Here is a 71,393-nt window from a genome sequence, read left to right as displayed (position 1 = left end):
ACTAGAAGTCAAGTATTTGACTAAGATGGAATGATTTGTAATGGGTTAATTGTTGACTCACTTCAGAAACAGCTTACTGTCTCCCCTTTTTCTCTTCCTGAGACTGAAGACCAAAAGAGATAGAATCATAGAATCGATTAGGTTGGAAAACACCTTTAAGATCACCATATCCAACCGTAAACCTAACACTGCCAAAACCACCACTAAACTGTGTCCCTAAGCATCACATCTACTGGTCTTTTAAATACTTCCAGGGATGGTGACTCAGCCACTTCCCTGGGCAGCCTGTTCCAATGCTTAACAACCCTTTCGGTGAAGAAATTTTTCCTAATATCCAATCTAAACCTCCCCTGGCACAACTTGAGGCCATTTCCTCTTGTCCTATTGCTCGTTACTGGGGAGAAGAGACTGACCCCCACCTGGCTACAACCTCCTTTCAGGTAGTTGTAGAGAGTGATATGGTCTCCCCTGAGCCTCCTTTTCTCCAGGCTAAACAACCCCAGTTCCCTCAGCCTCTCCTCTTATGACTTGTTCTCCAGACCCCTCACCAGCTTTGTTGACCTTCTTTGGACATGCTCCAGCACCTCAATGTCTGTCTTGTAGTGAGGGGCCCAAAACTGAACACAATACTCGAGGTGCAGCCTCAACAGTGCTGAGTGTAAAGGGTCAGTCACTTCCCTAGTCCTGCTGGCCACAATATTTCTGATCAGGCCAGGATGTTGTTGGCCACCTGGGCACACTGCTGGCTCATATGCAGCTGGCTGTCAACCAGCACCCTCAGGCCCTTTTCTGCAGGGCAGCTTTCCAGCCACTCTTCCCCAAGCCTGTAGTGCTGCATAGGGTTGTTGTGACCCAAATGCAGGACCTGACACTTGGCCTTGTTGAACCTCATACCGTTGGCCTCAGCCCATCGATCCAGCCTGTCCAGATCCCTCTGTAGAGCCGTCCTACCCTCAAGCAGATCAACAGTCCTGCCCAACTTGGTGTCATCTGCAAACTTACTGAACGTGCACTCAATCCTTTTGTCCAGATCATTGATAAAGATATTCAACAGAACTGGCCCCAACATGGCAATAATTACATAAATTTTTGGCAAAAATGCTTCCCGCCCCAATAAACACTGATTACAGACTTCATATTTCATGCATTAGTCAATAGCATTATAAGTTCTGTCTGATGCAACAAACGTAAACCAAGGTTTGTTACTGCTGGTCTTTCCTTAAAAGCGATGTTGATCACATCATCAGTTATCTAATATACATATAATCTTTAATGAAAAAGGGTAAATGGCAGAAAGATATGCCTCCAAGGTTCCCAATATCTTCCAAGAGATTCCCTTTTAATTCTTTCTTTCAGGTTTTTGTTCTTGAATATGTATTCCTTCTAGTTAAGTATTGGATACATTAAACAGTATTTCAGTTAGGTTTAGTTTAGTTTAGTTAGTAGATGACTTTTATCAGCATGGAGAGAAAGAACAAAGAAGCAATGAACTATAGAAAACAGCAACAAGTAGACATTGGTATTTGAACTGTTGGAAACTGTGGTATGCAGCTACTAGGCCATCAGTCATTTAGATGTGTTGTGTATATATAGCAGCAGTGTTTAAGTGGAGGGGAACTTTCAGCATTTTGGAGCACTGATGCAAATTTTTTCCAACTTCAGTCAACCTCCACCAAATTTCTGTTGGTCTAGGTGATATGTAGAAGACTGTTTAAAAAAAGAAAAAATATTAATTTTCTTAATACCGCACTATGCCCTTAACAGCAGGAAAGACTTTTACAGGTCTGTCTTTACATTCTGCTGATGCATTTCAGTATTCTTACTTACCTTCAAAAGCAGGCTGAAAATAGGAGTTTGACTGCCTTTATTTCCAAGTGTTTGTATGCTTTGTTACATGGGTTATACATCGCAGTATGCTAGTGCATAGATTGGGCACAGATCACATAATTTTGAATATATTCTTAAACAACTGGTGTGCTTAAAACATCTAGTTTCAAACATCTATGTTTTTTATAGGTAAACTGGCATGACTTTGCTTTTTTCGATCCGGTTATGTATGAAAGCCTTCGGCAACTTATCCTCGCTTCCCAGAGTACAGATGCTGATGCGGTGTTTGCAGCAATGGATTTAGCCTTTGCAATAGACCTGTGTAAGGAGGAGGGTGGAGGGCAGGTAAGCACAGCTAAACCTGTGTCTCTCTAGTTTCAGAATTCAACAGCTTCTGTATGTTGTGGTGTACACGTAATTCATGCTCTTCTCAGATGGCAGAGATAGTGTTTTACCCTTCCTAGATTCAAATACAATGTTCTTGTTAGACATTGAAGTGTGGATTTTTTTCCTTGAAGGTAATGTAGAGCCTACCATAAAGACTGGATAGCATAGTCAGTCCTAGGGGCTCTTTAAAGCTACCCTGGAGTAGTAAATTTTGCTTGGTTTTAGAGGGATATTAAACAATAAATCACTGTGCAGCATACTGTGACTGTTGTAATCTCATTTACTTTTTTCCTTTTTTTTCTTTTTTTTTTTTTTTACCTTTTTAAATGTTCCGTGTGTCATTGCTATAGGTTGAACTTATTTCCAATGGTGTAAATATACCGGTCACTCCTCAGAATGTATATGAGTATGTCCGGAAATACGCAGAACACCGAATGTTGGTTGTAGCAGAACAGCCTCTACATGTAAGTCTTTGGTAGAGCGTTTTTTAAAAAAAAAGAAAAATCTGTAACATTTCAGTCAGTTAATTCTTTTCCTCATTATGGTATTGCTAATCAGATTTCTTTTGAAGTCTTGACAGCTTGATTAAAAGAATATTTCATTTTCTATTTTTTTTGTAATTGTATAGCTGTTTATGCAGTACTGTGAAGACAGTACTTTGAGCAATTTCTCTTTTTTTTTTATAGAATGAAATTTCTTTTAAACTTGATCCCACTGGTTAAGCATATATGTTCATTTCTTGAGCTCAAATGGCATGTATCTGCTTGGTTTGTATTTAGCAGCTACTTTGTTCTAATAATCTGTCACCTTTGATTTGTTTAGCCTTATAAACAAAGACTAAAAAGAAATTTTGAAATATCTATGTAAATCACCTTGAACTTCTGACTTGTGTCCTTGTTTTAAAAGGAAAAAACAGTTATGAAACATACAACTTTGTTCTTATTTTACTAGCCTGGCAAGAAACCTAACAATTGATTATAAAACTGTATTAAAAATAATTTCATTTAGAAGCCCTTTTTAAATAAAAGTTACGGAATAATGTTTTTTGTAAGCAGTGAATGAAGGTCCAGTACTTAGAACCACTTACTCTGTCATATGAAACTACATCTAAACTTGGTCTTTTCTGCTGACTGTGGTTTCCTGCTGCGTTTCTGAGATATGCTAGCAGACTGCCTGATTACCTCTCTGCAGCTTAGGTCCAAAATTCTTACAGAAAGAATGTGTTCCTGGAATTAAGCTACTTGATCTCCACGTCTGCCTCTATTAATAGTTTGACTCTTGGTTATTTTAAGAGTAAAACCATAACTTTCTTACTCATTTTCGAATTTACTAAAACAAATTTATTCATATTCTTCCATTTTGAAAATAGAATTTCCAGTATTTTCAGGATATTACTTTTTAAAATAAAATGTGTGTGTGTATAACATTTTTAAAGCAGAGTTGGCATATGAGTGTCTGAGGAAGCAAAGTAAAAGTAACATGAAAGATACATTTTTCGTAATTCTCATCAGATTCAGCATAGCTCAACAAAATACCCAAACTTTTTAGCATTAGAGAGTGCATTTCCTTCTGCTCCTGGTGAAATATCAGTTCAAACAATTACTACTTTCTTTTGCAATAGTAGGTAGGGTTTAACAGATTGGTGCAGTTCTTTGTTTCAGAAAACTTGCATCTCAAATGGTAAAGCTTTGAAAGAAAGGAACAGCTAGGAGAATAATGAATTTTGAGTTAATAGGGGATTTCACGTGGAACTTTCCAGTAATGCATTTCAAGTCAATCTGAAAGTGATACAGCTATAATGTGAATCTTGTGGTTTTCACTTAAGGCAATGAGGAAGGGTCTCCTGGATGTACTTCCAAAGAATTCACTAGAAGATTTGACAGCAGAAGATTTCAGACTTTTGGTAAATGGCTGTGGTGAAGTAAATGTGCAAATGCTAATCAGCTTTACCTCTTTCAATGATGAGTCAGGTATGAAATAACTTATTCAGAAACAGGGTTGTATGGGTAACTTAACACTGTTTTTTCTGTGTGGAGTAGAGTTACCAGCATTAAACTTAAACTACCTCTTTAAATTTCACATCAGTTAATAAGTCACTGAAAGTCCTAATAAAATTACTCGTGATTTTTTTTATATATCTTTGAAAATATTTACCTTCAACTGAGGGAAGGGTGGACAGCACATTTCCCAACTTTGCTGTCACTTGATGCTAAATACAAGGATTGTATTATTGGTAGTATATCTTTCCTCTGAAAGTTCTGACCTAACTTTAGAACTATAGATGTGATGGATGCAGTCTAATATTTCTTACATAATTTTTAGACTATATTTAGCTGTTGTTAGGCTTTTTGGGATGGAGAGGGTGGGAGCTGTACTGAGGTATGTGAGAGTTAGCCTTTACATTCAAAAGTATGTGTATTAGTTTTGAAATTACTAGTGTCTCAAGTATCAGGGCTTTATGAATGAGACTGTAGCTGAGATCCAACTTGCAGCACTTGTAAAACAGACCTCTTACTTCAGTTGGTACACTGTACAATAAATATTATATATCTCTCTTATTTCACACAGGAGAAAATGCTGAGAAGCTTTTGCAATTCAAGCGCTGGTTTTGGTCCATAGTTGAGAAGATGAGTATGACAGAAAGACAAGATCTAGTAAGTTGTCTGTACTCAGTGGAAACACACAGAAGAACTGGAATAACTTTAGCATAATTACTGTTTTCAACTGTGTCTACCTGCAGTGACTTTGTATGTAAGGAGTTAAGGTAGCAGAGCAGGCTAGTAGGGTTTGATTAGACTCTCAGTTCTGGAAACATCAGGTGTGAATCCTAGACCTTCTTGCAACTGAAAGTAAGCGTGGTGTGTCCTTATCCATGTTCACAGATCGCTTATGGAAGCACAGTTACAGTCTCTGCACAGTTGTTCTTAAGATGAGTAACCGTGGTTAGTCAGCTGTGTTGTGGGCTAGTGGGGTTTTGGGGTTGAGTTCTCTTCCTGGATCATCTACTCTCCTGACTTCTGTGTATCCCAAGGGCAACACCTGTGTCCTGTCTGTAAGATGTCAGTAATGATACTATTTCCTTGTCAAAGCCTTTTAGGAATAGCTGATGAGAAGCATGAAAGAACAAGATACTGTTGAGGGGGTTTCATTTTGGAAAACTTGCCTGTAAATTGTATTCATTGTACGCTTCTTAAAACTATTTGCTTTTAACTTCCTACTACTTAAGGTACTAAGTTTGCTAAAAGGAAACAAGGACTAATCTCAAAAGCGAAAAATCTAGAGCACATTTGTTAAGGAATATCTATGGTTACGCTTTGGTAGTGATTCTGTTGTGCAAGTCAGTTGAGACCATAAACCAAATATTCTCCATTCCTGCCTTTTCTCTGTCTGTAGTCACTAACTGGTTTGTGAGCGATTTCTGCTGCATTTTGTATTGATGGCAGTCACCATCTTCCCAGATGGATTTGGGGACATTTAATTTACTGAGGATTTGTTGATACAGGATCATTTTGAGTCCTGCTTTTATCAGTTTTAACAGAAGTATGTAAAATAAGGAGCAGTTGAGGAAAGGAAGTGAAGGAAGCTACTACAAAAGCACGTAGCATGACCACTGAATTTAGCTGGGATATAGAATGGAACGTAGTATGATCAAACTTGCTGTGACTGTGCAGTTCTTGTTTAACCTACCGCTACACAACATATAGGCAAGATGGAACTTAGCCTTGCACAGCAAAATTTTAAATGCCGTCTTCTTTTTTCAGGTGTATTTTTGGACCTCAAGTCCATCATTGCCTGCCAGTGAGGAGGGATTCCAGCCTATGCCATCCATCACAATAAGACCACCAGATGACCAACATCTTCCTACAGCAAACACTTGCATTTCTCGCCTTTATGTCCCACTCTATTCCTCTAAGCAGATTTTGAAACAGAAATTGTTACTCGCCATTAAGACCAAGAATTTTGGTTTTGTGTAGAGTATAAAAAGTGTGTATTGCTGTGTAATATTACTAGCTAAGTTTTGTAGATTTTTCCATTTGTCTATAAAAGTTTATGAAAGTTAATGCTGTCATACCCCTGGTGGTACTTTAAAGATTTAAATGCAAACATTCCTGTACTAAATTTGTAACGTGAAGGCCTAAGGAGCACTGGCAATATCTGATTGCAACAGTTTGCTAGTCAATAACTCCTTTGCCTAACCCCAGCCAAAGATGACAGCAGAACAATATAATTTACACTGTGATTTATCTTTTTGCTGAGGGAAAATATGTAAAATGTTCTGAAAATTCACTGCTGCCTTTGTGGAAAGTGTTTCAGCAAAGGTTCTTGTATAGAGGGAGTAGGGAATTTCGAAATAAAAAATTAAGTATGTTCTGTGTTTTATTTTAACTTTTTTTATGGTGTTTAATTTGTGGTTGGCTGCAGTTGTGTATCATGTATATTGAACTTGTAAAAAGTTCCTGACAGCTCAGATCCCGGAGTTGGGATCGTTCACTTATAAAACCACTTTCATTGCAATTTTTGTTCTGATTGCATTGAACTCTGGCGCATCAGATACCATCACTAATATTTTGCATGTAATCTGTACCTTTAGTGGGTTTCTTTTTTTGTACATATGATGAGGCCAATGCACAGTATTTCATAGTTCACAATCAACATTTTTGTATCCCTGTTTCAGTGAACAGACAGTCAGGAAGTTGTTCCACTACCAGTTCTAACCTGACACTTGTACTACATTATCTAACTATGTAAACTCAGCCTGGGCACTTTCTGGTAACTGTAAAATGTTTATAAGATCATGATTATTGAAGATACATTTTGGAAAACTTTAATGTTCGTGAGCAGCTTAACTTCTTTTGTATCTAGCCTTTTTTTAAGTATCTTGTTACAGTTTTTTAATAAAGAAATTACAGACAAAATACCAAGTCATACTGAAGAAACAATAGTTTTTATTTATTTAGCCATTTATACTTTAGCTAACAGCATACACTAAACATAGTCGTTCATTAAAGATCTGAATTTTATAACTGAAAAATTTACCTGCAGAAGACATTCAGCCCACATTTTACAGTTAGCAGAGAATCCTGAATGAAACAGGCCAGGCAACCCCTTCTTTTCGCAGAATTGGTTTGAAGGGAAAGTGGCTTGTTCTGAAAAATCTCAAGGTAATTAGGTTAGAATAAAATTCTCAAACTGCATTGTAGTGGGTTCTACTGTATGTTCACTTTCAGAGTGGTTGGTTGCTTTTGGGGAGGGCAGTCTTTGACCATAACCTAGGATGTGTTTTCCCTAATACTTTAGAGATTTTTGAGAGTTAGGAGGTGATTAATAAAGGAAGGAGCTACTTTTTCTGTGTCAAAACAAATTTCTGAAAGCATAGCAGACTGAAGTATTGAAGGTTAAGAGCTTTTGTGGTGGTGATGTTCTTCTTTCTTGCTTCTCCAACACCATGAGTCCGTAAGTGATTATTTTTTTTTTCTTCCTTCTGTTGGGAAGAGCTAAACTAACATTTCATCAAAATCTGAGTGGAATTCACCTTTGCCGGAACTCCACTGGGTTTTCATTTGTCAGCTAGTTGAGGATCGCCAGAAGTTACCTACAGCTGTGATTGTTAAAAAAGCCTCTGTTTTCATCATCATCGTTTAGTTGCTAGAGGTATGGAGGACAGTTGAGATCAGAAATTCTGAGCACCGGTTGCCAAATGGATGCTGAAAATCCTTTTTTTCTAAATAAGGCTGACTGTTTCAGGCTTGTGTAGTTAAACCTGCAGATAAATCAAGTAAACAGATGTAGAACTTTTTCTGCATGTACTGATACTTCCTCAAGCAATCATCCTAGAAAAGGATAGTTTCAGTGTACGAGGACTGGAGTCTATTCTGGATTTCCTGTTGTGACCTCCAGTGTATCTTAAGTTCAAAACTGTATTGGATTTTACTATGCTAGTATTGATTAAAAATAAAAAGCAGTACAGCTACACAAGTCTAGCTATAGTTGTATTAGTATAGAGAAATTTATACTGGTATGGCTGTCCTCATATACTGAGGAGGATAGTTACAAAGGTACAGAGCAACATATACCTTATGCCTGGATTTTGAACTGATGTAATTACTTCCATTACCAAAACCGCCTCTAAGTGAAATGTGTAAAGTTAGTAGAAAGCAACAAAAGAAACTGTTTAGAATAGGCATCAAATCTACAGTCTGTAAAATAAAGCTCCCTCCCTCACAAAGCTTTGTGAGACTTGATGTATTAAAAAGTATCCAAGGCCCTTGGATGAAAGGCCATATATAAATGTAAAGTACTGTGTGTATATATATATGTATTGTGTGTATATGTATATAAGTGTATGTGTATGTATAACATATAAATATATGTTATATGTATATATATTTCTGTATATAGCTTAAACATTTTTTTAAGTCCTGTAATGTATAGCTAGACAAAAATTATGCAGATAACTCACAGTAGCTCACCATATATACACACACGAAGCATTCTGATAAGTGGAGAGGGGATCTAGAATGATTTATGCTGGCGTCATTGACTTGAAATGTGTATGTAGCTTTATAAATAGCTTTTTTCCTCTGTATGGTATATTTAAACTATATCAAGATTTTAATAAGAAAAATGTTTATTAAAATCATACACCTCATCTCCCTTTGACTTAAGCCCTTCTGTTAGTTCACTTTTAAGATGTGGTAGAAAAACTAGTTACAGGAAAATTCTGTAATGTTTACATTTTTTTAATAGTCTAAATCCTTAGCTGTTCATAACTGCTGAAATAGGAGATAAAGGTAGCTACTAATACAATGTTATCACCAACTACTAGACTAGTTCCTATTCTGAATCTAGGGAAAACTGACACCGTAATGCTAACTATAATGGCTAATTTTCGGCGTTGGTTTCTGTTCCTTAGCTAACTGTATCCAACACAGAAGGCAAATTGCTTGTTCAGCTCTGATAGTTTTCCAGAAATGAAAAATTGTATGGACTTCTCATCAAGTGGCCCTTCCCATCTGTTTGGTTTGGGAGTGACTTTTTTTTCCTGCATTCATTAGATATCATGCAGCGAAAAAGCTGTAAACTGGCAAATTGGTGAATTGGAAGCAATACCCTTCTTGTACAGCAGCAGTCATTCAGGGAGGCAGAGGAAAGGAAATTTTCCTAATCTCTTAACCTACGTTTGTCTTTTTAAAGTGCACAATCGTATACAGACCTGCCATTTTCTAAAAGTTTACTTCCACGTGTGCATCCAAAGAGAAGCGTGTAGAGAGCAGAGCGTGAACCTTTCCTTGGTAGCTGGTGTGCAGGTGGGAGAAGTACCCAGCTCCTCGCGGGGAGCTTTAATTCAGCACACTTCAGCGTTTTTAATACTATGTGAAAGATTGTTTAGTAGATCAGTAGTAACCTCCTCCTTGGAAGCTTACAGCTGTTCTCCGTTAACTCTCTTTTTATAGTGTCCTTATAACCTGTGGATCGTGTCTCTGTGTGTGAATCTGTAAATGCCATTCTGAGCATTTTCTGTCTGTACTCTTCGCTTCATTGGCACTTGCATTTCTCTGGCTTCCTCTCTAGGGCAAATTGCAGATACGCAGCTTAGTAGCTTTGATTCCCTTTATCTTTCAAACTTCACATAATTTGACCTTTTTAATGAACTCTTCAGTTTGCCTTTTTAATAACAGGTCTGCTAAAATTGAATAAAAAATTCTGCAAGTCTGGATTAACTGGATTTCAGTGCGTGTGGCATTTGCTTATCCTGAGGTTTGAATGTCCACGCATAGATTGAAAGGTGTAGGTGAAACAGTCATGCAAAAGCTTCAGCAACTGTCTTGAACTCGCAGTGCTGACAGTTCCCACGTGGTCTGTGTTGGGAGGACACAAACAGGCTTTACAGCTGGAATCTGGCCCTCCACCACAGTGTAGTCATTGCCCGGCAGGACTTGCTAGTGTCATCAGGAGCACCAATGGCTCCTTTCCTACTTGGAAATTGCTTTCGTGGTTTTAATTTGCAGCTATTTGAGTATCTTATCATAAAGCAGATTTGATGAACCGAGAAGCATGGAGGGCTTTTCAATTTTTTATATATCTTTTAAGAATTTTCTGTGGAGTTGTCTTTAGGAGGATAACTTCGTCTTGCTTGAAACACAAGCCTGTAAGTGAGATTTTTTTTCCCCTCTTTGTCTGTGGCTTTCTTAATACAAAGGTATTTCTTGTCATTGAATATCACCACAAGTTACTGTTGTAGTAATATACTATTTACTATAGCAAGAAGCACTGGGTTGCTCCACGTGTTTCAGAACTTTTTTCCATAATGGTGAAACTCTTCAATGTCCCTTGCCCAGTGACAACAGCAGCTAATACAAATGAGGCTGTTTGAATACTATAGTCACGCAAACCCATTGGAAAACAGGTTGCTGCCACAACCTGGGGTAAAGTTTCTCTGGAAGGAGACTCTTAAGAAAATATTTGTTTTGGACTTACTGAAATTATTCACAAATTGCTATTCATACAGTGAACAGTTTTAAGCTGAAAAATATTTCACTTTATAAATGACAATTCTTCAATTTATCTGAAATTGCATTCTTCATGTAAAAAAATATAAAGGCAGCTAAGCATTCCCAAAAAAAGTAGTATCTTTTGGGGGAGGGAGGGAAGAGGCATTACAGTTCAAGCTGTGATGACTGCATTTTGGATGCCTTAGATAAAATTTTGGAATGTGTTTTGTATCAGTAACTAACTTTGCCTTGCCACGAAAGAGCACTTTGCCCAAAAAGTTGTAGTTGATGCTAGTATAGATTACATTTTTTTACTGCTTTTATTAGTTCCAGAACTACTAAATACAACATGAACATGCAGATTGTTCTCATTCATGTCTTTCCAAAGGAGGATGTGGACAGGCTTTTGTGGTGGTGGTTTTTTGAGTGGATCAAAATTACTCTGTTGGACAGAGCAAGCTTTGGGAATGCCCAGCTGCACTGGTAAACCTCTCCAACAGTGTACTGAAGGTGTGTGCTGCTGCTGCACCTCCACTAATTGCAACTAGCAGAGAAAGAACTGTTGTGAAGCTATAGGCTACCCTGAGGAACACCCGTTCTGGCATGCCACCTTGCCGGAATTCTTCTCTGCTCCCTGCTGTGGAGTGTCCTGCACCTCCAGGAAGTCCCGCCATGCTTTCAGGACATGACAGTGGATGTGATCCTGTGGATCAGAGTGCCTACCCACGCAGAAACACCTCCCCAGCTCCTAGCGCATGTTTGTTGTGAGTAAGCGCAGGTAAGGAGTGGTGGGGACCAGGGCAGGACAGCTGCCCCACCACCAGGAGGGAGTTAGGAGCTAAGGAAGGAATATAGCTTCCACCACCCCTCAGGGAGATTGTTCTAAACAGGACATCGTAGGTACAGCTGAGAAATCTGAAATCTTGCAAAATTATGCATAGTGCTGTATTTCATACATAGGTTTATTTTGCTTGTAAACTATTTTACAGTTCCACAAGTGCTTTTCTGTATTTCAGTATCATGTACATGATGTGATTAATTTATATAAACAAAAGTAACAGAAGCTGATGGGTTTTTCTGGAGGTGCAAAATGAGCCAACTGCTGTTTTGTTAATCATTGTGGTATATTTCCTTTGCAGTATTTTTCCTTTGTATATTAATCTTTATGCAGCATGAAAGTAGACATTTGCTGTGCCTGTGCATCTGTAAAAGCACAGGTGTGACTTTAAGAAGTTATTCCCAAATACTTGAACTCCTTCCTATTACTAATTATATTAATTTGTGGTAGTTCTTAAACCTTGTCAAATACTCAGCAGGACAATCCCTTATTTGAGGAATTTTGAAACAGCAGCCAGGATAATCAGGTTGTGGGGCTAAGACAATTGATAAGCAGGTCAATGTTGTTTAATATGATGAGCGCACTTGAGTTTTACTGTTGTTTGGTTTTCGCCCAGAAACTGGCGCGTCTCTCTCTTAAACCATCAGTACACTCTGCATGACACACACCAATATAATTTTTCAGTGTTAATGGGTCAGTTGGGTTTGCTTTGTATCAATCAGTGTTCCTCTAACCGTTTGCTCTGGACAAAAAAATGGAATCCCTGGTACTTGGTACACCAGCAAGTGGAGCTGTTGTTGGATGTGAATATTAAGCAACTTGTATGGGTATCTCTGGGTAATAAAAGCTGACTCAGAAAGAGCAGTAGTCGGGTAACAGCAGATGTTGTTAGTGTAAAATCACCTTTTCTCATTTACTGTTTGTGTGTTTCTGGTGCGCTGTTTAGTAATTTGCTGCTTAGGCATGTGTTTCTGCTCCTCGGAAAACTCAATGGAAGAAAACCAAAGCTATTCTTGTGCTTAGGACCAGCACAGTCACTGGTGCTGCACAGATCTTACCACTGAACTTTCCTCACCCCTTGCACCAGTGAGGCTTGAACTCCTCTCACAAAGCATAAAAAAAAAAAGCCACAGGAGGCAGATACGGTCCGGAGGAGCCCAGCTGGCCCTGCTTCCACTTCCCATGCTTGGGAAACAGGGAGAGGGGAGATCTCTGTCACTCTGTGGCAGCCAGGTGCCTTTAAAAAAAAAATATCTGAAATTCTTAATAACAGAGAACTAACAAATGCAAAGGTTACCTTTCTGGAAAAGGATATCGGAATCCCTCAAAGCCCCTACCTGTGCACTGTCTATGTTCCCTGGCTGCGGGGTGATTGGGGATGTTTTGCCGGCACTTGGACTGGGGAACACTGGGCAGCGGTCACAGTGATGGTGCACAGTGTCTATGGACTCATCTCCACTGAGGAACACCAGGCCTCCAGGTCCTCCTCCTCCTCCTCCTCCTGAAGGGACCACCATGGGCACCAGCCTTTCTCTTGGCCTCTGAAGAGTGGCTCAGTCCTGCTTGTGTGCTGCCTGGCTGTCTTGGTGCTTGTGAAATTTTAGTTCTCGCTCACTGGTGTTTGCTTTTAGAGCTGTCTTTGATTTCAGGTCTTCGTGACGAACCAAGCCCTACCCACTGAGTGGGAATTTTCTTTTTCCTATGGACTATTTGATTATTTTGTTAAATGACCCACATGTCTACAGCAGAGGGGCCTAAGGAAACCACTGAGCTCTGATGGTTCCTAGCTCTGGCTGAAATCTCTCTGCTTGCATGAAGTGACAGAAACCACTGTCAATAGTACTTTCGCCGATGGTGTTTGCACTCACAGGCCCCCAGGAGCACCTCCAAGCACTACACCCATCTATGTCTGTTATGGAGTTACTGGAGGCTGTTCCCAGGTCTGCATTGGCTCAGAATGGATTAAAAAGGACTTTTTTTTTTTTCTTCTTCTTATATTGGTTGCTCTTTCTTGTACACTTTTAGAGTGCCCACTGCTACCCAGTAATAGACACTTCAGGTTATGCCTCAGCAACAGCTCCCACCACTACTGTCTTCAACCCTGTACACGTTCTTCAGTAAGTATTTTGCCACAGTTAACTCCCTCCACGAGTTCATCTTCCATTACTATCTTTCAGAGCCTTGTCTGGGATTTTCTCCTAATTTGGGGAGTGGTGGTGGTAGTTTTGGTTCTTTCCCTATGCAATACCACCATCAGTTGCGATGAAGGCTCTCCCTCCCTCAGGTTTCTCTCCCTCCTGGGCCCGGCCAGCTGCGGCGGCCCGGACACCATGGCACAACCCTGCCAGCCCCGGCTGCGCCCCGGGACGGGCTCTGGGCACCCGCTCCTCTCCCACCCTGCCCCCGCTGCAGGCCCGGCACCCCGCCGCCCTCAGCCCGCCGCTGCGGAGCCGGCCGGGGACCGCCGCCGCTGTCCGCCCGCCGCGCCCCGCCCCGCCCCGCGGAGGAGGAGCGGCCGCCGCCGTGGCCGTTCCCCCTTCAACCGCCACCGCCCTCTCGCGGCCCAGTCGCCGCCGGCCATGGGCGAGAGCCGGGGACCAGCGGCGCTGCGGGAGGCGGCCGGGCCGGAGCGGGTAAGGCCGGGGCAGGGGCGGTGGGGGCCCGCGGAGGGTGTCCCGGGCGCGCAGCCGCTGCCGCCCGGCGGGCGGGGATCCGCTCCGCTCCGCTCCGTTCCGTTCCGCCCGCCGCCGGGGAGAGGTGCCGTGAGTGTGCGGGCGGCTCCGGGCGGCAGCGCAGCTGTGTCCGCCGCTGTCGCATCCTCGGCCTTACGGGCACCCGCCCGGCTGGGCGCCGCGGCCTCCTGTACCGCCGCCTCCCCGCCGGGCCAGGCCTCCCCGGGGGTGGCACGCAGGGGTTCCGGACACCGGGAGGAGCTTCACCTGCACCCGCCCTGGGGATCTACTGACGCGGCTCCGTGACCTTGTCTCGCTCGGGCTGGGGAGGGTCGTACCCTTCGGGCACCGTGACCGCGGGGAGCGCCTGGACCCTGAATGACTGCCGTCAGCCGGGATTCGGGCCCCGGTGTCGGCCCGGTGCGGGAGGCCCGGCTGCGCCTGGCGTGAGGCAGCGCAGGGCCCGGCTGCCCTGTGGGGCTCTGGGCTCGCAGCGCTGTCCCTGCCTGGGGCCGGGAAGGCAGAGCCTGTCCCCTCTGCCCCGAGCTGCCCTGGAGGCAGGCATGGTGGTGCCGGGTGGTCCTGCCTTCCCGGCCCCTGTGGGCCAGCGGAGTCTGCCGCCGGGAGGGGTCCTGGCTCCCTTCTGGGTTCTCCCCAGTACGGCCCTGCGAAGCCAGCCTGAGGTGGGTGAGGGATCCTTGCAGCAGAGACACCCACGTGGTATTCCCAAACCTCTGCATCTCAGCAGTACTCAAGTCTCCAAAAACTGGGGTGTGCTGTGTTAAATACAAGCCTAAAAACACCCTTAATGTTTCCCTCCATGAATGGCGGGACCCACAATGACAAGGTGCTTGCTGTGGCCTGCCAGAGGCAAACAGTAGCCCTGTGTGTCCCCTCGGAACCAGCAGGCGCTGCGCTCCTGAGCTGCTGTGTGGTGGAAGCTGTCTCTCCCAGGAGTGCCAGTGATCTTCCCGGTCTCGCTGCTAGCGTGGCCTGTGCTGTCCTGGGCTGGCCCGAAGCCTTGGGGAGCCCGTGGGATGCACCTGCAGCCTCTCACCGGGGTGCAGAAGGGCTCACGGTCACATACCATGATGCGGTATGTGCCACATCACAGTGATGGCTCTGCCTTTAGCTTTTTCCCCGTCTGCAGCTGATACAGGGCACTTAACCAAGATACTTGCACACGTAGCCCAATGGCTATTGCTGTGGGCTGGTGGTGGTACGCGTCTATATAGGTTATTTGTTTCGTAGCTTGCTGAATTTGAAGCTAGCGGAAAGAACTTCAGTACCACTAGGCAGCCTTTGTTGTCCATTGGGTTTATTGTCATCAGTGGTCGAGTTTATCTCCAGCAATTGCAGAGTAACTGGCATATGATGTACTGGAGTGTGTCCAGCAAAGGGCTGATGATTAACAGACTGGAGTATCTGTCATACGAAGAGAGGCTGCGAGTGCTGGGGCTGTTCAGCCTGGCAAAGAGAAAGCTCCGGGAATCTCATCAGTGTGTGTAAATACCTGATGGAGGGTATAAAGGAGATGGAGCTGGGCTCTTCTCAGTGATGGCCTGTGATGGGACCAGAGGCAATGGGCACACACTGAAGCATAGGAGGTTCCATTTACACATCAGGAAGCACTTGTTTATTGTGAAAGTGGTGATGCTGGCACAGGTAGCTCATAGAGGTTGTGTAGTCTCCATCCTTGGAGATACTGAAACCTTGGCTGGACACTGTCCTGGGCAGTCTGCTCTGGCTGACCCTGCTCGAGCAGGGGTTGGGCTGTGCCCACCAACTTCAGCTCTTTTATGAGTTTGGCTCATGTTGTCTGAACAGAAAGTAGAATGTTTGCATTATAAACTGGATGCTCTTAATTATTACAGCAAGTGTTGACTGTTTGATGCACCATCATAAGATTAAGGAAAAGATCCGGGGTGCAGATTGAAAGCAGGAGGTGTATCGGCGAAGTGACTGTTCCCTTCTCCAGCTCCCCGTACCCCTGCCAGTGCCTGCTGGGGCCTGGAAGGCAGAGCTGGGAATGCATTGTGCTCCTTCAGTGCAAGGTGGTGGCTGCTCTGAAGCCCCGGCAGTGATCGGAATGTGCTGTGCGTCCAAAATTGAATTAAAGAAGGATCTTTCATGAACTTTCAGTTGGGTTTACCAATACACGTACTGCGTTAACAAACAGGCTAGGTAACAAGCGTTACTCTGATAAAACTTTGGCTAAGAGGAATGGAGCCTGCCTGTGAAACTCCTCTCCACCCCAGAAGGGGCTTGGGGAGGTGGGAGGTGAGTTGAGGAGGAGGTTCCAGTATGGTGTTGTCCCTGTGGGCTGACCCTTCCTTTTTGAAAACTTTAAAAACACCACCTATTTTTTTAAAAACTTGTACCATTTTCTAGTTCTGTATGATGGTCCTTCTCAGGGTTGTGCCATCACTCTGAGCCTTTGCTTCCTGGAGGCCATCCTTCTGCTTTCCTGCCATCGGGGCTCTCCAGAGCGTACACAGTGCTTCACAGGCCTTTTCTGCTTCTCTCACCTTTCTTTCTCGCTGTGCACTGATGGTATTTCTGGTGTGTTGACCCCTCTTTCTGTGGCCTGCGGCATGGCGGCTGTTAAAGGCCATTGGAAAAATGACAAGTGCTCCTTGTCTCGGTGTTGGTCTCCATTTTTACTGCCATACTGGAACTTTGCTCTTCCTGTGCTCCGCTTTGCTTCTGTACACCAGAAGTATTTTTCAAGTTACCTCCTTGCGTTACAGGCCCTGCATGCTGGCTTTAGAATGGCTCAGGAACATCAAGGCTGAGGTTAGTGTCTGCTAGTCCACCTTGTTAGGCTAAAATAAATATTTGGGGATAGTCCCCAGGCAGTATAGCAAGGTTTTGCTCAGGAAAATGCTGGGCTAACAAGGAACACTTTTTCAGTGTTTCCTTTTTTCAAGGATGACAGCTGGTGCAGGAGCAGATGGAGGTGGTAGCTGCATGGCAGGTCCTGAGGAGGTGCGTGCTAAGGCAGGGTGCCATCCCCACCGTGCCGAAGTTGTCCCCTGTGGCACTTCCAGTGGGTTACTGCAACTGCCTCTGTGTCCTGGGAAGTACAAAAGGTTTTGCAGTCTTGTGGCCTTCAGCAGAGACTCCACAAGATGATGCTGGGAAATGTCTCTCATGTAATTGAGGAATATTTAAAAATATAATAAAGTGCTAAAATTGTAACCCAGAATGTGCTTCCTGATGTGTTTTCCTTGGGAATCTGCAATACATACGCCAGCTATGAAATGTTCGTGTGTGTTTGGGTTTTGTTTGTTTTTTTAAATGTGAGTAGAATTATTTGTTTGAGGGTATTTTTCCAAATTGAAGTGAAGGATTACTTTTTATTATGTGAGTGGTTACAAGCAGACTGGGTAGGGAAAGGACTTTGGCACCTCCTAGGAGTGTGGAAGCAATGGTATTCAAAACCTTTTACTCCCCTTCCCTGCTGTATTATATATAATGCCTTGTATACTGCCTGTGGCTAGTTATCCTCTACAGCTGTGTTAGCGGGATCTCAGAAGTGACCCGGAAGGGTGTCCTGCTGGCTAAATTTTTGATCAGCGTGAGTCACCAGCGCTTCTGGAGAGGTTGCAGCATGCTGTCCCGACAGCCCTTCATGATGGTTGTCTTCCGTAGGTGCTTGGTGGTGATGTGCCTGGCTGGGATGCTGTCTGGCATTGAGCCGGGGAATGAATGTCCCCAGCTGGAGGCGAGGTGAAGACCCTGCTCATGGTGTGACCTCTCCATGCAGCTCTTCACTGGCCTGTCTCCTGAACGTCAGCTGTCCCCACCTTGGCCTGGCTGGTAGCTCTCCGAGGAAGAGCTGTGCCGGGCCGATCTCCGGGAGCCCACGCAGAGGGAGTGGGGTGGGGATGGGTAACTCCAGGCAGGGGTATTCCTGCTGGTGGGAAGAGAGGCATGTAGCTTCATATTGGCACTTGAGGGTGTAGCTGCGGTGGGACAGTGTCCAGAGCAGCCTTCAGACCTGTGCTGGTATGTGGGCTGCCTTCTGCTCACCGCAGAGACTTGCTGTGGCACAGGGCTGTTCTTCTACCAGATGGGATTAGTTACTGTGATCTTGTGGTATTTTTAAGAAAGTCCATCCAGGCCCAAAAGGCCCAAGAGGCTCAGTGACTGATTTGGAGGTAACCTGGGTGGTGAGCTTTGCGGATGTGGGCAGGTGGCACTGCGTGGTGACCTTGCACATATCTCCCCATGTGCAGCACTGTGGTGGTTGATGTCGTCTCCTGGGGCAGATTTCCTCCTCGCGTTGCAGAAAGGCTTTCTCTTCGGCATGCAGCCATTGGGTGCTTCCTGGTGCCGCCGCACCTGGGAGGGGGTGGTTGGTGCGAGCAGCGCCGGGCGAGCTGGGCAGACAGGCAGCACTGCCGCCCCGGCAGCAGGAGGACAGATGGAGAGCGAGGGGACAGGTACCCCCGGGACCGGTAGTGTGGCCACCCAAGAGGAGCAGGTGAGTGTCTGCATGACATGGGTAGCTTTTGAACCACACCCTTGGGATACAGGGAAGAAGAGGAATAAGTAATGGCTGCCTTATCCAGAACTCTGCTTTGTCTTCAGAGCTCCTCTCCGAGCGCTGCTGAAAATGGCTTGGACCCTGACGAGGAGCCTCTTCTCAGAAAAAATCCCCGACGGTTCGTCATCTTCCCCATTCAGTACCCAGACATATGGAAAATGTACAAACAGGCTCAGGCCTCCTTTTGGACAGCAGAAGAGGTGAGCTCTGGGGCCAGTGGGTTGGCACAAGGCGCTCAGACCGGGGTCCTGGGGCTTCCTTCCTAGCTCTGCTGCTGGCTTTGGTGTTGGAGGGTTGGAGTTAATTGCATCGAACATGAGGTGCCTGCACCAGAGCAGGGCTCCCTTCATGGACAGTGGAAAGAAAGTTGCTTCCACAGGGCAGTTCAGTGGAGCTGGTTTAGGTCTTTGGTTTAGGACGAGGTGGAATTGTATCCTGGGATGCTTCTGTGGTTATAGAGGGAGCCTAAGTCAGCTTTGATTTGAGGTGAGATAGCTCCTACCTTGCTGTGATCTCTGTACCTGCAACTAACTCCTTGCCCATGTAAGATGTTCTGGGCAATTTCATGTGAATGCTGTTCTTTAATGTTAGGCACCTATTTTCCAGAGAGCTGGTAATAATCAGGGACACTTGCTAAAAATGCTTCTGACTGACTCCTGATTGCCCTGGTTAGATGCTTGCCTCGTGTTAGAATACAAGCGGTAAGTTTTTCCCCAAGGTTGCTGATTAGCCAGGCCTGAGCAGTACTCGGCTCGCTGCGCTTGCAGCAGCGGAGGCTTCTGAACACTGCGTTGATCTGGAGAGATTACCTGCCAGCTGAGCTGGTTGTTCCCACTCAAAGCTTCTGCAGCCTTCGCTCGTTTGTGAGCAGTGCTCTGCAGTGGCAAAGAGTGAGCCGAAGGCACCGGCAGGCTCTAAATAGGCCAGAAATCATCCTGGGATGGCGAGGAGCAGCTGTCCTTAGAAGTGCTATTCCATTGCCTGCCTGGGAGCCTTGCTGCCCTGTTGCAGTAGAGGTTGACTTAAGCCGTTAAAGAAAAGGCATTTAAACTCCTGCCTGATGAGCACTGCCCTTTTACCATGTTACTGGTTCCTTCTTACACTGTCCTACCATCTGCCAGTGCATTTCCAAATGAACTGGAAAGTCAACTGTAAAACTGGTTTGTGTGTGTATGTGTTTATATACACATGTATATATGTACATGTTTATACAAACACACACATATACAAGTTTTTAGGCCTCTGTATTTTTCACATCTGGCCCTACTTAACTGCTGCTGTGGTTCGGAAATCCCTCCAAACAAACAAACAAACAGAAAGCCCTATGCAAAGGAAGTTGTGGTTTTCTGCTGTGGCTCGAGTTCAGGCTGGTAGACGAGAGCAGTTGTGCAGCGTTTGCCCCTGAGCTGTTCTTTGGCGGAAGGGGGGCTGAACACCTGCCGAAGGCAGAAGTCCCCTCGGTCCATCTTTTGGCACACCTGCGTATAGGTTTCCTGGAGTATCAGCATTTATTTCGAGTAGAGTTTAAGTGTCTCGGAGAGAGCTCTGCTCATTGGTGCATGTTTATACTCATGACAAGAAGATACTAATGCTTTTCAAAATCTGATTTATTTATAATTCAATAGACACTGCTTTTTATTTCACATTATAAAAGTGTAAATGATGAAGCAAACATGTGATGTTACTGTTGCAGAGAGAGAGCAGTACTGCAGTGTGTCTGTTGTCTTTTACAGTCGCATGTATTTAAATTCTCTACATGTAAAGATTTGAGAGCAAGCACTAAAACTCTGCCTCAGTGATTTGACTAGGCTGCGGCTGTTCTTACAGAATGACAAACTCAAAAGGGCAATAACATTTTTTGTTTTTCTTTTCATTAGGTTGATTTGTCAAAGGACCTTCCTCACTGGAACAAGCTGAAAGCAGATGAAAAATACTTTATCTCTCATGTTCTGGCATTTTTTGCGGCCAGTGATGGCATTGTCAATGAAAACTTGGTGAGAAAGTTTTACAGAGGGCTTGAATACTCATTTTATTGGCTTTTCATTTTGGTTTTCTCATATTAATGCATAAGTTTATTAAATGTGTTCTTTTTTTTCTTCCCATCATCTCACCTTTGCCAAGGGGAATAAGCAGCTTGTTCTGCTGGGGCCATTGTCTGAGTTAAATTGGGTCAACTGTGGTCAGCAAAACTCCAAATCCCATCACTCTTGGACACAGTTTTTAAGCTCAGCCTTCTGCCTGACTGTGTTGATCTGCATTTCTCAATGAATTAATAGAACCCCACGCTTCTTCCCATACTTGTGTTAGGTGAGAAGTAGGGAGGGATTGTGCTGTGCTATACTCTGTATTCTTCATTTTGGTAAAATCCATTTTGCTCTCACTGAACAGCATCCTAGAATCTTTTAGAGCTGCAGGTGGGTGCTTCTAAAAAGGTGGGGAAATCTTTCTGCTGAAATCAGTTCTGGGCTGCAGAATGTCTCACCCCAGGTTATTGGTGGCACCTGACTGCAAATGCCCAGTTTAGATCTTGAATGTCTATAGTGTGTAGAATATATCAATAGTACATGTGCATATATTGCACAAACACGTCTTATGTCATACTGTTTATTTATTTTAACAATGAACAAAAAGTCCAAGGCTTTGTTCAATATGAAGTATTTACTATTGCAATATTTTGCTGTTCTCCTCCTGTGTACGTGTGCCCTCATGCTTCACTGCAGCTCTCTATCCAATATGCACAGCAGATGTATTTACTTCTAGCTAGGTTGCTTTGTCTTCTTCTGCACCACACCTATCCTATTGACATATCTCTGAATAAAGTAGGGCTGAACTGCTCCCATCCCTTCTCTGTGGTTGAGATCGATTGTCTCTCTCATTAAGCTTAGAGTGCTGTGATGCAGGACCGGTTTTACTGTACTCATTGCCATGCTTTCTGCTTTTGGTAGGTGGCGCGTTTTAGCCAGGAGGTGCAGATCCCAGAAGCACGTTGTTTCTATGGCTTTCAGATTCTCATTGAGAACGTTCACTCAGAGATGTACGCCTTGCTCATAGACACCTACATCAAAGATCCTGAGAAAAGGTAAATCTCTGGATGTATTACAGACCCAATCTGTCACCTAGTCCAGTGGCACCATTGTTGGGCAGCAGCAGCAGCAGCAGCTGTCTTCTTTTCCATACTGACTTACTGGGGAGTTGGGGACAGTTCCCTAAAGCTTTCAAGGCCTGCATGCCTGACCCCCAAAACGGAGAGAAGTATTACTGACCATCAGACTTGTGTGGGAGTGTCAGAATGTTAATTAATATCTGTATAAATCTTTGATTACAGGAAGTGCCAACTCTGTGAAATGTTGTTAAAGCTTAAACAAGCTCCTTGTGGTCATTGTGCTCCTGATGTGCTTGCTCTCATGTCAGCAAAGGATCTGCCTCGGGAAATTGAGTGCTTGTGATCCAGCTGGTGTTTCTAACATACACCAATCAATGTATTGCATCCTTTCAGCTTTTTTGTTGTCGCTGCTTTTTCATACAACTAACTGCTTATTTTTAAAGTATTAGGTTCTTTGGAGAGCCCCACCACCTTTGTCTGGAGAACTTCCTAGTTCAAATGATAATAAATTTGAAAAGAAGCACCTTCCCTCAGAGACTCCACCATGGGGATGGTTAGGCAGAGGTTGGTTTCCCACGACGGCATCCTTTGTGGTGACAGTGGGAGGACTGCAAGGTTTCCTTTCAGATGTATAGCATGGGAACAGAGCCTGTGCTTGTGGGAATTGTCCAGTTCCTTTTGTGGAGTTGGGCAAGATGAGGTTTAGCCCGGTGGGTAGGAAGAGGCTGCCATCTGGCTTGAAGTCTGAGAGGCAGCGTGGTCTGGTGGGTGGGCACTCCTGGGATGGGACGTTTGAGTTCACTTCCCATCTCTGCAGCTCGCCTCCTCTGAGACCTTGGGTTTGTCGCTTTCTGCACATCTGCCTCCCCGTTCCCTTGTTATCAGAGATCATCACCCCTTTGGGGTGGGAACTGTGCCTTGCTTGGGTTAGTTCAGAGCCCAGCGTAACGGGTTCCCTGCCTGCTGGAGCCAGTAGGGACTGCCAGGGCAGATTTACATAAATCACTTATTATTTTGACCTTTTTTCTTTGTTTTCTTCTATAGGGATTTCTTATTTAATGCTATTGAAACAATGCCTTGTGTCAAGAAGAAGGCAGACTGGGCTCTGAAGTGGATTGAAGACAGAGAATCCACTTTTGGTGTGTAGCTTCATAAAAATTTGTTTCTGTTGCACATGTCACAAACTAATCCTCTGGGAGTGAGCTGCATCCCTGGAAAGTGAAATGAAATTTTCCACAGATGATGTAGTGGCTTGTGGGTCTCTGGTTTAACTAAAGAACTAGAAGTAACTTCTGGTAAGCATGTATGTTTTTATATTCAGCTAAAGCAATATAGTAATGGCAGCACCCACTAGAATCACGTTGTGAAAAATGCTTGTGAGTTTCTCTGTCTTTTTTTGTTTTTATACCGAACAACCCTAGTTTCTTCAGTTTTTGCTTGTAGACCTTGTTTTCTAGGAGTTCTGATTATTTCTTCTAGTTGCCTCCTGTTTTGTACTCTGGTGTTCAGAACTGGGCAGCTGAAGTTTTGCAAGTTCAGGCTTTTTCTGTGTTCATGTTCACATAGATAAATTTGTGTGTGATGTTAGCCTCTTTTGTGTAACAGCATGACTGAGCCTGGGCAAAAAAGATTCAAGAATTGTTTGTCTCTGGTGTTTCTGGTTTGCTTTTGGGACCAGGTTTCTAGTTTTTGTATCTCATCTCAGAGCTGGGACACTGGCTCAGCTTCTGTCAGAATGGTGCAGGACATCCTTTCCAGTGTTCTGCATTCAGCTTACAATGTTGGCTCTGAAGGATATGTTGTGGCTGAAACAAATAATGGGCAGACTCTGGTGAATTTTCTAAACCAAACATCCTCTATACTTGGAGAAAGTGTAGGAGATGGAGAGATTCAGCCAGACAAACAAAATAAACCTGAATGTCATTCTTTTGCAGCATCTGTTGTTCACAGCTCTTGTTTGAGTGGGATTCTTTTTGTAGCTGTAGATTCTCTTGTCCTGGAGTGTCCTGCTGCCTCCCCAGTCTGGCTTTGCTTGCTGTGTGTGGAGTCCCTTCCTCATCTCCATCATTTGGCTCCCGGCAGCCTGGGGCGTGCCAGGAATCAGAAGGTTCCCTAACTCAGAAAGCAATGTTCCCCCCACCCCCTGCCCCCAAACTTCACACATCCTATCCAAATTTTTGTAAAGTATGGTTCTACTCTTCTGTTTTTTCATCTTATTGAGAAAACTGCCCAAGTTTAAAACATTTGGGGGGCCCAGGTCTTAGAGTGATGGATTATGAGATATGGTATATGAAAGTGGCTGGCTGGCTTGTTTGCTTGGTGTTTCCATCCAGCTTGGGGACCTGGCCTGCAACCAGGTCTCCACAGCTTTGGTTGATTTCTGATGCTGAGGGTTCAATTGCTGTCTCTGTTCTGTGGACTCTCAGCCTCCCAGTGTGCGCTTACATTATGCGGGGCTGCTGATGGACGATTTTTGTCAGGTGGCATGTAGTAAAAAACATAGCACTGTTCAGGCTTGTGCTTCATTAAACCTATATTGTATGAGCAGCCTTCCTCCACTCTTCTCTAGAAGTAACCTAGGAGATTTTTAGTGTTGCCAGACAAATTCTTTCCTTAGTAACTTCTGTGATACTTGTAAGTTCACGTTGCTCTTCATGCTTTTTTCCAAACTTGAATTTCTTCAGATGAGCCAGCAGATGGCATTTGTATCTCATAGAGGAAGTTGGACATCTGTCTATTTTGGGGTTATTTTATTTTTTAAACAAAATTCTATGCAGTTCTCACTGGGAAAAGACACCAGCACTGAATGCAAAAGCTCTTCGTGTTAGAATATACGCAAGGATCTTGTGAAGTTGTTTAAAATAGACTACATGGAATAATGTGTCTTCACCAAGCAGTCAGATGGTCTTGTAGTCTTGAAGAAATAAATTCCTGTAGAGAACAGGGAGAACTTGGACCAGTAATGCTATGCTTTCCCTGGATGAAAGGTGGGATAACTGTTGTGGTTTAGGCCAAATCGGCTACTGGGGACCTGGGGGAACCCAGATGGGACCGACAGATGCTCCCCTCTACCTCTCTTCAAAGAGAGAGGCAGAGGAGGGAAAAAGAGACGTATGAGTTTAGAAGGAACTAAACGACTTCAATGAAATATTACTAATAAAATAAAAAGAAATAATGAAATATATACAAAACTGTATCAAGCTCCTGAGATGACAGTCACGACACTGGCTGGCACTGGGGCAGTCCCAGACTGGACTCAGTGACGGACGGGAACTGGATTCCGGATCTGCATTCAGGATCGGGATCACAGGCAGACGAACAGAGTCCTCCTCGGACGTCGGCCATTGAAGTAGGAGAGAGTGACCCTTTGATCCCTCAGCTTTTATACTGAGCATGAGGCAGATGGGATGGAATACCCTGTTGGTCAGTTTTGGGTCACCTGTCCTGTCTGCTCCTCCCTGCAGGTGGGACCCCACTATGCTTTTCCGCTTCCGACCCTCCAACGGGGCAAATAACAAAGTTGGTGGGCCTTGGGGGTTATAGCAATAAGTATGAGCAAGAGCCTCTCTGCACACCATGCCTGGGCATCAGCTGTAAACATTGGTCTTATCACTCTGAGACAGTGAACACTGTCTGCACAATATGCAGTTAATTTCAGTAGTTAGAGAGGCCCAGCTAAGCAGCGAAGTTACTGAACAAAAGTGGTTCTGTTTTACCTCAAACCAGGACAATAACATAAATAGATATTTGTGTCTTGATGGATTATGTTCTGTGTTTTTCACTCCTGTAAGAATATGGTTTTATGTAGATACTCGACAAGCAGAAATTGAGGTGTAGGGCTTTTAGTTTAATTTATAGGAGATCAGCTCTTCTCTCAGTTTTGTCTATTTTGTCTGCACAGCCATTTTCCTGCCTTTTAGAAGAGATAAAGGAGTACTAATGTCTTGGCCATTTTGGACAATTGTATTCATTCCATTCTGACCTGTGGCAGTTTCCTTGGGTGCCCTGGTTCTTCAGTTCTGCTGGGGTTGCCTGTGGTTAAGTGCTGCTGCATGTGTAGACCCTGTATGCCTCGGGACCTGCTGAAAGATGTGGTCAGATACAGCACCTGGTGCTGCAACGGGGAGTCCTCCTCTCCAACATTGGTCTATCTGATGCAAATGGTGCATCTTGCTGACAAGCGATACGCTATTTTGTGTCTAACTGAAAATATGTTATGTTAAACAGGTGAGAGAGTGGTTGCCTTTGCTGCAGTTGAAGGCATCTTCTTTTCGGGTTCCTTTGCTGCTATATTTTGGCTAAAGAAGAGGGGCCTGATGCCTGGACTGACTTTCTCCAATGAACTTATTAGCAGAGATGAGGTAATGTGTCATGTCCTACATACTCTCTGGGAAGGAAAGTGAGTTTCCAGGGGAAGGGCAGAATTATTTTCATAAAGATCCTATGGTCTGGCCAGAGTGGCCCTCCTCTGGTGGCAGGGAGGGTTTGAGGGAAGGTGAAGAGAGCAGAGAGTAGGGTTTGGATAGGAACCAGTGAAGAAGAGAATCCAACAGCGAGTAGGAGATGCATTTCTGGGTACGACGGAGCCTTTTTGATGTTGACAGTGCCTGAGGCCAAGGAGGTTGTAGAAGTCTGAGTAGGTTCTCTGCTAGCCGATGTCAGCAGCAGGGTTTTCCAGGGAAGGTCCACTGTCCTGGTAGGACAGAGGTCCTGGTTACCTGCCAAGTAACTGCGGGCTATGCTCCCTTGAGCTTCTCCTGCAGTAAGCTTTGTATGTCTGCTTTAACATCACCTCCTAGGCAGCACAGAGAAGGGCCTTCCTTTCCCCAGAGCAGTGCCCGACCCTGTTCCTGGAGCCTGAGGGAGGAGGTGTAACTGCTGACATGTAGGAAGATTGGAGTCCTGCAAAAGTGCAGGCTATTCCCAGAATATTTGTAAAAAGGGGAAAGAAGCAGATTTCTAGCTATAAATTACTTATTAACTTAAAGCCTAGGTGCTGCTATGCCCCTCAGCAAAAATACCTGTTTTAAAAGGGAGTAAACATAAATATTAGCAATACCCCAATGCATAGTATGATCAAAAATGTGGACTTTTTAGATTGAAGGGGACATTTGTCTTCCCGTGCCATGAAGGGAGGCAAAGGCCTGGCTGCCCAAGGACTGGTGTGGAATTGCGTTGTCCCCAGCTGCAGCGGGGGCTGGCTTGGATGTGACTCTGAGCCTTGCTCTGCCTTCACTGCTCCAGTCAGATTCAAGTGGCCTCCTTGTCCCACTCCCCATCTTCCCCTAGTTGTGGGTCCCAGAGCTTGCAGGTGGCCTTCTGCATCTGTCACCTAGCCAGCTGTGGCAGGTTGCTGCAGAAGCAGCAAATGTTGTTCATCTCCATGTTCTTGTGTTAGTGCACAGCGATAGGATGCTCTGGGAGGGGGCAGCTACAGGTCTGCATTAGAGGGGAGTGCTGCTTAGCTTAAGACGTGATGTGTCTGGGGGGCTGCATGTCAGCACACCAAAGTGGCAGGCCACGTGCTGGCAAGTGCCCTTTCTTCCCACTGTTTCCTGCACTCCTGCCTGCCAGTTGGCAGTGGTTGCTTACGGTTGGGGCATGTCTTTAAGGCACCACACAACTTACGGTGCTGTCAGCACTGAAAAAGCAGAAAGACCAGTTTTGTACGCAGTGTAAACATGCTAATGGTTTAAACTTACCAGAGTTGGACTAAAAGAATAGAGAGCTTTATCATAATGGAAGTAATTTCCATGGATTAGATAAACTGATTTGAAACAAGGCATCTTACAAGATGCCTTTAATTTAAAAGACGCTTTTGGAGAAAGTGATATGATCAGTAAGCAAAACCAAACAGTTCTTCAGCCTTGACCTTCCTTGTGTCATCTGTTCTGAGTCATCATGAATTGATCCATTCGAGCGAGGAAGTATTCGTTAGAGGGATCACTTGCGGGTGAATGAATGTAAGTTCCTCTATACAGCAGTGTAACTGTACTTCTCTGCGCAGTCGAGCACCAGAAGACTGAATTTTTCTTGAGCTCCACTGGCATAATTCCAACTGCAGAGCTGTTCTGAAGGGTAAGGCTTGGTGCATACAGCACCTGTGTCAAAAACCAGGAAATGCTGTTACAAAGGCAGTGGCAGTAAAAAGAATCCACAATGGAAAACTACACAAACTGTTTTCTGATGCACCTGAACAGATAAATGGTTAACGCTCAATATGGTTTTTGTGCTGCAGGCTCTGTTCCCAGGTTGTTCTTTGAGCTGGTGCATCTCTGATTCTTAAAGGTGCAAAGCTGCAAAGCACCAGTCAGCGGAGCACACCAGTTCAGGTGAGAAGCCAGGCATGTCCTGCATCCTTGCTGGTTGTGCTGCCCTGGACACACCACCAAAGGAAGCCCTGCAGCAGGCAGCTAATGCTGTCCCTAAAGGGGGAATATTTCCCAAATTATGTTGTTTCAGGGCTGTTTCATGACTTGAAGCACAAGGATTTTGTAGCCTTTCTGAAAAAGTTTTCACTGCTTGGTTTTGTTTTGACCCTTGTTACTGAGACGTGGTGGGATAGCTCACATGACTGGAACACTGTCATGGAGGGCTATGTTCCCTTTAGGAAAGATAGGCCAACGAGGCGAGGTGGTGGAGTCGCTCTTTATGTGAGAGAGCAACTGGAATGTGTCGAGCTCTCCCTGGGAGCAGACAAAGAGCAAGTTGAGAGCTTGTGGGTAAGGATTAAGGGGCAGGGTAATATGACTGTTGTGGGTGTCTATTACGGGCCGCCTGATCAGGATGTGGAAGTTGATGAGGCCTCTACGGACAGGTGAGAATTGCCTCACAGTCACAGGCCTTGATTCTCATGGGGGACTTCAACTCCCCTGGTATCTGCTGGGAAGGCCACACAGCTGGGCATGTACAGTCCAGGAGGTTGCATTGATGATAACTTTTTGACTCAGGTGGTGGAGGAGCCCACCAGGAGAGGTGTACTACTGGATGTAGTACTGACAAACAAAGAAGGACTGGTGGAGGATGTTAAGGTTGCGGGCAGACTGGGCTGCAGTGATCATGAGAAGATTGAGTTCAGGATTAAGTGCAGTATGCACAAAATGACAAGTAGGGTTGAAATCTTAAACTTCGGGGGGGCTAACTTTGATCGCTTCAAGGAATTGCTTGGACAAATCCCATGGGAAAGGGCTTTAGAGGGTAAGGGGGCTCAAGAGAGCTGGCTGCTATTTAAGCATCACTTCCTCCAAGTTCAGGATCAGTGCATCCCGAAGAGCAAGAAATCAGTCAAGGGAAGAAGGAGACCTGCATGGCTGAGTAGGGACCTTCTGAAAATGCTCAGGTGGAAGAAGGGAGTTTACAATAGGTAGAAGAAGGGGCTGACTGCTTGGGAAGAGTATAAGAATGCTTTCAGGGTATGCAGGGAGGAAACAAGGAAAGCCAAGGCAGCCTTGGAATTGAACCTGGCAAAGGAACCCAATAGGAAGGGTTTCTTTAAGTATATAGGAGACAAAAGGAAAACTAGGGAAAATGTGGGCCCACTGTTGAACAAGACGGGTGCCATGGTGACAGATGATGCAGAGAAGGCGGAGTTGCTGAATGCCTTCTTTGCTTCTGTCTTCACTGTTCGGGCCAGTCCTCAGGAGTCCCAGACTTTGCGGGTAACAGGGAAAGTCTGGAGGAAGCAAGACTTTCCTTTGGTTGATGAGGAACAAGTTAGAGATCAGTTAGATAAACTAGATATCCACGAGTCCATGGGGCCTGATGGGATGCACCCTCTAGTGCTGAGGGAGCTGGAGGAAGTCATTGGTGTGCTGCTTTCTGTCATCTTTGAGAGGTCCTGTAGAACAGATGAGGTGCCTGAGGACTGGAGGAAAGCCAATGTCACTCCAGTCTTCAAAAAGGGCAAGAAGGATGACCCGGGAAACTACAGGCTGGTCAGCCTCACCTCCATCCCTGGGAGGATGATGGAACAGCTTGTTCTGGGTGTCATCTCAAAGCACCTGGAAGAAAAGAAGGTTATCAGAAGTAGTCAACACGGATTCACCAAGGGGAAGTCATGTCTGACAAATCTGATAGCCTTCTATGATGGTATGACTGGATGGGTGGATGAGGGGAGGGCAGTGGATGTTGTCTACCTTGACTTCAGCCAGGCTTTCCATACTGTGTCCCGCATCATACTCATAGGCAAGCTTAGGAAGTGTGGGTTAGATGAATGGACAGTGGGGTGGATTGAGAACTGGCTGACAGATAGAGCTCAGAGGCTTGTGGTTAGTGGTGCAGTCTAGTTGGAGGTCAGTAACAAGTGGTGTCCCTCAGGGGTCAGTATTGGGTCCAGTCCTGTTCAATATATTCATCAATGACCTGGATGAAGGGATAGAGTGTACCATCAGCAAGTTTGCTGATGACACTAAACTGGGAGGAGTGGCTGACACACCAGAAGGCTGTGCCACCATACAGCGTGACCTGGACAGGCTGGAGAGTCGGGCAAAGAGAAACCTTATGAAATTCAACAAGGGCAGGTGTAAGGTATTGCATCTGGGGAGGAATAACCCCATGCATCAGTACAGGTTGGGGGCTAACCCCCTGGAGAGCAGCTCTGTGGAAAGGGACCTGGGAGTCCTGGTGGACAAGAGGATAACCGTGAGCCAGCAATGTGCCCTGGTGTCCAAGAAGGCAAATGGCATCCTAGGGTGCATCAAGAAGACTGTGGCCAGCAGGTCGAGGGATGTCATCCTCCCCCTCTACTCTGCCCTGGTGAGGCCACATCTGGAGTACTGTGTCCAGTTCTGGGCTCCCCAGTTCAAGAAAGACAGGGATCTGCTGGAGAGGGTCCAGCAAAGGGCTACAAAGGTGATTAAGGGATTAGAACATCTCTCCTATGAGGAAAGGCTGAGGGACTTGGGTCTTTTTAGTCTAGAGAAAAGAAGATTGAGGAGGGATCTTATTGATGCTATAAATACTTAAAGGGAGGGTGCCAGGGGGATGGGAACTGTCTTTTTTCAGTGGTGCCCAGTGACAGGACAAGAGGTAACAGGCACAAACTTGAACATAGGAAGTTCTATCTTAACATGAGGAGGAACTTCTTTACTTTGAGGGTGGCAGAGCACTGGCACAGTCTTCCCAGAGAGGTTGTGGAGTCTCCCACTCTGGAAACATTCAAAACCCGCCTGGATGCCGTCCTGTGCAACTTGCTGTAGGTGACCCTGCTCTGGCGGGGGGAGTTGGATGGGATGATCTCCAGAGGTCCCTTCCAACCCTGACCATTCTGTGTGATAGCACTGGATTGTCTTGTAGCCCAGAGTCTGGAAAATCCTTCTGACTGGTTTTCACTCTTGATGTGCCCTCATGGTGCTTGTAGGCTGTAATCACCCCCGTGCTGTCAAGAGGAGAGGTAGCACAATGTCTAGAAGTGATGGGTATGGCCAAAGCCCGAGGCTCAAGCTGTAGCCAGGCAAGCTCAAATAGAAACTGAGGCACCTCTTCGAGCAGCTGTCTGGTACACCTCTCAGACAGTGAGGGATTACTTATCTCCAGAGGCTTTTCTGGAAATCTTGGGAATGAACACAATTTACTGGGCTCTGTGCAGGATAGCTGGGTGAAATGTGAAGGTGGGTTGAGTTGGGGCATGGTAGCCTTAAGTATTACAAACCTATGAACGTGTGGTAGCAAATTCCTCACAGTAACTGCACATTGTGTGAAGAGATGATTTGTTAGTCTTGGATTTGGTGACTCTAATCTGAATCTTCCTTTCTGAAAATGCTGTAAGGAGAAGCAAGGGAAGAAATGCTACTAAAAGAACTTAAAACAAGTATTTCTGTACAGGTATCTCGAAGTGTAGAGCAGGTAAACAATCTATGTTAACTGGCAGGTAGTTTTGCAGGTCCTGATGTAAGGGTCTGTCTGCCAAAGCATCTCGGATGGGAGGCAGGGACCCAGCAGGGCTCTGTGTAGGATCCCTCACAGTAGAGCAGGTCTCAAAAATATTTACCTGAGAAACATGTCCACTGAGCATTATTTTAGCATAGGTGGCAAGTGTTGGATTTCAGATGTTACTAATTGGATTGTAAGCTAAAAGCGCCCTCTACAAGTGGTAACATTAAGACTACCAAAGAAGCAGGAGGCTAGGAAGCTTCGATCTGAAGGAGGCTGCCTCAAACTAAGAGCAAGCTATGTGGAGGAGGGAAAAAGTGACTTTTGTTTTCATTGTTTTCTGTTATTTCAGGGTCTACACTGTGATTTTGCTTGTCTAATGTTCCATTATTTAGTGAACAGACCGTCAGAAGAGCGGGTCCGTGAGATCATCATTAATGCTGTTGAAATTGAGCAGGTAAGCCTGGCCACGACAGCAAATTAACTTCACGACAAATTAACTTCTAACTTTGGGGATTCTGTATTTGATGCTTTGCTCAGGCCTGGATCCCTGATGCATTATACCATCCTTTCCCTCTTCCTTAATGGTGGTAATAAGAATCAGAGACTTTCTGATTCAGTTGTTAAGCAACTGGGAGAAGCTGAAGCTGGCAGCTGGTTTCCTCCTTAACGATAGAAAGGAAGAAAGGCTGTCTTACTTAGTGTAGAATAGCATAGTTCCACTTGGAAGGGACCTACAACAATCATCTAGTCCAACTGCAACTGTCCCTTAGAGAAGAGCTTGTTTACCTCTGTCCTTTCAAGATCTTTCTCTCTCCCTGCTGTACACACACCCCTGCTTGTCCTCAGGAGAAGACGGGGTCTGTTCTGGCCACGTGTACCGTGCTGGGTTCTGACTTTTTTTGAGGTTGCTGTCAGGTTCTTTCACATGAAGTGCTACCGTCTGCAACTACAGGTTTCTGCACTGCTAAGTGTTTGGCAGGATTGTATTTTACTCTTTCCTTTCTGTTGTCATCTAACTACTGTGATGATGACAACGAATGCCCCAGCTTTGCCTCACAACACTGACAGGTATTGCATCGGTGCCCAAACATGTACACGGCTGGGTTCAGCACTCATATATCACTATCTTCTCCGATTTGTCGTTCTATAATGGCTCGAAGCCAAGGAAAAATGGAGATTTCTGGATCTGTTCCTGCTCCTGCTAGTATGGTCTGTGGGTTTTATTGAGCTTGGAGCTCAAGCTTACGCTGCAGCTTGGGATCTTATGGGGGATGGGGAAAGACAGAGGAGAGGGGCAGTAATAAAAATTCTTGTGCCTTTTCCAGAAAAGCATACTAAAAATAAAGGAAGATACAAACAGCTACTGAAAACAGAAGACACTTGCTGAGTTTAGTGATGCAACTTATTTATTCAGACAACTGCCTGGGGAGCCTGCAATATCACAAATTGTGTTACTGTGAAACACAGGTGTCTTCTCTCCGTTTCCTTTCTTAAATTTCATTTATCTAAAAGTCTTCTGTATTTTAACTTCTAGGAGTTTCTAACAGAGGCGTTACCTGTAGGTCTGATTGGAATGAATTGCACTTTGATGAAAAAATATATTGAATTTGTCGCAGACCGATTACTAATGGAGCTTGGGTTCTCAAAGGTAAGAGATGCAATTGCCCAAAATGCTGGCCTGTCAGGACAGCCCAGGCAACCTGTAAGCACAAAGCACTCTCTTAATGGGCCTGGAAGCAGGTCATATTTAGTGCTTGCAATTTCTCTGAGTGACAGTTGAAACCACAGCTTTAATATATATGCTTCGCTATTTAAAAGAGCAAGAACAATTTAGGCCATTGTTTCCCTTCAGCTGCTCTGCAGGTTTGTAACGGGAAACTTACGCTGTGCTCAAGTGCTGCAGTCCTTGAAGGATAATAAGCACCTTCCGTGGGTGAACTTCACCATGGACCAAACTCCTGGGGAGTGGCAGTACTGAATTTGCTTGGATAGGTGTCCGTAGATGCTACAGCATATTATAGCAAGGGATGATCTAGTTTGAAAAGGTTTGACTGTTTTGTTTGTTGGGGTTTTTTTATAGCATTGTTACCAGAATTGTTATCAGAATCACCAGTGTAATAGTGTTTCCCTTCCCCAGGTCTTTCATGCAGAAAATCCTTTTGATTTCATGGAGAATATTTCTCTGGAAGGAAAAACTAATTTCTTTGAGAAGCGGGTTTCGGAATATCAACGTTTTGCTGTGATGGCAGAAACAATGGACAATGTCTTCACTCTGGATGCAGATTTTTGATAACTTGGCAAACGAACGGTGACTGTTTCCCTCTCCCCATCTCACTTTCTGCTGTGAGGTTGCCTTCGTTTTCTCTCCTGGAATTTGAGTCTACTGGGACTTTTTTCCCAGGTTTTCATTTTGTTTGTCTGGGGAGTAAATATATTTCTCTCCCTGTCATTAAAAAAAAAAAAAGGGAGGTCCTTTTTAAAAAGAAATATATGGCTTTTTAAAAGGATGGCCTTTTTAATACTCCCTTCACTCATCTGCTGTGATTGCTGTCTTTAAAAATGACCTGGATACTACTACTTTTTTTAAGATTTTGGTAGTGTTTTGAGAAAGCAAACTGTTTATTTACCTCATTTTATGGTATATTAATCTGAAAACCAGATGAGGTAGCACTCTATGTATATATGTTGCTATAAATTGTTTTCTATTTTCATGTTTATAGATTTGGTGTAGAGTAAAAGCTCTTCCCTGTTATCCTGCTGCAGATAGAGTAATAAGTGAATGTGGGAAGACATTAATAAGGCATTAACTGTAAAATTTATGAAACCCAGGGATACGGTTTGATCTCCCTGTTAGCCTGGGTTCTGTCTGAAAACATTTTTACTCTGGTTGCAAACCTGATGGCTGTTAGTAGGAGTTTAAATCAAATACATATGACTTCTGTCTTACAGCTGTTACTGAGCAGGTCAATAGACTTTGAATGGGCCTTGAACAGGCAGGTCTGCTACTGGTGGAGAAAAAAACACAGCCTGTAGTTCTTTGGCTTGTGCTGCCTGTTTTTCCCTGCTTTTCTCAACAAGTGCCTTATTAAGCAGTCTGTAGTTGCAGTGAGTTGCAGTCAGCATCTGACACTGGACCAGCCAGTTCTGGGTGTTGTCTGTTTTCCCTCTGTTGTGCTGGATGATTTGATATTCTCCCCTTCTCGGTTTCAGTTGCGCATTGATGGGGTGAGAAGGTGCATCATTCCAAGGGATTATCCCTTGAGGTGCTGCAAACATACTACTTGGCCTGTAAGGGAGCACCAATAATGTGTGAAGGTACTTCAAGGTGTGTGTTTAATGTGAACCATTGAAACCATTGTCACAGAAGAGCTTCCAGAGGAGGGTATTAAACCTTTCAAAACCAAATCTTGAAGTAGTATGGATTAGCAGCATCTTACAAAGGACAGCTGTTTGGTTTTTGGTATGTTCCAGTGTGTGCCTGAAAACTTTTTTTTTTAATTTCTTGATGTCACATGCAGAGCATGGAGCAATTGAAGAATGGCTAACATACTGCAGTGGTACTTGGGATGGGAGGGATACTGTTCAGCTGTAGGTGGATTATTTGCAAATTGATATGCTCGGGTTTTGTTTGTTTTTTTTTTTTTTTTCCAAAGGCGAAGTGATTGTACATGAGCTAGACAAAGGGTTCTGATTTATTAAACCCAAGCATTTTTCCATAATGTTCACCAATTTGTATAAGAGCTTTTATAAGTCTTTCTTATTGCTGCAAACATCTTGTGCTGCTTTCAATATGCCTGGCGTGAGATGAGCTGACAGCCCAGGATTATCGGTGATGGGGTGGTATGAGTGTTGATTCCTGCCAGCCCAGATCAGTTATAGCCCCGGCTACCTGAGTTAGGTCCACTGCTTTAGCGTAATTCCTAGTGAACAATTGTCTCTGGTGTAAAAATAAGCAGCAAAACTGACTGCTTTTGTTTGGTCTCAGTACAAGATGAGTATGTAATGAGCATGGAAACAGGACGGCTTTTTTTTTTTCCTAGAGAAGAGCCTGCATCATGTGACATAAGGTACTTGGGGAGGGAGGGGAGATGGGGACTTGAAGAATACAGAGAAAAGTTGGAACTGGCGTCCCTCACTAACGTCCTGCAACCGCAAGAGAACTATGGACTGGGAGAGAAAATCCAGTGCCTGCTGGAAATACTGTGTTCGTGGGGGAGAAAGAGGAAATGTTGTAAATGGGTCTGTTGTTGGAGGAATGGAATCTATTTTTATGTCACTAATAGCATTTGTTTTGAGTGTTGTGAATTAAGATGAGAGTATACAGAATATTAAATTATGAAACTGCTACGTGCTCAGGTTCTGTAAATGTATATGAGATACCAAAGTCTGGTACAACAGCTCCCACTCCATTTGCGTGTAAAATATGTGTGTAGTTTCAATAAAACTTGGATGTGGAGAGGAGCATGCCTTTGTTTGCCAGTTATGTGCTTCCTTGTGAAATCTAAAATGATCAAATTGGGTCATGACAGAGTAAGTCGATGTTAACAGCTTTTGGGTTGTGGGAGAAAGTTACAAGTGCTCTATAGGCTGTCTTGCGCTTTGTGAGCTCTCATCTTGCTGTTTCTTGTTCCCAGGAATGGGGTTTGCAGTCAAAACAATTTTTTGAGCAAACAATTTTTTTCTGGAATTTTCTGGCTCAAGGAGAAATCTCTTGGGAGTCCCACAGATTCAAAGAAGAAACACTCCAGAAATGTATTTTCGGTGGGTGATATCTGATATATCAAGGGCATCGTGACCTCAACCTGGGCACAGCAGCGTGGGGTTCAGCTCCCTGAGCTGGGGACAGCCAGGGCTGCCTGCAGCCAAGCGTCGGGCAGCTGAGTCTGAGCTGGCAGAGGTTCACACCTGATGGCACCTGCACCCTCAGGGGTGTCAAGTCAAAAGTCTTGCCCCTGCTGCCCCTTTGTGACTCCTTGAAACAGGCATGAAGGGCGCAAGGTCTCTTCCTCTCCCACCAGTGCTGGGTCTTGGGCAGAAACCATGTGCCTCTGAGGGCTCTGGTGGCCAAGCCGGGTCTGGCTCTGTGTCTCACACTGTGGCCATCATGCTTAAAAAAGCCTGATGGAGGTGTGTGGGGGAGAGATGTTGTGATGCATTTTTCCATAATGTTCACCAATTTGTATAAGAGCTTTTATAAGTCTTTCTTATTGCTGCAAACATCTTGTGCTGCTTTCAATATGCCTGGTGTGAGATGAGCTGACAGCCCAGGATTATCGGTGATGGGGTGGTATGAGTGTTAATTCCTGCCAGCCCAGATCAGTTATAGCCCCGGCTATAGCACCCTTCAATATACAGTCTGTGTGCTCTGGGTTGGAGTCCAAGGCTGGTGCATGAGTCCCGTTATAGCCAGCGGGACAGAGAAGGTGCTTCTGGAGGGGTTTATCTCATGGTGAAGGACATGTCTACAATGGTCAGGTGAGCAGAAACCTGTCTCGGGGCGTTGCAAGGGGAACTGAGGCTCACAGGTAGAATTCCACCTTTTAAGATCCCAAACGGCCTCAGTAGCTCCCGCTGTTCTCATTCAAGCAGACACGTGGGTCCTAGCAAAACCCGTGACTTGATTAGCGATAGACACAAGTGGCCAGTGTGCTCCCAGCCCTGCTGTCTGGTCATCTGCTCATGAAACCACTGCAGAGTCCAGCAGGTCAGCGATTATTCCCAGCCCTTGCTGGGAAAGAAAAGAAAATGGGTAAAGACAGGGCAATTAGCGAGCTCACTCTTAGTGTTTCTTGACAGCCTGGAGGCTGTGTTGCTGGACTGGTAAGATTTTTTGCAGCGAGATGAGGATGCCGTGTGCATGGCAGCACACCCGGAGCTGTGGCCAGCCCCTGGCCGGCTGACACTGCACTAATCCCAGTTCTGCCACAGTTTTTGTCCTTGCTTTTGAAAGTTGTTAAACACCGAGTCTGTCCTCCCAGCCAGCCACTCCCCAGCCTGCCAAAGGAGCACCTTCTTCTAGCTCTTCTGGGGGGACCGTCCAGGCTGGTTTTCCTCCTGGTGGAGCCCTTGAGTTGGCAAATATTAATGTTTCTGATGCTATATTCTCTAGAGCTCCTTCTGGGAGAGAAACAGTCACCAGGGATGCTGATGTGTTAATATTACGTGTAGCCGAGTATGTGTTTGCCAGGGGGATGCTTGTGTGACTGGGGACCACTCCCCCCACTGCGCTCTGCGGAAATATGCACGTACGTATATAAATCTTATATATGTGCATACTGATGTACATGGCTGGCACACACAGATGTACGCACTACACGTATGCAAAAGCAGAGTCGAGGGGAGAAGCCTTTGAACGTCAGGTTTTAGTAAACCCTCTCCCTAGAGCAGAAGGGTAAGATGGACACTGTAACATTGCCTTTAAGAGAAGCTATTCCTGCTTTGCCGGCAGCTGCCCGCTGCCTGCCCTGCTCCTCGCTGCCTGGGCACAGATGACGGCAGCGGCACAGCCAGAGGCTTCTTCCATCCCATCATACGTAATCTGGCTCTAGGAACCGAGGCTGCCCAAGCCATGAGGCCAGAGCTGTGCTCTGCTAACCGAAATCTTAAGATAAGTATTTTTCAGCTTAAAATACAGGTAAGTCTCAGGAATGGCTGCGTTTGGCCAGTGTGGAGCGCACACGCCTGCTTTGAAGAACAGTAACTTTGGTGTTTGGGTGGCTGAGTGTAGCTGCGTGGATGCGCTCAGCAATTCCCTGTTGCGTTTTGACCCTTCTAACGAAATAAAAGAGCATTTGTGAGTGATAGACATGAGGTTTCTATGACAGGCAGCGGTGCTGCCAATATTGCAGCTCCTTGTGGAACTCTGCTGACCGGGGGCTCCTGCGCTGCACATCCTCTTCCCAAATCTGCTTGAAGGGCTTCCCTGGGAAATGTCCTTCCCCTGGGACTGCTGTTGCTTTGCCTGCACCAGTCATCACTGTGTTTGCTCTAGTGTGGCTGCTGGTGGGTTCGCAGGGACAAATCCATATCATCAGTCCCTTTTTTTCTTTGCTGTAGTACACAGTTTGGTCAACATTACTTTGGGAATGGCCCTGGGTAGTGCTGCAGCACTTCTAGTAAGATCATAGTACGAGGAGGAGAGCTCCCTCAGGGAGCTGCGTGGACCAGCCCAGCATCAAGGGCAAGGTGTTGACTCCTGCCATGGGGACGGGCCACCTTTGGGCCTTGGTGGTGCCTGTTCCTTTAGCAAGTGCCTCATGCTGCAGAGGCAGGAGGAGGTCATCACCAACAGATGATGAAAAGGGATCAATGGATTGATGAAAAGAAGGTATTTTGGATGCTTCCATGACTTAACCAGCGGGGACTGACTTTTGGCTCCTGTCCCTCTGGTGCCCAGTGAATGTCAGGAAAAAACCCATGCCGAGCACAGCGACTGCTGGATGGCTAGCTATGTGATCTGCTCAAAGACTGTCCCTGCAAGCCTCTCCTAAACGTCATACCATGACGCCTACTCAGTGGCTACACAGAGAAACAAACCTGCTGGGACACCGTAAGCAGCTCTGCACGGTTGCTTCACTGCCCGCCCCGCGTGGTGGCTGGCGTGGTGATGCCGTGACCTTTCAGCTGTGGCTCAGGCTGAAGTCCCGCCTGGCTTGGACTCGGCTCTTGCTAAGCCCCATGGGGAGCCCTGTGCGCAGCGCCAGCGCCAGATGAAAGGTCTGCGGTGAAGCACGGGGCTGACAAACCCGGGGCAGATGCTGACAAGCACCATGTTTGCTGGCCCTAGCCTGAGCTCGGAGCAGGCTGTGAGCTCGCGTGGCTGGTGTGGTTTTTGGGGGGCTTTTTTTCAAGCCCTCCAAACAAGATCCTGTCTCAGGTCATCCGTAAGTTACTCCTCTTAGTAAGGAAGCTCCCCAAATCGCACTGCAGGCTCTGGGTGAATGGCAGAGAAGGTTGGTGGGATTTTTTTGTTCTTGTCAGTTGGCAGATCCAGGAGAGGTGCTAAGAACAAGTCTCAACGTGCAAATAGTTTTACTCATCTGATTAAAGCCTCTGGCACCACAAGCTAACTTGAACTTGAGAGCTGCAGGAAAAGTTTGGCTGCCCATCACTGTTTCTTCGCCCATGGATGTGGTTCAGAAGAGATTATACCCAGGTTGTTTTACCAGGAAATGTGAGAATCCTTTCCACAGCTGGTGACCTTACAATGCAGGAGGTTCTTCAGGCTCTCCACCATGCCGTGTCTGCAGGTCTGTTACCAAACAGCCTGTCCGGGACCCATTGAGTGCTGGTGGTGGTCACCTTTGCTGGCCTCTGCCGCAGGGGATCTCCAGAGTGGGATGGGCTGTTTTGCTCCTTGCACAGGTAGTTTTGACTGATTAATTGAAGGCAGACTGAGGTGGCATATCTGCCACCTCCTAGAAAACTGGGACCACCCAGGGAAGGGCTGGGGGCTCCTGACGGCAGCGACATGCCTTGGGTGGGAAAAGTATGACAGGCAAAAGATGTGCTGGTGACAATGGGAGTGACGGCAGTTTCACTCCTCATTGCTTAGATGCCAGCAGTTGTGTGACAAAAATGATTGTGTGGTCACTCGTGTCCTGCTCTTGCTGTCCTGGTGGCTCCATCACCCTGACTCTGGGGAACTGGACCCGATGGTGACCAACACAAATATCGACTAATAAATATTCAGTAATAGTACTGAATAATACTACTAGTGCTACAATCTGCTCAATTGGAAGTCATGGCAGAAGCAGCTTTGGGGGCCTGGAAAACCACTAGTGCTGGGAAAATTTACTGCTAGGGTTAAACTGGGGGAGGCCGGAGCCTCGAGAGCTTCAGTCCCACCGTGCCTGTTGCCACTCTGACCTTGGCAGTGGCAATAGTAAAGGACCTCAGCTCTGAGCCACAGTCCCCCTCAGTGGAGAGACTGGTGTTCCCTGAAGCAGGGCCTGTGCACGTGGGCAAGCCCAGGCAGATGCAGGATGCAGAAGGCTTCTAGATCCTGGCACTGAGATCATTTACAGCTTTGAAAAAATACAATTCTCTACCAAACTGTTTCCTTACTAGGTCTCTAGCATTTAAAAGCTTTTCTGTGGGACTTTACTGGTTTATTTGTTACTGGGTTAACTTTTTCTGAGCATAGAGTTGCTTTGAAGTGTCCTGTTCCTCACAGCATGGAGCAGGACTTGGGGTCTCCCTTGGGAGAGTGGCAGCATTGGGCAGCTCCTCCAGAGCAGAGCTGGGTCCGGGGACACCTCAGCTACCTGTTGATGGATGGAAACTCCCCCAACACCTGCCTCTCTCTTGGATATCTCCGCTCTGCAGGTAGGAGGAAACGTGAGTTGCCGGGGGTGTAGGGGAGAATGGGCTTTAAATGAGGCTCCAGGAAAGCGGGGGGGAGGGGGGAGTGGTTCTTCAAAATACATCATCACAGCTGGTGAGTACCTTATGTCCAGCTAACTGTGGAGAAGAGTTTTCATTAATTAATTTAAGTCAGGTTAGTGAGAAAAGGCTGTTTAGATGTTGGTTGCGGGGTCCCAGGGCAGCATGGCATGATAAAACCCATGGTGGAAGGGGGCACCGGTTTAGCACTATAACAACAAGCCTTTCTGCCACGTGAGAAGAGGCTTGCCTATCACTATTGATTTCTTTTTTCTTTCAATTTGAAGGGAAATAGTGTTAAATTACAGCCTATTAGGGTGACTAGAGAACTGAATGTGTTTATTGAATGACTTCATTCATAGCGTGTGTAATTGACTGCTTCGGAGATGGGTGTTACGATAAGCCCTGGCAAAGCTGCCTCGCTCCCTGTGCTACCCTCTGCCTCCTGTTTACTCTTCCCTGTGCGGGAGGGGGCTGCAGCTACTCCATCCTGCAGCCACTGCCGTGTATGCCACGTTTTTGCATGAACATCATGGAAAAAGCATTTCTTGGTTTGTTTTTCCAAGAATCCCCTTGTTAAAAGCCCCTTCCATGAAGCTGGACCAGTTTGCTTAACTCCTCTTCTTAGCTGAGCAGGGCGTAGGGCCCAAAAATGTTTTCCCAGCTTCTCCCACGCCGAGCAGGGTTTGAGAGCGAAGAGGTGACATCTCCTGCCTTTGCAGCCACCTTCGAAAGGGTGGCAGCCAGCTGATGCCTGGAGCCCTGTGGCCGAGTGGGGATGCAAGCTGCTGAGCCTTCCTCCCTGTCCCCCCGGGTCCTCCTGAGCTCGAAGGCAGCGGTCACACCCATGGGATGCGCATCCCGCATCTGGCGCAGGTGGGATGTGTTACGGTTCCCGATAGGCTGCTGAGGCCGGACAAAACTCATGGGGAAAAACTGCATGCGGCTGCCGAGATAAGTTTCCACACTGGGACATGGCCTTTTGCAACACCTGTTTGCAACAGAAAGTGACCGGATAGGAATTCCTCTGTATAATTGAAAAAGAATCGTATTTTTAACTCTGTCTTGATTTCATATTTTTTTCCACTGTCTGGTTTTATTCACCTCGGGCCCATTAGATTTACATGCGTTAAAAACATGAGGTTGTTGGCAAATGTGTTGAAGTTCTTCTGTCACTTATGATATTAATCTACATGTGCTCTTGGTGCTGCCGTACTTTGTGGTATGATACCTGCATAAGCAAATCACTTTCTCTCCCACATCCATTAGCTGTAAGTGGCAGCATTAGCACATGCTGACTGTATTTTAAGCTCAAATGGTCTTACCTAAAGCCCATAAAACAGAGAGCAATTGTTGTCACTTCTGTTTCCTTTGTGTCATGGCTGCTGATTTATTTCCCTGTTACTGCTGAGGGTAGGTCAGAATTAACAGGGTCTGGTTATTTTCACATCAACTACACAAAAAGGCCAATTTTTGCCCAGGAGTAGGAGAGGGAATATTTTTTCCAGACACTTACTCTTGCTTATGGGGCTGGAAGACTGAAGCTTACCACAACTGCACGTGCATCAGCGATGTTCAAGACGAATGCTGCTTGTGCAGAAGAATGGCTGTGGTTGGGGTAAGAAGCACCTTCCATAGAGCCCAAAGATGGGAAGGCAGATCCTCGCCTGGGATACTGGTGAGTATTGTGCAGAGCCACTGGAAGCATTTGACCCAGTCAGTGCCTGATGGGTGTGAGGTTGGAAATGTGGCTTTGGCGTGATAAGTCTCATTCTTTGCTCTTTCTGCATAAAATAATACCTACACACAGGTGAGGTGGAGAATATTAAGATGAAGGTGGGGTTTTGTACCATGCTGGGCAGGGATTTACCTTTCCTGGGGGCCAGCAGTGTTTCAGACTATACCAGAACAAACACCCATTTAAAAAAAAAAAAAAGTCCACCGAGAAACCCATGAAGTTGCAGTCCATGGGCACATCGCCGCGGTGCTGTGCTGGTGGGGATCCAGCCCTGCAAACAGAGCCCGGCGTCGCCCCTTCCTCGACAGCCTGTTGCCTGCTAGCAGGGTGAGCGCTGGCAGAGATTGCCAGGGGGGCTTTACACTGCTGGCTTAAACAGCGTTAATTTATTTCCCAGCGGCCACCCTGAAGAACCTTATCTGAAGCTAATTAATTGTCAGCAGCAGCTGTCCTAATTTTGTCACAACTGCCTGGTTCTTGTGATGAAAGGCGAGAACATAAGGCTCTGAGAGAGGGAGAGATTTTGGTTCAGGGGCTGCAAATACCTCCAGGGATGCGTCCACCTCTGCGGGACAGGCCAGCTGCCAGCTCCCCTGGCCGGAGTGCAGCCCCACCAGGCTGGGGCTGAAGGCAGCTGGTGATGTTGGTAGGAAGGATCTCAGCCTCCCTGCCCTTCCCTCTAGCCTCCCTTGGAGCAGCCTGCACCGTAGCCCAGTGCTCCCTCAGTTAAAAGGCTCGTGGTAAATCCCGTAGACATTAGTCTTGGCTCTTGGGACCATTTCATGGCAGGGAGCATTTACAGGCTCATAAACTGTGTTTTGAGAGTTCTTGTAGATTAGCCAATAAACTTTCCAGGAGTGGAACGTGATTCCACCTGAGAACAGTTTTTGCATCCAGAGGTTTTCCTCCGTGGCCAAACGTGTGGTGTTCTGGGGCTGTGCATTCAATTAACAGGGCAGCACTAAACGAGCGTGATTGCCTGCATGGACCTGTAAATGGAGGCAACCAGCACAGGCTGGAAAGTGCTTGTGGGGTTACCTGGTGGGCTCCATCACTTGCGCTTACCCTGGAGTGTTTCGAGAGGTGTAAGGAAAAGGAAGACGTCATCTCTGGGAGGCGCAGGCGCGTCTGTGAGACAGCCACAGCAGACACTGAGGCTCACAGCAGCTCTGTACTGAGGCTCAGTCTGCTGGGACCCGTGTGCCATTTACTGTCTTTCTATTTACATGTGCTGTGAGAGGAAGAATGAGAGGATCATGCGGAAGGCGAATTTACTTTACAAAATTAAAAATAAACCCCAGCCCCCTGCTCAGCTGTTCTCTGGCATCTACTCCTACATAGTGGGAGCATCTCCTGTGACTCTTTGTTAGTGATTGATGGGTTATTTTTCCCGGGGACGCTGGCCCGCGCCATGCGGCACCCTCCCACGCGGAGGTGGCTGCCAGCTGCTCTGGGGCGCCGGCGGCTCCTCCTGCTCAGGGGCTGGCACAGCCAGCGACAAGTTGTGCCCACAGGAGGGAAATGCCACTGAGAAACTTGGCGTCTCCTTCCCTTCCTTCACCCCTTCGAGCAGGGCTAGGGCTCCCTCCTCCTGCCCTGGATGGAAACCAGCCCCTCATCCTGATGGCCCATTGGGTGGGTGTTGTCCATCCTTTCTTGCTTTGGGATCACCAAATTATTCCCTTTGGGTGAAGCACCCGCTGACTGCCCAGAGGCAGCCCACTGAGGAAGCGGGTGGGTGCCGGTGCCATTGCACTGGGGCATTTCACGCACCGCTTTTCTCTTTGCAGGGCTGTTGGACTATGTTGGACATACTACTAAGGTAGTATGGACCATCTCTGATGGGTATAATCGTACAGTAATGCACTCAAACCACATTTGTATTTCCACCTATTTATTAACATGAATCTTGCATTAGGAGCCTAATTAGTGTAAGTTATGGGCTGGGGTGCTTGAGGCAGAAGCTGCAGTGGAAGCCAACGCCGCAAGTGCCGGAAGAGGTAAATTAGAATAATCTTGATGTGACCTACTTTAATTTACACTTTCCTCACATCTGTACAGCTCTCTTCCAAACCCGCAGAGTGTCAGCCACACGAGTTTAGGCTCTTGCTGTAAATTACATCCATTGATGAATAAAATTCGCGGAACTAGTAATGTGAAGAAATCAGGGGAAGGTTGCACTTCATTAACTTGCACTCCCTTGCGATATAGAATATTCTTCTCCTGGACTTCTGGGTAACATCCAGACTGCAGCCCCAGGTGATGTGTGGTGTACAGGGCTCTAGCCCCAAGCTAAGGAGTCCTCCAAAAACGTGAAGGAAATCAGAACACTGCAACTTTGACCCTATAAATCCCCTGGGTTTGCTGAAAGGCCTGTGTTGTTCAACACTGAAGCCAGAAGAAGGAAGATGCTGTTGCATTTTGGGGTCTTTCAGAGTCCTTGGGGTCCCCTGGGTGAACTTCTGCCTTTCCTGAAAGTGGCATGAGGCAGCAGTTCAATCATTCACTTTTTGTGTTAAAAGCTCCAGAAGTGAATCATGAAAGGTTTCCCAAGCACGCTGACGAGTAGGAGCTGTAGGTATGAAGTATAGCAGGTAACTACAGAAGTATAGAGGGTAACTACAGTGGTAGTTGCTTTCTAGCCACTGCATTAACCATTTGTTTAGCAAGGTCATTCTCCTTCTGTTCTTCTGTGGGCATGAGACAACGTGGCCACAGTCTTCTCTCCTCCACCCTCAGAAACCATGGTGGTAGGGTTTGCCTATCTCTACTGGGAGCAGGCTCTGGACCGTACTGGTCCATGAGCTGTACCAGAGCACCAGCTGGGAAAGGGCAAACGTGGCTAGCAGGGGCCATATCCATGCTGGGGAGCATGCTGATGGTTAAACACTGCAGGTGGCTGCAGGACAGTGCTTGAAGTTGTTGCATCCCCTATATACATAGGGATATACATACCATATGTCTGGCCTTGGCTCAGTACCAAATCTTGTCTTTAAACCTGTGAGGGTGGCTTCCTGATGAACAATTCAGGTGTAACCGTAAGATACCGGACTTGACTTGAGACGTCCTGGGTGCAGTTTTTGTCCTCGGTCAGAGCAGATGATGAGCACCTGGTATTAAAATGCATCAGTTGATGATGAAGAACCTCCAGAAACAGAAATGGTTCATGATGGTGATTCCAAGGCTGTCACAGTTGAGCTTTCAGCAACCACTTGATAGACCCCTAACTGCAGGTCACTTCTGAGGAGCACCAGATCTTGAGTGCAGTCTCTTGTCTCTCAGGAAGTTGTACCTGGAGGAAGTCTCTTTCTACTATATGTATCTCATGGTTTTGATTGGGAAGTAGATAATTGCTCAGCAGATGGCTTTGTCCTCTCTGCCATGCAAAGCAAAGGATGCTTTTCAAGAGAGAAAGAAAAAAAAAAAGCAGTATGAAATCTGTTTTTGCAGTACAACCCTAACCTGGGTCATTCAACCTGGCTGTCCTGGTTTGAGCAACACAGGATTAATTTCTCCTTCCGTATTTTTACTTCTCGGTAAGGTCTCTTCTAATGCTGGGGAAAACAGCATTTTTAGAAAACTCTAGTGTCTGAATTGAATATTTACTTTATTGCCAGCTATGGTGTGTGGGTTTCAAAGTCTCAGTGTTTTCGAGCTAGCCGGGTGGAGGGATGAGGAGGAGCAAGACCTGAGCACCTGACCCAAGCTGGCCAACAGGATTATTTCGTACCATGAATGTCACATTCAATATAAATTAGAAGGTTTGCTGAGGAGTATTTCTCTTCCTTGTTGGCTGCGATCCTGAGAGCTTTCTGCCCCGGTGCCAGACCCCTGAGCCCTTCCCTTCCCCCTGAAGTCGTAGTGCTCGCAGTGTCCGACATTTACTGCCCACTGCTGGGAGTGCACAGCTTCCTACTGATAGGATTGGCTAAGTATAATCCTTGTATATTTTATATTGGTATCAGGATCGATATTGGCTCTGTAGTATTATTAATGTTAATCATCTAGTCTTATTCTATTAAATCTGTTCATATTTCAACCCTTGGGTTTCCTTGTTTTTTCCCAATTCCCCTTCCTGGGTGAGGAGGCGTCATTGGGTGACAGAATAATTGTCTAAACGACAATAAATGGTTGGGGGTTCCTCAAACCATAACAACCTCTCTCTCCAGTTACCTATTGCATATCTCAATTCATTCACTCTCTCACATCTGCCTTATCTAGTCTGTTACACCCACAGCTTGGGAAAGATTTGCTTCTGCACGGTGAGAAGCAGCCCACTATGTATCTGATCTTTTCACGTGCCAAGTGTGTATCGCACTGTTGTGTTAGGAACAGCTCTTCTTGATCTTCTTCCCTACATTTTAGCACAGTGGCTTCAGTGGCTGCTCTGTTCTGGTTTGCTCCCCTGAGGCTGGGAGGGAGCTGGCATATCCTTTGCATGCGATGGGTTAGCCATTCCTATTTCAGTTGTGTCCATCTAAGGAAAAAAGCTCCAAGTCCTCCCACTCCCTTGGAAGGTGGAGGTGTTAGTATGCTATAGAAGGAGGAAAAAAATGCATATAAGTAACACCAGCTAGGATCTGACTACCTACACCAGTGGTAGTCACCAGTGGTAGATCTGACTACCTACACCAGTGTAAGCTGGGGGAGAAGGCCATGGATGCTGGGCGTGTTACTGGAACGGTTTTATTTCTTCCATGCAGAGTTTCTGTTCAATAATCAAAATTCAATCCAAGGCTTTTTAAAACGACCACATGCATTACTTCAGGGTCATTTTACAAAACTATAATGTTGTAGCTATGTATTTGAATTCTCAGAGAGTTGTTATTACAATTTTGGTGTGCCGCCTTTTCCTCCAAAATATCCTTTATCCAAATGATGTCTTTGCTATCACTGCATTTCCCTTTTCCTTCCCAGTCCCACTCCCTCCTCCTAACATTGCTACCTGGTAAAACAATCACCAGGAGGACACCACGGGCATGCACAGAGGTTCTGAGAGGGTTGGGATGTTTGTAGGAGCGTATTTACTTCGGGAAGTTGAAGAGGTTATCAGGTAAGTGGAAGTTGTTGACCAACAGAGGAGCCTCTAAAGGTGAGGAACTGGCTGCCTCAGCTGGTCATTTCCTCACTGCCTTTAGGCTGGGGACAAGACAGTTTAGTTCTACTTTTAGGGTTATCCTCATTACCATTTACATAGACTAAGCCATGGGAAAATATATTATTTTAAAAGGAAATAAAGGGTGTCAAAGGTTCTTTTTATGGTGGATTTTAAGGTAGCAAAACCACTGTAACTTAAAGCAAAATCTCAATTTAGTTGTTAAAAAAGAACATCCATTTTTAAAAATTCAGTACCTGTATTTGATTAAGTTTTGAAGAACTGTGTGTACTGGATAACAAGACGGAATTGCATTAACATCCATAATTTAATTTCTCATGAGACTTCAAATAACTTTTCTACTCAAGTGAAACAAATTTCAAAGTTGTTATGGTTTATATTCCAAGAGTTCCTCCTTTTGAGGTTAGTGTAAAAACATATTGCACAAACCATGGGACAAGCAAGGTATGAAGTAATTCCCTTCAGCATCTTTCTTGAAAAGTCACAGAATTTTTACTTATTTGTAAAAGAACATATGCCAAAAGGAAAAAATCTTTTTGTTAACCTGAGCAAAAAAGTTTATTTATGTTATCCCTTTCACCTAAGTTGTTTCTGAAATATCTCACTAATAGACTAAAAAAAGTATTTTTTAATAAAACTGTTTTAGTTGAAATGTAACCTCTTGGGTTTAGCGTTGAATTCAACAGTTTAGCGTTGGTCTGAACGTGAGTTCCCTGTGGGAGATTTAGAGAGGTTCAGCAAGGACGGTCTTAGACACAATTTCATAGGATTTAATCTGAGCTTCCCTGTTTTTGTCAGGTTTCCACTGGGTCTGTAACAACCCTACAGGATAAGAACATGTCATTGCTAATGTTGTCTTGCCCAAAATGAATAATTCTGTGGTTGTATTAAAGCTATTTTCTGTCAATTACTATCTGGCAAAAAAAAAGGGTTTTGTTTTCAGCAATCTTCTGAAGTGCAAATAGATGAAAGGAAAGATAAACAGTCTTGGACTAGAATAATATATTGTGAAAAAGGAGAGAAAATTACACCTTGTATTTTGAAGGAAATAACACGGTGGGAAAGAAATACTTAAAAGGAAATAATTTTGAACACAGTTGTAGGGTTATCGCTGCAATTTGCTAATAAAATATTCAACAGCTTAGTCTCAAGGCAATGTCCAAACCCATAAAGTCTATAATTGGAATTTGTGGGTTGATTGAGACCTATTTTGGACTGTAAGTGTGAACTGCTCTTGTTGTATAGCGAAGATAAGATTATTTGAGAGCTCTCGACAAGAGGACTCATTAAGATGGTTATTTAGAGCCAGTTAGAATTGAGAGGACTCATTAAGATAAATGCTAGCTGGCTCTAAATAAGCAAAGTTGTACCTGTTACTTTGCTAATAAATGTCACCACCGTAAAGATTTCTATAAACTTCAATGGAGCTGTGAGTCACAGAACATTAAATTTTCATTAGAAGCAGGTTTGTACCTCCTAGAAGAAATTATACAGTGAGTCAAATTTTGGTTTTGGCTACATATCCAGCTTGTGCGCACATAGCCCAGGCCAGTCATTGGTGCTGCAGGGTGGCAGTGTGAAGCCGGAACTGTTTAGCGGGGAGCCAAGGTACACTGCTACCACATGGAGCCTGGTAACAGCCCTTTCCAGTGGCCATTGGGAAGCTCTTCAAATGCATCAGAACAAAGTAAATAATTTGCACACCAGGTCTTTGTAGCATAAAGAACATGTTTTTTGAAGCCTTTAAGGTTTGCTTTGCATGATGTCCCACAAAACCCGTTTATTGCATGAACTCTTTTGTCTTGAAAGCCATATTTGATTTTCTAGAAACATGCTGTGATTTAACTACTCAGGATAAATAAACACAGAAATTCCCACCTTTCTCATCTCTGTGATTAACATTTTCCGCTCTGTTGCTGTGTCAGTCCTGTTGTCTTTGTGAAGCTCACCCACTCCAGCTTAAACTTTCAGGCCACAACTACACTAGTAAATGAAGTGTGCCTGTGGCTGTTCTCTGCTCCAAGATCAAGCGGTGTGGGGCAGCCCGGACCTGCAATGTTACCATCTTTGCCCCTGGTGTGGGGCTGCATCCACAGTGCCGGCTGAAATAGCACTAACTCCCAAATTGTGGGGCTCGTTTGGCAGACCATTGCTTGGTTTGGGCCAAGACCCTGCCAGGGACTCTTAAAACAATTTAACGCCCCAGACAATGAGCACAAGCCATCCCTCAGGAAAGTGCCTTGATGCTCTTTGGATTTCCAAATAAAGGCTGTCAGCCTAAAAGAGAGCAGTCTGGAGAAAGGTAAAGGTCAAAGAATGGCCAAACCCATTTGAGGAAAACTGAGGCCTAACTCTTGCGGTGTTGCTTCAATGGTGTTTTCAGTTGCTGCTTAATGAAAGTCAGTTTTGAATGTTATTTAAGGTATTCCTACCCCTCTCTCCCCACACATATTTTGTGTATTTGCATATGTGTTTGTGCCTTTTCTGTTTAATTTGCAGCCTATCAGACATTTTCTGGTGTCTTCCATATAACCGGGATAAGTAAATGTATTTGTGGCATTTTCTCGTTAATCTTGTTAAGTCTTCATCACCACACATCTTCCCCAGACATTTTGATTGGTTTAGCACCTTACCCAGACTTAACAAAAAACTATATTTTATTAATAAGGACATGAGAAACAAGATCTCAGCTGGACATGGTGCAGGGCAGCCTGCTCTGGGTGGACCCTATTGAGCAGGGGGCTTGGACCAGATGACTTCCAGAGGTCCTTTCCCACCTCAAGCACTCTGTGAGGGCATGCTGGGGGGGATGCCAAAATGCATTACTGCTCCCCCAGATTTGCCGTGGCTGGTAAAGGTCATGGAACAACATCTTTTGGGGGAGAGGATGATGGGAACTATTGAAAGTAACCCTGTTCCCACCAGGCTCATCCCATGCTGACCCCACTCTCCGTTGTGTGTCAAATCCTGTCTTCCTGGTAGCGATGCATGGCATCGCTGCCTACTTGTTGCCAAAAACCAAAAAGGGTTCAGTCTCATTTGACATCCTTATGGATGATTATGCTATAGGATATGTGACTAAAGACTATTTCTCCATGTTTTGTTTTACTCTGGACCACAATCTGTTTTCAGTGCGTAATAATATTCTTCTACATATGGACTTCCTATAAATATCTTGCTGCAAGTCTTTTTCTGCAGTACAAATACAGCATGAATCAGTACAGAGTCGTCAAGTCCTACTGGTATGCTGGCAAGTTTGTGATCAGCAGAGGCTAGACTTTAGTGCGGTTCAGATACAGCACAGAGAAATATAGCAGCTTAAGGTGAACAGTGGTGAGTAGGATTGTCATTATTTTAATTGGACAAAAGGGGTAGAAGGAAATAACAATTGCGAGGCATGGAAGAACAGGACTTCTAGGGGCCTCAAGAGATCACCTCAGTCATTCCTCTTGGCCAAGGCAGGATGAATCATACTTCTGTCAATCCCACGCAATAGTCAAGCCTGTTCCTGGCAGGATAATCCAGCCTCCAGTGCTGGATCCCACCGTCTGCCCAGGCAGTGAAGTCCAGTGCCTCACCATTTGCTGGTCTAGTGCAAGACTTCCTTCATATCATTTTAAAATCCCTTTACCTTCTCCTCACCAGGAAAGCTAAAAACCACTTTAAGAAGTTAACTTGTTGCCACTGTGTTTTTTATGTTTGAAGAATATTCTGAGTAAGCTGACCAGCCTTGGCACGCTTGCCTTTCCCCACGGGTTGAGGTGGAAAAGCCTGCTGCCTCAGCAGTCCTTCCCAGCCCTCTGGCCATGCCCACCAGTATTTGGTAGATCACAAGCCATGAGTCTTAGGGATAAATGTCAAAGATGGCATTGCTCAAGAGAGCTGGCTCCTCCTGTCAGCGCTGGCAGTGCTCTGCACCATGTGCTCTAGCCACAGTGGTTGAGACCTAAGCTCTGTCAGCCACTACCAGAAGAAGCCGTGGCACAGGAGAACAGGATGGGGCATTTCCCCCGAAAACAATAAAAAAGACAAAAATTCAACAGGGAGAGAGGACAAAAAGCATGTGAAATTCAAACCGCCCAGAAGGAGTTTCTCTATAATTACAAGTGTCCTAACACTGGGGAGAGCCTGGCACCTTGGGCTGGTTTTCCCCCAAATCTGTGATTTGCTGGGGAGGGGAGGCAGCTTCCAGTGCCCACGGTTGAGATTCTGGGGGGGGGTTGAGGCCATTTAGACTCTTTCAGACAGAAATTACCACCCTGCTATCCGCACCCACTGCTAACGCATTCTTCCAAAAGCTAGCTCAGCCATCGGCTCCTCACAAACAGAACCAGGTTATTTTTTTAAAAAAATACATAATTTCAGGTATTCTTCTGGAAGGATTTCTGAAGTAATCCCCCAAAGGCCTTCCTTTGTTCCTATCTCTGCAACTGATCACCTCTTTTAGCCGATGAACACACTCCTATTTTTTGAGGACAACGCATACGTGGTTCCAGCTCAGTGCACTGAAATAGGCTTGTTTTTGCGTTCTTCCTTAGTACAGGCTGCAGACATTTAATTTACTGAACCTGGAAAGGGGTTGTTGTGAACAGTGCAATGCACTCCTGGTGTGGGGGGCTGCCACAGCCGTGTACGAGCTGCCGGGGACCAGCCTCTGGTCAGGTTTGGCAGCAAGAGTCACCACTTGAAAGCAGGTGTTGGGACCATCCTGTTACATTAATGTTTATTTTCAGGCAACTAGATTTTCAACGGCATTCATGTTACCTCGCTCCTTGATTTTTAAAACCTTACTGACTCTCAGATCCTAAGGAAATCAGTGTGTTAGAGAGATTCAAATGAGTCATGAAACAGCTCAGAAAAGTTTATGTAATTTCTGTAAGGGCGAATAATTTCCTCGTCCTTGCCCTAAGTTTTCATGCAAGATAAAAATTTGTCCCTGGTACTGCCCTGAAGTCCAGGCTAGAAGGTCAGCATTTCAGAAAGCAAAGTGTGACTGGTAAACGAGTGCTGCTCACACAAGGACATTCAGGTAACCTTAGCTGCTGTCCCCGGCCACTTTTACCCAACCGCCTCTGATTACAAGAGTCGGACTGGATTCCCACTGACCTGCAGATATCCTCGCTGCATCCAGCCGGAGCTGCAAGGCATCCCCAGATTATTTCCCCTTTCTTCCTTTTTTTTTTTTTTTGCTTCACCCAGTTTCTTTTGCAAAATGGTGCCGGCTGTGACAATTGCCACCATGCTGCGGTGGCAGCTCAGGGATGCTGCTCCAGGAGGCCATGCTGCATGCGGTTTGCCAGCAGCTTCTGGAGACGTCTTTCAGGGAACCCACCACGTGAACATGGGTGGTGGTGCTCCGTGGGGTGTGTCCCTCACAGATGCTTTGTCTTGTCATTTTTAGGGACACTATTGGAAATGACATTCATTGTAATGTGTTCATCCTACTGGATTTAATTAGGAACACTCAGCTTTAATTAAGTGTTTGTTTTGCAGTCCTGGTAGTTCTATTTTGATAAGACTCTGTCACGTAAATCCTAAATGAAGCTGAAGAAGTAGATTACTGCATGTCACAGCTCCTGAGTAATGATTAAAGACAATATGAGATACAGTCGCTGAGAGTGGGAGGCAACTCTGTGCTTTGCATTAAGTATTTACCTCATGCTTTCCAGGATTTTCCTGTACGATTAGTTCTCTTTATCCTCAGACTCATTCTTTGCTCTCCAGCATCCTCCTCCCATGACTTCTTCAGGGACTGAGGGAGGTGCAGCGGGGACAGGGGCTGAAGGGCAGCACAGGATGTGTAGTGTCACCGACTCCTCCATCCTTCCACCCAGAGCACACCCGCCACGGGAGGAGCAGGGAGAAAACTGTGGGCTGCTGCTTCTCTCTCTTTTTCTCAGTAAACCTACTTTTCCTTTTCCTTTTCATGCGTGTTTTGGGTGCTCATGCTGCAACTGTGTGATGTGCCTGCACATGGCCCGCTCCATACATTAAAAAAGCAGTATTCTGTAGCTCCTGGTTCTGTTAATGGTTTTCTCTACTTACCTACAACCCTTTATTGCTTGAAGTGTAACTGGAAGCTTAGCAGAGAAATGTGTTCCAGTTATAATTACCGCATAGGGAACAGAACTAAGGGAGAGTTTTCCCATAAAGTCATCCTAACGCATGAACTCTTGCTACGGGGTCTACAGATGAAAGCACCCTCAGAAACGCTCCAAGCCTCTGGATCAAGATGGATTTTTATATTTTCAAAACAAGCCAAAGCTAAGGCTAATGAAGAAGCCTTAGGCTTGACCTGAAGGGCCAGGGTGCTGCTGTTGGAGCCTGACAGCTAACGCAGCATGCTTGCTCGCAGACCAGTGCTGCGTGCGGTGTACTGGGCACCTCTCTGGAGTCACCATTACTTGCAGCACTGACCTTCAGCCAGAGAGAATTTTTCACATCAAAGAGCATAAATACTCATTTTCTCTCTCTCTTTTTTTTTTTTTTTATTATTTTTGAGGATGTTGCAATGAACAGTGAAAAAAATGGCAAGCCTCCAGCCCAGGAACATAAATCAGCTCCAGACTGATGGCAGTACGTGCAATTCCTGCCTGTGTAGGGCCCACGGCCTGGGCCACTCCATGACCACAATCTCTTTTTCCCTTGATGAGGGTATCATCAAGATTAATGACCCTTTATTGTTCACCTGGTGTCCTCCCCTCCTAAAAGTTCAGTCCTAAAAGGAGGTAAAAGGATAATGAAGAAGGACAAATCCCCACTCAAACAGATTTTGCAGTCAGACTAATTGTAAGCAGATGAAGCAGCTTTGTGCAGAGCTTCTGAACCTCTGGAGGTTGCTCTCCCGGGGAGACAGAGCACGTTGAGCATCCAGAGCAAGACACCCTTAGTGGTGCAGTGCCCCACAGGCACAGCCTGCCCTTCCCTTGGAAGTCCCTCTGTCTCTGGGTAGGTACACGAGAAGATCATGATTTGCCTTCCCTGCTCTCTCTTTTCTGTGCTACGAGCCTCTCCCCCAACCTCCCTACTTTCCTCTCCTACTCTCACCCTGTCCTTGAGTATCTTCATTTTGCTCTCAGAAGTTTTTTCTGCTTTCCTTCTATCCCCTCCTTTCTTCCAGCTTCATTTTCCCAAGGTGATCTACCCTCAGTAAGCAGCTGCTGATCTCAAGGACCTGCTGTTTTTCCTGGCAGAGACATCCCATACAACCTACAGCCAGGCACTTCCCAACCCAGCAATTTCCATAGTAAGAACTTCATGACGTTGGTCAGAACCAGATCTCCAAATGCTTAGAGACTCACAGCAAAAACTATAGTTTAATAGAGGAAATGCTAATAGTATTTCCATTTTATGCCACAGCATTTTAAGAAATGCACATTGCCTTCCTTGAATTTATGATATTATTTGGCCTCCAACAAGCCAACAGGGAAGCAGGCATGACAAACAGCCACAGAAGGTCCCGTGGTGCTTTGAATTCTGCTGAATACACCATACACAGCAACAAAAGCCTTTAGAAGTCAGCTTTGGCTCCAGATTTAAAGTGTTCCTTGGTCACATCTCTCTCTGCAGCGCTGCTGGCAGGTCTCCCTAGCCCCACTGGAAAGCTGCCTCATACGGGTTACGCGCAGGAGCAGAAGCAGCCGAGTGGTAGCTCTTCCTGCAGCAGAAGACAGGAGGAGGGAAGGTGTCCATGCATGGGGTGTTGGGATGGAAACATGGACTGTGGACCTTGCCCACCTCACCAGAACTCATGCTGGGAATGGGACAGACCTACTCAACTTGGCTGTGGCTTTCCTCACCACAAGGTCTCATTGAGAAACCAACAACACTTTTGCTCTAAGGCAGAAAGAAACAGTGAGGGAGAACATTTAGGAAGGTGGGAAGTGAGGACTACCACACAGCTGCTCTGCCAGCTCAAAAATGTTTCAATGCTATGATAACAACATCCTTATGGGTGAAGTCTTTCCTTGCTGGAGCCTGAAACAACTGTGCAGCAGGGCTGGGGGAATGGAGGAAGGACGTGGGCATAAGCATGGGCATGGGCATGGGCATGGGCATGGGCATGGGCAGGAGGAACTCCTTCCTCCTCACAGCAAATGTGATGCTGAGAACCTCCGTGGTGGATGTGTCAAAGCTTTATGAGGATGCACCTTGGTGTGCTCCCACGGGTTGCAAATAGCAGGTGACACATAGGAGGAGACCTTTGCAGGTCAGATCCCCTGCTACCAAGTGAGAGCAATGAAACTGCTAGGGGACCTGTGCGGGGGCTGTTGCACAACTAAAGCATGGGCCACCTGAAGTGGGTGGAACAGTCATCTGTTCCCCCTCCTTCCCACTAATTTGGGGGGAGAGGGCTTGGGCAGCACTCTTAGGATATTCATGGGCTGTGTGGCACTGTGGTCCTGGGATCTGAAGGCCTCAACTTAACAGTGAGGGCTAATAAAACCTTGCTAAATAATTGTTTTCTGGAACTGGCAAGTGATCTGAAAAAAACCCAAGCCTTATATAACTCCGTCTGGGTAGGTGAAAGTTTTCTCCTAACTCCAGCCTAATGCAAGTTCTTTGCAATTTACTTTCCTTTCAGCTTGACAAAGTATCTGTTATTAAAAGCAGACCTTAACCATGAAGAAGTGCCCTTTGTGGCACCATCTCCTCCTTCCCGCGCTGCAGGTACCGGGATGGGATTTCACCAGTGCATTTTGGGATGCTGGGGCGCTGGCGGCGTTAGCCCGTCTCTACCTCCCCGCGCTGCCTTCTTCGGTTTGTCTGTGCGATACGCTTTCCATAGCACTTCTTCCCACACACTTCAGACTCACTCTCCCAGCATTGTAGCAATGATTATACGTGCTCCTGTGCTGGCAGCCCACCACTGTGTCGCGGTAGGCTTACATAAAGATGGGTGACAGAGAGAAGTCTTAATCACTACATGAAAAAAACATTTAACTGTTACCTGTCTCACAACGAGGAGCAGCGCTTTTAAAGCCCTTGTGACATTTCCACGCTTCAAGCTCAAAATCTTATTTTAAATCTCCTGTCATCACATGTGAACCTTGATACTCGGTACAGGAATTAAAAATATTTATGCATCAGCTTTCAGCTAAAGAACATGCAGAGCGTTAATGGCCTTTCGAGTTCAGGATTTGGCTCCCGGTCTCAGTTCCTATTCCCTCTTTATGTCCTGAGTCAATAAAGAAGCCTCGTTCTCCTTTCGTATACACCTGGATATACACAGACGCTGAGAGGCAGCTCGCAGAGGTGAACAGACATGCTGCCTATTTATGAATAACCATTTCTCAACGGCATTCTGGAATAACTCCCCCTGTTAACTTTTATTCCAAAACAGTGTTTATACCAATGGGTTATAACAGAGCAGCTAAAATACAGCAGGGCAGTCTTTGCCCTCATCACAAGACTTAAATACACTTCCTTCCTATTCCTGCTGAGATTTATTATCTGTCTAAATGTACAGCCCCCCCAAGGCAGACACCTCATCTTCTTTTGTATCTTGGACACAGCAGATGTTTAAGAAGTAACAAACTAATAGTGTAACAGTAATAGCTAGAATATAAAGATATGTGGCTGTAATAAAAGTTGTGGTAGCAATATTGGATTTTTGTGGTTTACAGTTCCAACTTTGACTTTCAGAAAGTGACATTTATATGCGCTCTGGGAATGTGATAATAATCTTGGTACTCCAAAGTAGTTTTCCAGTTTGAAGGATAATATAAAACAAATTAATTTCAGTTCTTAGATTAAGCATCTTTCCTTCCCTAGATGGTAACGACTCAAAGTTACTATAATAAAATTTAATGACTGCTGTACTGCGTGTGAGTTTTTTTTTTCTTTAGCTCATATGCATTTGCTAGAAAAGATGGAGTGGAACTTGGAAAAATAAATCCAAACCGCTTGATTAAAGGTCTTTCCATGCAAAACTAGCTCCTAATGTTGACCATTCTGTGCACTTACAAATTTATTATAATTGTAGTATTTAAGCAAAAAAAAAAAAAAAAAAAAGACTTTCTCACTCCACATGTCTGTTTGCACAGACTCTACTTTTTCCCTTTTGAAATATTTACAAGGACATTTTCCGTTCAGCATTTTCAGTGGAACACTGCCCGAGAAGTGGTTGCAGAACCCAGTGGGTGTCAACTGCAGATGCTCCTGAATTTGCTGAAGGTGGAAGGCAGGGGAAATGCAAAGAAGACTACGTGCATTACTGGCTGAAAATAGCAGGTCCATTTGAAACACTAATGTTTTGTAGCCTCTGATCAGACAATCCCAGTCTGGACCAGCAGAACACTGTTAAAGGTGACAGAAATGCCCGTATGAATTACCCAGCTGAGTGTGTTAATAATCTGGTGTTGGTTTCCAAGGAAGCCTTTTTTGTCTCACTCAGTACAATATGCTATCAGAAAGAGCATAATAAAATCACAGCTCTGTTCAGGAATGAAACGGAGGTGTTCTGCCCTGGGGAGAAATTCAGAGGTGACATCCCCAGCCCGAGGACTCTGTGGGGAAAGGATTGCTCCCAGAGGTGTGCGGAAACTGAGCTCCTACCTAGAGAAGCACAGATACCAAATTGCACTTTTGAATGACTCCTCTCCATGCTTTTGTTAGTCACCTTGAGGCTTTTCCTAAGGTTGTCACACATCCACACAACAGCTCTGGAATGTATAGCTGTGGAACATGTGAATAACACACAGATACGCTACATCTTACTGAGATGGAGATTAACTGGGTTCCCCTCTCTGTAGGTATGTTGTTTATCACAAAAGTCAGCCAGATTTTGATGATATTTTAGGAGGACCCTGTATGTAGCCACAGTAGTTATCATACTTCGGAGGCTGTCAGGAGCTCATGTGAACAAACATAGATCTCTCACTGATGCCCTTGTTATGATCTTTTCCATGGATAGATAAAGAGATTCACAGGGAGGCATCTTTAAAAAATGTTTGTGATGTGCCCGTCTCTGTAACTCTGTCCCATAATATTGAACTGTTGCCATTTCACATCTTTTAATGATATTTTTTACAGCTTATGGGGCACTGAATTTTGTTTTCCGTGATCATAGGAACACCCAGAGTTAATGCAATCAAGCTTTTAACATTTAGTACCTTTACTACAAAGAAGAGTGGAGAGATGTCCCACAGGTTCCCTACAGAGAAGAGACATGCCAGTGTGCTGGGATGTTTTTCTGAAGAACTCTGTAACACGGTAGGTGTGGAGGCTAAGCAGATGAAACAGCTGCATTTTGTAGCTCACAGCAGTCATCCCACAGTATTCAAGGATGTTTCACACAACTTCTGATCCTTTTCAGACACCAGTTTGTCTACACAGCCCAAGTGACCGCAGCTGGAGGAGCGTAGGGTGGCCTCATGGACAGCAAGCTGTGGGGCTCGGCACAGGGCTCCATGGTTTGGGATGCACCAGCCGGAAATGAGGAATTTTCCACCCTGAAAACCCAAACATGGGTACACCATCTGGGTCCCTCATGTTCCATCCCGCCACTGGCAGAGGCTGCGCTTCTCCCTGAGTGCAGAGCAAAAACCTTCAGCCTGGTCTTTGCTCTCATACAGTCTGTGGTACTCAGCCCCTCATGCCATGAGATGGGGTAACTGGGGCAAAGCCATGGTTTCCACTCATGGTTGGATTTAAGGCGGTTTGATGAAGCAGACCAAGCCTGATGTGGGTTTCTCGGTTTTGTTAGTTGTCTGCAGACAGTGGTCGCTGCATAGCAACGTTGCAAGTAGCATTAAAATTTCTGATCGACCACAATAGCTGTTGGAGCAGCCAGGGTATTGTCAGGGGCTGGGGAATGAAGGAAGGACACACGGAAGCTTTCAAACTCCACCCATCGTGCAAGTCTCTCTGGAATGTGGATGGGGGGCTATAAATCAAAAGTCATCATCTCAGTTTGGTAAGACATATTGTGACCTTTCAGGCACAATCCCTGCCAACTTCAGTGCTATAGGGAGTTACTTTTTGGCATAGGAATGGATAGAAATAATGCAAAAGTGATAAGAAACTTAAGGAATATTGCAAAAGATGCTACTTGGGAGTGGGGTGGATCTTTGGCATTGTCTTTCTGTTGTCCTTCCCAGTACAAAAAAATGTGTTTGTCAGCAGAAAGATGAATATTGAGGGTATTTTATAGTCATAGAGCATAACTTTAGCTACATTCATAAACACAGTTATCCTATCCAAGGCAAACAGGGAAAGCCTAGCGTTTTGTTTACAAAGAGATAGCTGCCCTTCAAATATTTACAAAGAATGAAGGGAAATTCAAGAGCAGTTGGCAGAAGGATTGGAAGCAGTAATGAGTATCTTCATGTAAGCTTATTATTCTTGGGGTGAAAAAAGACTTTGCCGGAATAGTTAATTCTGAAATTATGAATGTAACGATGAAGAAAAAAAATATTTAAACACAACAGATGCCAAACAAGTTCTGGATCTGCAGTCATATTATACGACATTACCCTTTCAGTTTCTTTGGTTTAGGAAGATTCTGTGCCCGAGGGAGAAGTCATTGTTGGTAAACATGAGTGACAAACAGGTTAGGAATGTTCACACCTATCTATGGACACCGTGTACTACACCTTTTATTAAAACAGACGTGGCAGGGCAGCAGAGAGGAGTGTTTATTGCCTCAGCCCGGCTGAACAGGTCCGGTTTCTGTGCCTGAGGATGGGAAGAGGTGGCTCAGCTGGGAGAAGTGTGGGGAGTTTAGGATAGGGCAGAGAGGAGGGGGGAAGGCCAGGGAACAGGGAACACACAGCGTGTGGATGGACCGGGGGACTTTGGGGAAGAGCAGACCCACAGTTCAGCTCTGAGATGATGGAAAGGATGAGACCTTCTAGAGGACCATGAAGACTAAAAAGCTGATTGACAGAAAACAGGGTACTCCCATTTTGGCCTCGTGGAGATTTGTTTTCTGGTCTTACCTATTCAACATTTTGCTTCCAACAATTCTGGATTTTTGTTTGTTGTTTTTTGTTTACAGACAGCAATTTTTTGCCTGCTTCTAGTTTATTATTTTGCCTCGTGCTGAGTCATCCCCCAGACGTCAGCGGCATTTCGGTGTGCCTGTTTTAAAACACAGGTGAGGCAGGTCTGTCCTGAGGCTCTGGCCAACTCAGGGGCTCATCACAGAGATGTGGCCATGCTCTGCTAACCTGTGAGCAAATTGGCAAACCACAGCCATGTCTGCCAGTCTTACTGTGGGTGTCTCACAGCTGTTTTCTGCTTCTGAGACTTTGCACCATGGATAAATGGAATAAGAGTTACCTGCTTTCCACTTCACATGCAGATTTTTCAGAGCTGTTTTTGTTTTGCTTTGAATGTGAGTGGAAGGTGCCTGACCGTCTCACGTGGCTCAAGCTGGGTTTTTGCTACAGCAGTGCCCACTGGGGAAACGTCTGCATCTCATGCCTCTTCATGCTCCCATGGGCATGAAGAGCAGATGGTCACAGCCTCCTTCAGTTCTGCCTTGTGACAGAGGAGTTGTCAGCGCATGCCATTCGTCAGAGATTAGTTTCATTTATATTGTTTGAGGATTGTTGGTTTTTTCCCCAACTGACTTAGAGGGAGAGCTTCATCTTCCACTTCCGATTTCCTTGAATTTAAATTGTTGGGATGAATTAATGATAGAAAGGATATTCCTAACCATGCAGGCTGTGAGATTAGGTGCTTTGCCTCAGCCCACTGCTCACAGTCTTGCTGGTCCCAGATCCTTATCACCCCAGTTGTCAAAAACCCAATTTCCATCCTAGATCTCTTTGTGGCCAATTTATAACCATTTGTTCTTGTGCCAAAGCTGTCTTCAAGTTTGAATAGTTCTTTTCTTTCCCTGGTATTCCCCTTCCTCCAGGGATATTTATAAAAAGCTATCCTATCACCTCTCCTCTCAGCTTTTGCTCAGTTAGGCTGAGGAAGGACATCTCTTTTAATCTCCCCTGGCAATTCTGCTAGTCCTTTTCTTGCACTTCTTCCCATTTGAACTCTTCTTCTTGGTTATGGCTGATTGGACTGATCATCATCAGCTTACTATCTGAGCTGCTGTAGATTGAGGAGAGCTTGATTTAAGATACGTCTGCTAGAGCTCTCTATTCTCTTCGGACCCTGTTGAGCATGTTACAACAAGAGTGCTGTGGGGAAAAACAGCCCTACTCACTGCTCTGAGGCAGATACATCCATCTTGGTGATTGGATAGGGTAAAAAAGAAAAAAAAAGACATAACATAGCTGACACAAGCAGAACTTCACATAAATATCTTGGAGCCATGGGATCTTGCAAGAAAAATATCCGAAATCCACACCCTGATGAGCAACCCTTGGGTAAAGCACTTGATAAGCAAGCAAGGTGTGCAGGTCTGTCTCATCTGTCTGGAAGACCCAGAGACCCTCTGAAAATCCAGCTCCTAACACAGGGTGATTCCAGCATGTCTCCCTCTGTGGGGGTCGGCAGTGAGAGGTAAACTTGCTAAGCCAATAATTGGTACAGCAGAGATCTGTTACAGAGCAATATCCAGACTCATTTCCCACTGATGCCACTGCAAATGCCAAAACTCCTGTCAGCATCATTGGGCTCTGCCCTTGTACAGTGGCCCACTGTGTCCTGATCCAAAGGGAGATCTGCAAAGATCAAGCAAGACCAAACCATCCTCTATCAATCATAGACATGTTTATGGAAAGCCCCGCTAGCATGTGACATACCAGTCTCTGAAGGTGCAGTGCCATGGCTAGATGCTCGCCACTGCCCCACAGCCTGTGCCCTGACATCCCCCTTCCTGCTGCCCAGTCCTGCTGCTTGGCCCTGCTGCCCCGTGCCTGGCTACCTGTCCTTGCCACCAAGCCTCAGTTTCCTACCTACCACTTGGTCATGCAGCTGTGGACCCCTTCCATCCACTGCATGGAAGACATGTTTGATGTTGATGAACAAGTGTGATATGGACCAAGGTGGAGGGTGATGGCAAAGACCCTTGCCTACATGTTGTGCTTGGAACAGGTCAGCCTGCTGGTTGGCATCCTGGTCTTCACTCATCATCCTGGGATACAGTTGTTTTTGGTCTAATATTCGGTGCCAACGTTTTTCAGGGTTCTCTTGTGCCCACAAAACCTTTCTACTGTGAGAGATTTTCATGCTGTGGTATCATTATGTGCTATCATTTTTCATGATACTAAACTCTAGCTGTTTTGAGGAGCTGCCAGACACTGCAACTTTAATGCTGGATCAGTCCCCAAATTCAGGGGACCTGGGCTGTAATTTCTGTTCTGTTGATGCATTTCCTCAACCCTCTCTGGGGAAAAGATTGGAGGCTCAATGCTACTGGGGAACTGGAAAAACAGTGGTTAATGAAGTCAGAGTGCTTTGCACCGTACTGGCCAGTATGAACTGAGTCCCTGTTTTGATTGGGAGCTAAAGTATCAGAGCAGCACGGATGTTAAACATGCTGATGACTACTCAGATAAGCTGCTTATTGTACTGCCTGGCTGACAGCATGTGTCATGATTTTGTAAATTTAAGTGATCCCTCTCTTACACTCCCCACAATTTTTGCTTAGAAATGCTTCTCTATGTTACAATGCCATAAGGTAGAGTAAGAGTGACATGTCTATTACACATTTCTTCTTCCCACCCTCCCTCCCCCCCATATATGACAGCTTATCTGGTCTCTGGGAGAGATGAGATTATCCCAGCTGGAGCACCAGTTCTCACATTGGTTTGGTCCTTGGTTACTGTATTCAGGATATTTTCTCTTTGCATCACACACTTGCCTACTAATTACTTTCTCCTATATTCTTCCTCGCTTCCTATCTTAATGTCTTATATCTTTCCACTCTTTTCTGTTTGTCCTTGATAACTTGTGTTGTCAGCCTCCTCTTCCAGTTGTATATTCTCTCTTCTTTTTCTCCTTACCTTCCCCTAGTAAATTAACATTAGTTTTGTGTGCCTTGGTGTCGTGTCTTTCATTTCACGCAATTTCTCGGTGTTCTCCTCTTTCCTTCTTCTGCTTGTTTTCTTTTCTCATTGTTGTTGATCTGTTTGTCGCACATTGAGTGATGTGTCACCGGCTGCCCCTGCCACCCTTGCTTACCAGTTCCCACCCGCATCTCCTCTGGTGCTTTTTACAGAACTGGCCATTGACCACTGGTTTTATAGAAACCTTCTACTCCAACATAATGAAAGGTCTGGCTGTCCCTGTGCAGCGTGGCAGCTTGTGGATTGTTGGTCACTTCCCCCACTGCAGGGAGCTGCTCAGGACACCACATCAGAAAGTCAGAAATGGGGAGAGCAATGCAGCCTGTGCCCCCCGCCAGTGCATGGCTGCACCACTTCTTCCAGCATCTCCACTGCTGTCTGCTGGTCGTGATGGTGCTAATCAGCACTTTCCAGCACAGCACTACTGCCTGCTCTGCTCACCCTTTACAAGGCGGTTTCACAGGTTGGTGTGGTGAATGATTCACTGCCAAAAGACAGACTGAAGGGAGAAAAGGCACTGTGGGAGGTGAATGGAGGATGCAGGGGGGAAGGATGGTGGAGGACGGCTCGGAGGAGTCCTGCCTGCAGGGGAGAATAGGCTGCTCTGGACTCTTACTTTAGAGAAACAGAGAAATGAAAGTGTAACTCTGATGTTGTTCATATAAAAAAGCCAGTAAGGAGCAGTTTTACTGGCCAGCATGGCGGATACATTTGGAGTGGGAAGTTAAGCAGCAAAACATTTCTTCTGGAGATACGCAGAACTATTCAGCAGCATAGTTAGGGGCTCATGAAGTTTGCCTTGGAGATATGTGTTCCCCCAAGGAAGACCGGGCAAGGCAGCTTCTTCCTCCTGTTCCTGGTTTTCTTGACTTTTTCCCTACCTGTCTTGACCTCTACCCTTTGCAGCTCTTCCTTCTACCGTATCCTGATTGCTAAAGACGAAATGCTGTTCCATATAAACCTGGGCAAGTAACTTGTGGTCCTTTCCCTTCTGGTTGTTGTTTCAGAGGGAGTGGTCATGAAGCCGTGGTGGGAATTTCAGAAGAAGTGAAGTGCTGATAGAAAACTGCAGAGCTCACCAGAAAATGTTCATTGGCTTCTGGGCAAATCTAGAAGCAGGATCTACTGGGAAGATTTTAGGCTGCTCATGAATTTGGCCTGCCACTGAAATGGGGATTTTTGTTTCTGCACCACAGTGAAGGTGACCAATAATGGTGAAAGCAGGGAAAGTGGTATTTTTGGGTGGTGGTAGCAGCTCTTGTTAAAACCTGTGGATAGACTAGGGTTAAACTTGAAATGGTCACCTAAACCAAAGCCAGGGGATGTTATCTTCACTAGTATTTCAAACCAGTCCCTGGCAGAGTGTGGCTAATCCAGAGTGATGTATGCATCTTTCTTTTTAACATAGCAGAGGCAGGTGGGTTTCAGATATTTTTTTGGGTGATTATAGCTATCTGCTACTAGATACTGAGTTTTTAGATATGTTTGTTCTGAAAAAATAATGGTAGATTTGAAGATGAGAGTTTACCCATTTTTCATTAAATCTTTGATTGAACTCGTTACAGTCATTATAGGAACGGTCTTTGGTATTGCTCCATCTCTTTTTTATGAAAACTGCTTTGTGTTTCCAGGCTAAAGTACGAAACGACCCTGAGTCATGTTAAGAAGTCTAAACTGCCATCATTTTAATAAGATTTCAAGGCATTCATCACTTTATCAAGACATAAGAAATATTTATAATTTTATTCCAAAATTTCATAAAACCGCAATAATTCCTTCCAGTGATTTCCTAACAAAAACACCCTGGAGCTTGTACATTTGTGCTCAAGTCCCCACAATTCAATATTCCTGATGCTGTAAGTCCTGTCTGCTGCAGTTTAAATGTAGGAAAAGTTTCAAATTTTACCTTGACAACTTGGTACAACTTGGTCCAAGTACAGTCTCTCAAGGAAGGTGAGGCAATTTAGGGTTTCTACAAGGCTTGTATCTCTGTCAAATCCCCTCTTCCAGGTGTAGCTGCAGAGAGCCAGTTGCACAGGTTACTAAACTCCCAGACACATGGGATTAGTTTCTGACATATGCAAATGGGACGCCAAGTTTTCCTCTTATTGATCTCTGAATTTCACTGATTATTCTGGAGCAGGCTTAGGCCCTTGGTAATTTTATCACACCAAAAATTATCTGCAGGCCTGATCAAAACATCAGTTAAGCTACTCCAGTCCAAAATGTTATAAAAGAGAAAAATGTCCAATAAAAGAGAAAAGAGTCCAAAAATGTTATAAAAGAGAAATATCTATTAATTGCGATGGTTTAGTGGAAACTTGCTCGTATCTGCAAAGATAGTCATGTGATTGTGATATTTTGTGTTCTCAAATCTGGTAAATTAAAAAATAAAGTATTTGAAGGTTATTTTTATTTTCAGTTTCTAGCAACATTTTAACAGAAGAAAAGGAAAAAAAAATATATCTTCTGAATGGTCATAAAGCACGGTTATAATGCACTTTTCATGTATCTTCCATATTGCTCAAAACCCTTTGTTAGCATAGGTAGGTTTAAAAAAAATGAAACTTTGAAAGCAATTTCATTTCAGTGCTCTTAACTTGATGAATTTGCCACGTCTTTCAACATGAAACTTCTCACTCCAGTGTGCACATGAACGGCAGCGCAGAAAAAAACCTGTGAGTCTGAGTAGAAATGCTTTTGTCACGCTGTACATTCAGCAGCTGGTTTAAGAGTCTTTTTATAATTTCTTATCCTGAAAAAATATTTTTTGTTTTATTTCTGGGGTGCCCATCACTGTAGTATCTTAGCACCATAAAAAAGAGAGCGCGCAATGATAATGTCCGTACAAGGAGTGTGTTTCCTCACATCATTTCTTAAGCAGAAGCAGCTGTGGGAGGCAGTGAAAGAGGCTGCACTCCAAATGTGACTTTTCTTGTGTTTTGAAGATAGCAGAAACCGGCTATCAGTCAGTTGTGCTGCTGAGTTTACCATTTTTATGCTGGGGTTTTGGGTGGTCATGGCTGTTCACGGTGTTCTGCTGAAAGGAGAAGGTAGGGCCAATACACGTGGGCATATATGACTTCCCCTCAGAGGAAGGGCAATCTGACAGTCTGACTGTCCCAAAAGGATTATCGTGGCTTCGTAACTCCACTCAATCTCAACAATAATAATCATGAAGGGGCAGGCAATGGTGTGCCCGTTGAGACTTAAGGTAGGTGACATACTGCTGTCCCAGAAGTTACTGACCATGAAGTGGGCATGCACATATGTAGGACTGCACATCAGTAGGAATTATCAAGTCACTTCCGTAGTTTATAAGTACTCCCACTAATAGGACTGTATCTGATCTAGCTCTTAATGAAAAAAGAAAAAATTAAAAAGTAAGTAAAATACTGGGCTAAAGAGTGAAAAAAAAAAATCTCCAGATCATCACACCAACCCATAAATGCATGGGAGACCATCTGGAATACTTCCTTCAGTTCTGGTAGTCCTAAAGAAAGACCATACCAAAAACTTTCAGGTGTTTGTAGTAGAGATGGTGAAAATCATGTAAAAGGCTGGAGAAATTTCTGTGGAAACAAATGGGTTTTTTCAAATGTGAGTTGCACAAGAAGGTCATAGTGAGGGTGCGTGGAAGAATGGGCCACAAAGAGAGGCAAACTGCATCCAACCTTCATGAAAAGGAATGTGACAATGCATCATATATTCACACCCCCCAAAAAAAAGATAAGGAATACAGGTCCCAATCTGGCTGTGTATTTGTAGCATTGCACTGTTGATGAAAAGTGTCTGTAGTTGGTTTATATAGGCTTATATACAGCGTATGGACAATAGAGCAGGAGGGAAGTGGGAAGGAGGAGCAAAGTCCCACTGTATCCCTTTGCTCTCATTTTCTTCGGAAGCGAAGCTTGGACTATTTTCTTGAAGAGCTGTTATGAAATCATAGCAAACACTGCCCTGTTTTGACACGTGTGCATGAATATACCTGTATGTAATTCAGTCTAAGCTCTTGCATGTCTTGTCCTTGTATTGGCTCCTGCAACACTGGATGTGTCCCTTTCGGCAGGGTATCCCTAACGGCTCATTTGAGAGATCATTTCTGACGTTGACCTCTTCCTGGAGAAAGGCTAATGGACTAGATGGACCAGTAGCAGGATCTGTGTGTTGATATGATAAAAAAAAAAAAAAGTGGAGATACATTAAAACTGAAAGCCTTTAATCAAAATAAATATATTTCAAGCAAACTCGCTCCTGTTCCTAGTTGCAGCTCAGCCTGGGTTCCCGACCACCTCTTCTGGGGGTGTGTGTGCTTGTGCACGCAGGCGTGTAATATTCACTCTGCGTCAAGCAAATTGCCTTGGCAGCATCCTGACAGCTGTGCTCCTCATGCCTCTGAGGCTAGGTAAGAAGACTGTTCTGTGCGATAGCATCAAGGGTAGACTTTTGTTAGTTGCTACTAAAAATATCAATGGCTGCCCATAGGTAGGGGTTGTGTCCAGTCACACATGACTTTTCTATTCAGCTGTTTTTTCCTGTAGTGGATCCTGGCTGGATTCTAAAATAAGTTATGTTGCATATTATCTACGTATCTGTGTATGGGTCTCTTGAACTGTAACTTAGTGTTTTCTGAAGTGTGATTCTTCCTTTCTTTCCAATGATGAGAAAGCTTCTGTATAAAAATGATAAATAAAAATCTTTTTGAAGCCACCTTGAAAAATAATTTTTATTTCCTAGCTTCTACATTTCCACATTCAGCCTCTGCACCTGCCGATGTTTGAATAATGTAAAAGCAGTGTAGCATTAACAGCTGTAGGCAGGAATGCATAAAGCTGAGCTAACAGCAAAGCGCAGCTACTCACTTGATGACCCAGAGCTCTGACAAATTCTTTGTTTTCCTGTGCTGGAGGAATATATGTCTAAAGAAAGGACCGGATTCCCCCATAAATATTGAATAAAGCAACAAAGTCTGTCTCTTGCAGCCTCTGGTCTGGCACTGTGCACATGTACATCACTGGGTGTAACAGAAGCCGGAGTCCAGGCAGCTGCTGGACAGGCACAAACTTCTCTGTCTTCACACCAAACATCTCCCTCTTTTCCTCTGCTCCCCAACTATACCTTTCCACCTACCTAGGTTCACTCATTTCCCTTTTTCTTGACAATTTAACTTCACCTGCCACAGAGGTCTCTAAGGTGTTTGCTCCCGTTGCACTTCTGCTTCCCTGCTCCTGTTTGTACAGAACCTTACACGGAGAAAGGAGAAATTAAATCAGTGCCGGTCTCCTCCTTCCCATCTTTCTCCTACCTCCCACTCCCTCCTGCTTTTCCCCATCACAAGACCAGTGGACTGAGAAGCATCTACTGGTTCAATCTCTGCTGATGCCTCCCAGCGTCACACAGTGGGATGGTGCAATGGAGTGAGACGTGCTCGGGCCGCGGGGACCTGCAGCCTCCTGGCTCCTCGCCTTCGCTCTGGCACTCCAGTGCCCTCGCAGGCAGCTTGCTTCCTTGTCTGCAGTCCCCAGGCCCAGGCAGGTACCCCTCCTTAGCTGACAATGACAAAGCAGTGCCTGTAAGGTAGTATCTTTTTTTGAAAAGTTAATTAACACCTTCCTATGCGGAGTATTTTAGGCTACAGTAGCTGCCAAGCGACTCTCAAAGCAGTTTAACCTTCAGGACTGATGGGGATTGGGGTTTTCAGTTTAAAGGGCCTAAAATACTACTTTCTGCCTATTTGCTGTCACAGACCTCCACTGCCCCATACATATAGTGGTTGTTTTGACACTGCTGAACATAAAGGAAAGCAGGAAAATTATTATTTCTGGAAGTTTTTTCAAGGGTTTTAGTGCAAAAGAGGAAATGTAAGGGAAAGCTTCCTTTTACTGTTTGGTATTGTGACTCCATGGCAAAGAATAAAGATGTCCTGTTACCAGGCTTTTGCAAAGCGTGTGTATGTGAACATGGGGCAGAGAGGTTGAGAGGAAAATATTATTAAGAAACATAACATGGGAAAAAACTCAAATCACAGTTCCTCACTCAAGTGAAAGAAAAGAAATTAGAGAAGGAGCCTGGTGAATATCTTACCTAAAATTGAGAATCTTATTAGAATTACACCTGTCTGAATACACAGTTCAAGCAGAATAAAATGACATCCCAGGAAGCCAAACAGCAGAGTACGTGTCTCTGCTGGGTATGTGTTATTTTGAAGCAGCAGAAGACTCTACAGGTACTAACTAGTTCATTCTCTACGGTCACTTTATATGGCATGTTGTCCAGCTGGGGGGAAATGTGAAAAGTGTTTTTGGGAAGAGCAAAGCGTCTTGCCTGACTGTCAGGGTCACTCCCCCAGAGCAGGGACAGGGGGAGTCTCTGCATGGAGATGCGATGTGCTGCCTCTCCGTTTGCCCTGTGACACCGAGACAAACCAGGCTGGAGCTGAGCTCCATTTATACCCCAGCGGGAAGCCTGCCCAGCTGCTGTCCCTTTCGCTTCTGTACAAGAGAATCGATGTGATGCATGGGCTGAACAATCAGATTTAGATTATGAACATTAGGGATGCTCTCTTCTGTGTGACACTTGATCAGAACTGAAAGATAATGGAAAGGTGTGAATGGCAGTGCATTCAATAGCTTATTGCGCTTCTCCTTTGGGTGACTTTCTTGTTAACCCATATAAGTGTCACTCCATCATTCAGCTCTGCTTCCTAAGGCACCTACCAAAACCATTTATTTTTCCTACTAAATTAATAAAGACTTGCGAAAACTGTAGCCTGGGGGCTTTTTGTTCCTTAATGATGGGCAGGAGTTCATAGGAATCAGTGCTGCAATCAGGAAAGGTTTGTATGTATCAAATCTGCAGCTGTTCTTGGAGTGAAAGACCTATAAATTGCCTCATAAGCTTTTAACTGCAGAAATTTAGTGTGTAGTGAGAAATAAACTCTTTGTCTTTCATGGTCCATGTTTTAACCCTGGCTGAAATGGCACTTGGTGACACACCTGTCCCATGCGGTGGTATATACAGAGGTGTTTTAAGCTGTGAAAAGGAGCAGAAGCACCTTCTCAAATTCCCCACAGTCAGGATGCTGCTTGCAGTTCAAGATGTCACAACATGAATACTGCTGGACTTCTCAGGGTCTATCCGCTGTGTCCCCCTATCGCTGACTGGGCTAGACTAAACTCCTGGTGTGACGGGCTGCCTGCCTATGGCCTTGTCTAAATAAATGGCGATATGCCATCAACATCTACACTTCCATGTTGGTATGCATGTGTGTAGCAGCAGTTGTTTGTTATGGGTGTCAAACCTCTTCACAGGCTGGTGTTTTGCTTTTCTCCGATGTAATAAGTTTGAGAATCCCATCTTGGGTAATTGCCTTTGGTGGGTCAGCCAAGCCGCTACTGACAACTACTGTGGGACAGAGCTGGAGATGTGGTGGAA

General features: G+C 45.2%; 2 protein-coding genes across 2 annotated transcripts in view; both read left to right on the top strand.

Moving 5' to 3' along the window:
* Window positions 1-8,857, top strand: part of UBR5 (ubiquitin protein ligase E3 component n-recognin 5) — a 96,591-nt gene extending 87,734 nt beyond the window's left edge. The window contains exons 53-57 of the mRNA XM_082499249.1: window positions 2,017-2,172; window positions 2,565-2,678; window positions 4,040-4,184; window positions 4,783-4,868; window positions 5,976-8,857. Coding sequence (XP_082355375.1) covers window positions 2,017-2,172; window positions 2,565-2,678; window positions 4,040-4,184; window positions 4,783-4,868; window positions 5,976-6,188 — 714 coding nt within the window. The 3' untranslated portion in view covers window positions 6,189-8,857. The remainder of the gene's footprint in view (window positions 1-2,016; window positions 2,173-2,564; window positions 2,679-4,039; window positions 4,185-4,782; window positions 4,869-5,975) is intronic.
* A 5,266-nt stretch (window positions 8,858-14,123) lies between these two features.
* Window positions 14,124-35,805, top strand: RRM2B (ribonucleotide reductase regulatory TP53 inducible subunit M2B; the record flags this gene model as incomplete). The annotated part of the gene is made up of 9 exons (XM_082479427.1): window positions 14,124-14,177; window positions 18,813-18,968; window positions 20,646-20,762; window positions 21,714-21,847; window positions 22,916-23,010; window positions 26,099-26,232; window positions 32,094-32,198; window positions 33,279-33,392; window positions 33,882-35,805. 9 exons carry the CDS (start codon window positions 14,124-14,126, stop codon window positions 34,032-34,034), a joined length of 1,062 nt encoding a protein of 353 aa, XP_082335553.1. The 3' UTR covers window positions 34,035-35,805.
* Between the last annotated feature and the right edge of the window lie 35,588 nt (window positions 35,806-71,393).

This window comes from Vanellus vanellus, assembly GCF_965231255.1.
Source record: "Vanellus vanellus genome assembly, chromosome: 2".
Lineage (NCBI taxonomy): Eukaryota > Metazoa > Chordata > Aves > Charadriiformes > Charadriidae > Vanellus > Vanellus vanellus.
This window is presented reverse-complemented; position numbering and strand designations above follow the sequence as displayed.